Here is a 72,089-nt window from a genome sequence, read left to right on the forward strand (position 1 = left end):
GAGGTCTAGACTCACTTCTCTTTTTCCCCAAAAGAGTACTCTTCGTCATGCTCAGTGTGCCAAGCCGGGGGCATCAGACACTTGGTACACACAGTCAGTCTCCATCACCCAGCATCCTAAAGTTACTCCTAAGAACAAAAGCAAATTTGCTGATCAGAAGAGATTATGCCTTGCTGAAAGAGGCATTTCTAACTTGTTACCTTCTAGAAGCCTTGATGCAAGGTCTTTCTCTGAAGGAAATAGATCATGCTGGAGTCAAAAACTGGTCATTTTTAATAAGAACAAAAGTTAACCTGACTAATAGACCATGAATTGAGACAGTTTCCCCAAGCAAGAACCTTCAGAGGTCACTAAAATATGATGCATACACTGTATCAACCATGGTCCATTAGTTGATTTATTCAGAACCACAGTTTCCAGTTGGTCTGAATTACATTGACTTCAAGTAACAGTCCAACAAAGAGGCAAAGCACCAGAGGTCAGATTTTTAAAAGTATTTAGGGGCCTAAAGATGCAGATAGGCACCTAGGCGGCCGGGCTAGTCCTAAGGCTCCATTTCTGAGGGGGCAAGTGGTACTGGGGGGGCCACTGGATGTTACTATTTAAAAAAAAAAAGACAAAAAGCCTACACCTTCCAGGAGTCCAGGGACTAGTTACAATCCAATCCAAGATTTTTCAGGAGTATAAGAGTTTAAAGTACTAAAATTTGATTTCTGTCTGTATTTTGCTGTGATTTATAATTTATAGAAAGGATGAAGACTCTACAATCTGCTACTGTTGCACTGCTTAACGTTTGATAACTTTGTACATATTTTGGTCTTTTGACAATAATTTGGGGCCCCTTAAAGATCAGTGGAGGGGGGACAAATGTCCCCTTTGCCCCTCACCCCAGTAGCACTGGGCCTGCTAGTGGGATTTGCAAAAGGATCTAGGCACTTCCCATTTAAGTCAGTGGGAATCAGCTTAGCTCTTGGCTTCTTCAGTGGAGCTATATCAATTGAGAATGTAACTAAAGTATTTTAAGGTCAGATTTTTAAAGGTACTTAGGTACTTAAAGATGCAAATATGTGCATAGTGGGATTTTTGAGAGTGCCTAGGCACCTAACTCCTATTGAAGTCACTGGGAATCAGATGCCTAGACACTTCTGAAAATCCCATTAGGAATCTATCTGCATCTTTAGGTGCCTAAATACCTTTACACAGCTGGCCCTTTGTGCAGATTCTCTTATTAACTTAGCCTTCAGCTAGCTTGCGTTGTCTATGACCCATCCTCTGTTACAAAGTCAGTCATTGACCAGTTCTCAACGCCACATTATAAGTTCTGCCTCCACAATGCCTTTCCTCCAGTCTGGACAAAAGACATATGATCTTCCCCAGGGCTGGTGGCTATGATTCTTCCTGGATCAGACTGCAGTTGGTGCCTTGGGAAGATAACAGCTCCTAGAACTATCTTGCAAGGTACCAGTGAAGCTGTTAATGACAGGCCAAAGTCAGTATATCTCAACCTGTAGAGCCTCATCCCACATATCCATCTGGCCCATAATGACTTGAGGGTCTATTTTCCTCTCTATATAGATACATCATTCCCATTAACATTTCTTGGAATGGGTGTGTAAAATGTGACCCTTCTCCCTAGGGACTAGACATTTTTCCATTTTCTTGAGCAAAATGAAACAAAATATAAACAGTCATAAATTTTAAATGTCCTATTTAAAAACAACAATATATTTTAGCGAAGACCTCTAAAACCCTCTTTACTATAACCCAGGCCTTACACTGCCTCATCTATACTGTATTCTCATACAACAGCAATCTCCGGAGTGTTACAATGTGCCACTCTTATATGGAGTCAAGGGAGCCCATATAAGTGTAAATATGCATGTGGTTCTAGGTTTTTGCCGTATCATGCACTTATTTTGTATATCTGGTGCCCTGGCTTTTGTTGGTTATGTAATCACATGTCAACAACTATATGGAGAGACAGACGTAGGGGGTGTCGCTGAACTACAGAATGTATTCTAAACACAAAACTCTGATGCTGCCAGCAAAATTTTAGGTAAAATTTAAGGTAATTCTGTACCTCTGCTGGTTACGTCACTGCTTAAACAAGGGGCTGTAATTATCCATAGAGCAAAGGAGGCAGTATGTGTTGTGAGATAGCTCATTTTTCAGGTTTTTTCCAGTGAATTTGTAGAATTTTTTTCTATTCCCAGTTCAAAAAAAGGAATGGTTTAGCCTTATGCATGACTCGTTTCTCTGGCTTTGGCTAAATGTCAGTTTTAAAATTAGATGAACTATTGTATGTAGCAGTTCTGCAGATGTCAAGGGATTGTTTTAGCATTATTTTGTTTTGCTTGAGTTTCCCCAAACACTTCTCTGCTGCAAACCATCCACACAGTGAAGCTTGTTCCATTAGACCTTGATCCCTATTCTGTTGGCTCTTCCTCTCTTCCCCCATAGTGTTTCTTGAATCCCCCTGTTATGTTGGCTGACAGTACATATAGCATTGCAAACGTGTTCTTACTTGTCCCTTATGCAGTGCCAGGATAACTTTCTCCACCTTAGATATGACATATTTTCGCATCCTAGAATTTGTTTGTATTTTGTCTCCTGCTAAATACTGAAGGGTTGGGTTTCATCCTTTGGCCTAATGTTATGCAGTCTGATCTTGAATGAAGCATTCCCTCATCTTGTTTTTTGGACCTTGCCTCATTATTACCGTAATTTTCTCTACACTGAGTTGCACAGACTCTTCATCTGCTCATTTTCCTGGTCTAAATCATTCTGAGCTGTGTTATTACCCTTTTCCTATGTAATGATTACGCACTGAGAATTTTGCATCATTAGCAAATGGAAAGTCTATCACTGGGGCCTGGAGGCGAAGCACAATCTATCCTTCCCAGTTTCCTCCCTGTACCAGAAAACTAAAAGAACATGTAGCTAATGCTTTGAGATATTTGCTTTCTCAGAGTGTGCATTATTTTAACACAAGTGGAACTCCAAAATACATCCTCAAGAATAAATAAGTTGGTTAGCTCCAAGAAAGACATCCTGGAAGATATCTAATGACAAATCTATGGAAAGTAATAGATTAAATTGGATTGAAATATTGCCAAGGACTAGTTTAAATTAGGATTTGTATGTCACTTACGGTCATTTTAGAAACTATAATATTAAATGTACAAAACTCAGTCTCTTGCTCTTATAAGTATATGCATGAAGGCAAAACATCTATCTAATGAGCCAACATGCAAGCATGGCAAATTGCAGTTCACTATCAACAATAATGAGTCTTCATTATTTAATTGGTAATGATAACATATTTAGATTGTAGGTTCAAATTCTGAATGTGATGCTAATGTACTCAGCAGGCCTGGAAAGTAAAATGTCTGCAACAACAGGAAAGAAACCACAAAATCTATTATTTTTTTAACCATTGGCAAAATAGCAGCCGATCATTTAACTAAATTGGCTTGAGCCGCAAAATTCAGATTCCGATTTCAATCATCCCAAAGTTTAGGGGCATTTAAACCCCGGGGTTGGTTTGGCTCATTATAAATACAGAAACCATTGGCAAAATTCAGCTTTGGTTTCTTAGGAACACAGGAATGGCTAAAGAAGAGCAGCTGGCCCAGCTCCATCATAACAGATCAGGGATAAAATTTTCAGACTATCTAAAAGCCAGATTTTTCAAAGATATTTAGGTACCTTAAGATGCAAATAGGAGCCTAGTAGGTTTTACAGACATGCCTAAAAAGGCTGGGCACCTTATTCCCATTGATTTCAATTGGGAGTAGGCACATAACCAAATAAGTGTATATCTGCATTTTTAGATGCCTAAATGGCTATGAAAATCTGGCTTGTAGTCGCTTTTGAAGATTTTACCCCTAACCTAATATACAGTTTCTAACAGTGTCCATTAATAATTGCTTCAGCAGCAGGTGCAAGAAACATAGTAGTGAATAATTATGCAATAATCTTCCAATAAGGGAAGTTTTTTCCTAACCTCTGTGTTAGCTGCAGGTTTGTGCCCTGAAGCATGAAGGTTTACATCCACTTTGTCATCTGATCTAATCTAACTGTGGATGTTTTTATTACCCATATAAATGTCTAATTGTTTCAGATTCCTACTGAGCTCTTGGCCTGACTTGTTTTATGACAATGAGTAACTCCAGCTAATTATGTGTTGTGTTAAAAAAAATAAAAAAGTGTACCCTTTTTTCAATTTTAAATGTGTTGCTTTTCAATGTCATGTTAAATATTTCAGATGGAGATTGTTTTAGTAAAATACCTGAGCAATATGGGGTTTTTTTAAAGAAAATACATCAGTCTTTAGCTCTATGATGTAGAACAGATGTTACTACAGAGACTAAAACCCCGAGTCAAAAATCATAGTAATTAGGCTATCAAATATTCAAGTTATGAGAGAGATTTCTCCAGAATTTTTTTCCATTTAACTACTTAACCTACAGAGCCTGGTCCTGTGCTAATACTGGACTCTCATCTGCCCTTGACTCTACTGGGAGTGAAGAACACTTAGAACTGGAGCTGGATGGAAATATCTTGATGAAACTTCTTGACAAAAAATGCCTTTTTTGTTTAATTGAGATGTTTTGCAAAAAGTGTGGCTTTAGATAAAATTTCATTTATCAAGATGCTTAATTTCATTTTTTTTTCTAATGTTGGAATGCCCTATTTCAATATTTCTGGGTTAAAATTGTTTGATTCTTTTGCTTTGAAATTACTTTTCAAAATGAATTTTTCATGAAAAACATTTTTAAATTGTACAAGAGGTCAAAATCAAAACTAAATGTTTCAGTTTTATTGAAACAAAACATTTTAGTTGACCTGAAATTTTTTTAAACAAAATTTCATTTCCTGGGAAATTTTGTTTCAAAATGGAAAAAAAATCAAAAATCGCAGAATTTCCCATGAAATGAAAATCAGGTTCTCTTGCAGCTCTACTCAGAACCCTGCAGGATGGATCTCAACTTCTTTATTTTTAAAAAACATAAAGTAAAGAGCTCTTCAAATAAAGTACATGAAAATTGTATTGTAGTTTTCGAAACAAAGCCATGTCAGGCATTGGCCTACAGAACAGGATGCATTGTTCAACTGCCAGGTTTTTAAATCTTTGGCAAAGCAAAACAACTCTTTTTCCACTAAAACCAATAATATTTTGGCAAACATTTCAGTGACAAACCTTTCCTTAATTTATTGCAGTCACACATTTTACAGGGGATTGGAATGTTCTTATTCATTTTAATCCTAAAATAATTAATTTAGGGCAAAGGGAAAATTGCAGGGGGAGGTTTTCATTTTAGGAATTGAGGTACATTGTTCTGAGCGAATACAGTTAGTGGCTTTCTATTTAGAAAGCCAATGGTATGTAAATCCAATAGTATTTGTAAAACTGCATTAGGACCCTTTGTCAAATATGTTACTGTTTATATAACTGTCTCAGGGAATATAAATGATCTCATCAACAATCTATCATTCGCACTTGAGATGTGGATACATCCTATATAGTGAGCTCCTGGGGACAGTGATCAGGTCAAATTCATCCTTGACATCAATCCGGGTCCCCTGATGTTCACTCAATGGTCTTCACAGGACCAAACATATTCTCCGTGTCCAATACATTGGGTGATAGTATACTTCGACAAAAACCATTAGAAGCCGGAACCATGTCTTAGAATTCAGGGCTTTCCATATCTTTAGCTCCAATATTGTTTCCTGTTACAGAAAGAAAGAATATACCTCTTCATGCAGAAGATTCTCTTTCTTCTTTGGCTTTCCTTTGGATTGCCAGTTCTCTAGAGCCACAGGCCGAGATTCTCTGGTCCAGCTTTGCTGGATTCAGTGCAGGACCAGAGAAGGGGAGGAAAAGGCTTTGTGCCACATGTGTGGCCTCCTGATCCTTGGGCTTATCAGGGGCTAGTTCAGCTCCCAGCACAACTTAGAACAAACTCAGCCGACTTTAAAATATACACAGTTCCATTCCAGCACCTGGCAAATGTTCCAGTGCAAAAGCACAGCAGCTGTGCCCCCTTTGTCTGCTCCCCACTTCAGAAGCATGAAAGGGGATTACAGCGAGCTACTATATACCACCCAGGGAGTCTTCTTATGCAGCAAGAATCCCCATGTGATCAAGAAACTCTTTAACATTGTAGTGGATTCTGGGTAAATCAGCTCCCTATTCTATCTCCAACTTTAGTGTTTGGACATTCACCTGCAACCAGGGACTGAGCCTTTATATTCAGTCTTCATGTTTCAGACCTTGGCTACAAATCTGAGAGCCCTGCTATACATTTACTCTTTCATTGGTTGAGAGGTATGGGTGACCAGTTTCCACTCTCTAGCTGCTTTGTGTTATAGATTGCAGGAGATAATCAGGGCATTAATACTCAGTATACAGCCCCCATGCCACTTACAGACTGAATCTGATGTGACAGCAGAAGTGGACGGATTCGAAGAGGGGCAAAATAGCAAGCAAGGGAGAGAACTTTAGTGACAATGTTTTGTCTAGACTAGGGGCAATATGGGCGTTTGGGAGATCAGACAGGAAATGTTGCTGTAGTCAAGACTGGAAATGAGGGCCTGAATGAGAGAGACACTATAGTGGAGAAAGAAAAGAATGTCTCCTACCAATGTTCTGGAAGAAGAACCCACAGGATGGGGACATGGTCTGGCTGTGTGGTCAAGGGAAAGGAAGATAACCCCTGCTCCCTACTTCAGGGAGCATTACAAGCTTAAGTGACAGAGAGAATGGTGCTCTTGTCAACAGAGATAAAGGGCAAATTGGAGCAGGGTTAAGAGAGAAGAGAAGCAATTCAGTTTTGGACATTTAATATTTAAGCTGAGAGGAGATGTCAGAGTCAGGCTGAGAAGCAGGAATGAATGGAAAGAGAATCCCACTTAAACCCTCAAAATAGGACTCAAGTGGGATTGAAGTGATGCACAGGCCTTGTGCTTCAGCATAAGGGGGGATGAGTAGGCTCATGAGTCATCAGCAGAGAGAGGGCAGGTAAAGCCATGTGAATGGATGAGACTGCATAGAAACACAGTGTAAATTGAAAAGAGCAGGGGGACAAGGACAGACCTCCTAGGGATGCATCCTCCCCACACACCAGTAGCAGAAGGCAGGAGAACACCCACTGAAAGAACAGTCAGAGATAGGAGAGGACCTAAGAGACAGCAGTCCCACAAAAGCCCAGTTAAGAGTCAAAAAGATGACCTCTCTCTCTGCCTTTTTTTGTATACGGTTTTCATGCAAAATAAACTCAAGATAAGGTTGTAGAATATGTTAATGCTTTGATATAAATGTCTTCATTTTTTTGAATCCATAGTTGGTGGGTAGATTTTTGGGTGTAGCTTTGTTTGTTTAGTTTAATGCTACCCTACATGGCAAACCACAACAAGCAAAACAGGCCTAGCAATTTTTGTAGGGAGGGGTTTCGTGAGATTTATTAAAATAATTGCACTGTTAAATCATACCTTACATTCTACCCTTTAGGAGCAACAATCCATGGTATGCAATCAGCTCTATTTTATCACGTCACAATAAAGACCCAATGGAACCTTAAATCCAGTTGTATGATTGAGGGTTTTTTTTTAACTCCTTACTACAGGTCCCAGAGCAAGCCCCATGTGCACAGAAGTGACTCACCCGATAGCACTCCCTGGTGGCTGGGTGCAGAGTTGCTGTGCCTTCCCCAGGAGGATCATCACCTCCTGTTGGTCACCTCTGTCTGGGCCTCATGTGGCCTAGCCCTCTTAAGAGCTGAATCCCTTTCTGGAGTATCCAAGATTCCAAGTCCAGCTGTAACTGCTCAGGCCCTAATTTCTCCCAGATGGCCTTTTCAACACCCCTTCACCCAGCTTCCCCTTTGGGCCACCAACAAAGTCTTTCTAAATCAAACAGAATACCACTCTTCATTCACAAAGCAGCAGGTCCCAGGGCTTCACCTGGGCCACCCAATAGATGTCCAGCATTACAGACAAAACTAAACACTACCAGACCATCTTTCAGGCTCCAGGACTGCTTCCCTAAAGCTAGGTCCCTGGTTCCAGGGGCTATCACAGGAGTCAGTTCCACCCCTTTGCCTCAGCTCTCCAGCCCCCAGTTCAACGTCTCTCCTCCTTGGCCAGCCCCTAAATGATGGGCTTCCTCTTTTTTTAAGTCCTACACACAGCACAGGTGTGGCAAAGCAGGGCTTATTAAACAGGATTGACTAGCCCCAGGCCTCTTGGCCCTGTTACACCCACATAACTTGCCCAGGCCAGTGATTTAGCAGTATGGCTGCATAATCTGGCAAAGGGCTCCTGGACTTTTAGCAGCAAACACAGATTACCCACTTTGGAGGCTAATGGAGATCTGACTGGTCACATGGTGGACATTCATAGAGTTTAAGGCCAAAAGGGACCATTATGATCATCTAGTCTGCATAACACAGGCCATAGAATTTCACTGAGTGATTTCTGCATCAAACCCATAACTTCTGGTCATATCTTTTAGAAGACATCCAATCTTTATTTAAGGACTTCAAATAATGGAGAATCCGTCATGCCCCTAGGTAGGTTATTTCGAATGGTTAATTCCCCTCACTGATAAAAATTTGCACTTTATTTCTAGTTTGAATGTGTCCAACTTAAGCATCTAGCCATTGGATCTTGTTATGTTTTGACTGCTTAATTATAGAGCTCTCTACTATCAGAAACCCTGTCCATTTGTAGGTGCTCACAGATGGTGATCAAGTCACCTTTTAACCTTCTGTTAGATAAACTAAATAGAATGAGCTGCTTTAGTCTCTCCCTGAAAGGCAGGTATCATGGTTCCAGGGTGAAATGTACCTTAGCCACCTTTTAGCCCCTTGTGAGTGCATCTCTCTGGTAACAGAACTGGCATCCAGCACCTTACTCTAGGTGGACCGTGCAGTCCAACCACGCTTAGGGTATGTCTACACTGCCCGCCGGATCGGCGGGTAGCGATCAATCTATCAGAGATCGATTTATCATGTGTAGTGTAGACACGATAAATCAATCCCCGATCGCTCTCCAGTTGACTGCTGAACTCCAACTCGGCGAGAGGCAGAAGCAAAGTCGATGGGGGAGCGGCGGCTGTCAATCCCGCACTGTAAGGATGCGAAGTAAGTGATTCTAAGTCAATTTAAGATACGTCAACTTCAGCTACGCTATTCTTGTAGCTGAAGTTGCGTATCTTAGATCGGCCCCCCCCCCCCCCCCCCCCCCCCCAGTGTAGAGCAGGCCTTAGACTGGATCCCTGGGCTACAACACCCCTGTCTCCCAAACATGTTTGATGTGACAGGCCCAAATGCATTTGGTGCCTGTACACTCTTTCACTCTGGGGACCTGTGACCAGTGAGCTGATTAAAGCGACTCAAAAACAGCGTCTTCCAAACAAAGCATTATTTATTAATTCCCCCAAAGGTACAATGAACGTACAGCAAAGGGCAATAATAAAAAAGGCCTGTAATTTGCTTATACCTTAATCTTTCTTTGCCAACTTTTGTAAGTTTCCCTCAGCCCAGCTGACCCCCATATCTGGCTGGAAGAAACAGACTGCCTTGCTCTCAGCAGACTCTTTCTATCACTGTATAATTCCTTGCCAACCTGTCCGCATTCACTGACACTCCTTGGGCTGCTACTCATCACTCACTCAACTCCCACCCTTTTCTAGGCACCAAGTTCCTCTAATGTTCTAGTGTTTCCTTGGATCTCTCTTCTCAGCTCCGGCAAAACAGTTCTGTCACCAGCATTGGGCCAAGGAGTTGCCTCTTCACAGCGATAAACCTGGCTATTGGGTTTGAGTGTTTGCTGGGATTCTCCTTATCTAGGCTATTGTTTTACTTTTCCTGCTTGCTCTGGCAACCCCTTTTGATCTCACTCCATAGAAAGTGGCCCATCATAAACAAACACATAGATATGGACCATATTCATAAAAAAAAAATACAGCTATTTCCCAGTTCATCATAACAGGTTTTCCAGATCTCAGATCATTCTTGTGGCTCTCATCCCTCGGCCCGCACCACTACCCGCAGCCCCCATTGGCCTGGAGTGGCAAACGACGGCCAGTGGGAGCTGTGATCGGCCGTACCTGCGGCAGGTAAAGAAACTGGCCCAGCCCGCCTAGGGGCTTACCAAGGCAGGCCATGTGCCAAAGGTGGCCAATCCCTGTTATAGGTTATAATTTCATGTATATAGTTATGAGGCTGAAAATGTGTCTTCATGGCTTAAAATAAGTCCAGGCAAAAACTCTCTAAGAACAGAGGGGCAGTTCACACCTCATCAGGGCATGTATGGGACAAACCCAGCCCAGCCTCACAGGAACAAAGAACGCTGGCCTAGGCAGCAACAAAAGGATCTGTTGGACTCTCGAGTGAGTCAACCCCCTTCTTTTGGTCAGTTTGGGACTGCGATGAGGTAATGCTCACCTGACTCTGAAGGGGGGGATGGGCAAAGCCAAAAGGGAAGAAAGAACATGATAAAAGGGAGAGACATTTGCCATGCTCTCCCTCTCTTCCACTTACATCTACAGACACCACACCAAGCAATTGAAGCACTGATCAAAGAGGAGAGCCTGGCTGAAGGGCAACCAGCCAGCCTGTGGTGAGAAGCATCTAAGTTTGTAAGGGCATTGAAAGTGTTAAGATCAGCTTAGAATGCATTTTGCTTTTATTTCATTTGACCAAATCTGACTTGTTATGCTTTGACTTATGATCACTTAAAATGTATCTTTGTAGTTAATAAATCTGTTTGTTTATTCTACCTGAAGCAGTGCGTTTGGTTTGAAGCTTGTCAGAGACTCCCCGTGGGATAACAAGCCTGGTACATATCAATTTCTTTGTTAAATTGACAAACTCATATAAGCTTCCAGCATCCAGCGGGCATAACTGGACACTGCAAGACGGAGGTTTCTAGGGTTGTGTCTGGGGATGGAGATATTGGCTAGTGTTATTCAGTTGCACTATCCAAGGAGCAGATTAAATGCCAGAGGCTGTGCGTGAACAGCCCAGGAGTGAGGGTTCTCACAGCAGAGCAGGGTAAGGCTGGCTCCCAGAGTCAAGGATTGGAGTGACCTAGCAGATCACCGGTCCAGATAGCACCGGAGGGGAATGCCACAGTTCTTTTAACATAGTTTTTTTGTGTGTAATTATCCATACAGGCAGAATCATTGTAACTGAGGTAAGCAGCTTGGTATATTTCATAAAAGGACTGGACACTAATTTGACTAAAATAGTGCCTTCAGGGACACTAGCTAAGATAAAAATCACAAAGCTAATCATCCTTCAGTTCTCAGGTTGAAGGCTGATCTCCAGATGAGGTCTGGAAGAAATTCTTCTTCCTTGGTACAGTACAGCATAGTGTGGTGAATTATCTGGGGTGGAGGGGTTACATTTTCCTTTGAAGCATCCTGTATTGGCTACTGTAGGAGACAAGATACCAAACAGATTAGCTTGGCCACTGCTCTATTACACAGTGACAATTTTATTTACTGATGCTCACCAAACTAGGACCAGTTAATTCTTAATAATGTCATTGCAGAAAACTTTTTAGCTGTTCTGTTATTGTTTGTTTAAAATGCTGGTCCCTCAAATGACAGAAGCTTTATAGTCCTCCTTTATGTATCCAGCCTCATTGCATCTGTAATGATCCCAATAATTAACTTAAAGTTAAATTCCCTGGAAACAGGTGGCTGTGCTGGAACTTGCTCCTGGCAGTCTTCCACCTGAATACTGCAAAACTCAGCATTATTAAATGCTAGACTGCTGAACATTAATCTGCTTATTCACTCTCGCCCCCAAATCCCCAGAGATTGCTATGTTTATAAAATCACCTAAACGTATTTAAAGAAGTTGTAGTCAGGGTTAGAAGAATTTATTATCATAAAATGGAGTTGAGAGGTGAGGAGGGGAGATGAAAGAGATAAATTGAACTGGACTCTTGCTAGCCAACGTACCAGTCAATTAACTGGGAATTCATTGCAGGCTATGAATTCGCCATCGGTTAGTGCCCTGTGCCTCAGTCATGACTCCTTAACTAGTCTATGTAAAGCTGTATGACTGCAAGATGAGCTCACTGCAGGCAAAGCTAAGTAAGCGTCATGTGCTAGTAAACTGCATTTTAATTCCCACTGCTTGGGTTGTAATCAGTGTGTTATGGAAAACCAGAAAACAGAGAAATTGTCAGATTATCTCAGTGGTAAGGGAAGGTCCAATTTAGGCTCCAAACTATATGTCTCATGAAACTGGCAAGGAGACCCCATGTATTACGCATGCCTTTTGTGTCTTTTTTAATGTCAAGGCCTGTTTTTTTATTTTATTTTATTTTATTTTATTTTCCTTTCAATAAATCCACATTTCAAGCCACAAATACAGCGAGGCAATGATTTGCCTATACGTTTCAGAGTGTAGTTTATATTATGTTCTTAATTCAAGTCACAATGTATGTGCTATTTATACAACAGCCGTGATGCCTGAACTTTCAAATATGGGTAGAAAGGATGCAACAAAAACTATTGGTGCACATACTGAGTAACCGTCCATATAAATGGGTAGTTAGTTGCACAAGTTCAATGAGCATGAGTGCATTTTTGCAGACACCTTTGTAGCCAGGATTCTAGGCCAAATTTTTAATAGTTTGCATCCTCAAAAACACGTGTAATCCTACAAACACATGTTGAACATGGCCCCCAGTTTCTAATGTTCTGCAGCTGATAGGCCCCACAGCTCTAGATGAGCAATGAAAACATTTGTAGTTCATTATCATTGCTTCCTTTGCCAGAAGACCAGATTTACACTCGGCTAATATGGTTTTATAATAGCTCCATGATCTCTTCCCTGTTTTCAGCTAACTTCAAGACAGCATGCCTTCCTGGAACATGTCAGAGAAGATCTAATAAAAATGAAATCCTCCTCATCCACCACAAGAATTCATTTTTATGCACCCAAAGATGTACAGTTTTTTGACACCAGTAAGTGGGAATACTTGAGAGCAGAAGTGTATTACATAAAAGCACTACACGAGTTATTGTCTCTGTAGAAATCTATTTTGATTATTAGTATTTATTTTTAGCAGGTTGGGAGGTGCTGCACCACAGAGGCATGCATTTGTTCCACTGATAGTCGCAGTGCCGTGAGGGGGAAAAAATATTGTTTGAACTGATAAGAGGGATGTAAATAATAAAGGAATGGCATGCTCATGCTGCATGCCAGCTTGCCAGCAAGGCAATAGGAAAGATCAGGACTTCACCATCTTTCATGTCTTTGCCTTGCCCCCATCATTTTCCTTGTGATGCTTGTCTGTAGCTGCATCCTCTGCAGGACCAGCTGCAGATAACATTCCCTTGGGGCAGAGAGAAGGGGTGAGTTTTTAAAGGTCAGAAGCTGGATCTGGCTTTTTCAAGGGTGGCTGAAGGGCAGTGTTGACAGCTGGTCAATGGTGCTCCTGGCCTCTGGATGTTTTCCTTTGATATCAGGACTCTGTGCAGGGAGGAACAGTGCTTTGGGGTGGAGTTGTTTGGGCCACAGGAATCAGTTGAAGGATACTGGCCCTGGCTCGTCACAGTTCCAGTGCATCCTCCTCTATGGAGAGAGAGGTGGCTGTTTCAGAAGGGCTGGTGATGTTGGGGCACATGTAACAACAGCATGAGGTGGCTTGTAGGGATGTAAAATACACAATAGGAGTAAAGCGCCCTGTGATGGTAGACAGGAAGTGCACACTGCCCTTCTTTTGTGAGATCTCTAGAGCAAGAACCTAGCTGCAGCACCTCTTTTGCCTTGAAAGCTCCCATTTTGCGGTGGCCAAGATAGCCTGATGTTATTGACACTCTCTGGGAATCTAATGTGGTGCCCTGGGATGCTGGGGGAATGCGAGGAAAGCCAGAGCTTGTCCAAATGGAGACTGGGCCCACCTGACAGTGAGTGGGAATCCCTGAGACAGTATTACTGTGATCTCTGAGGCTTTTTGTTGTTCTGTTTTTCTTTGGACTCATCTCAGGCACTTTCTGAAAGGCAAGTCACACTCCTGTACATTTAGACATCAGAAAACAGTGTATGTCTGTGAGAGGCTCTGATCAGAGCATTGGCAGGCTGACAGTTACATGCAACCACATGACAAGATTGCATTTTGATTGATTTGAGCTGTATGTGCTGCTGGTTCCAGTTTTCTGCATGAAATGATTCTGATAAAGTGCAGTGTGCAGTAAAAGAGTGGTTTTACCTTAATGTGTATGAAAGATTATGCCATAAGTGCATTTTCTTTTTGAATTTGATATAATTTGAATTTGATATAATTTATAGGCACAGAGAATAGTTCCACTTTGTCATATCATCATATTCTTGTGTTAACTCAATGACTGGCAAAGGTGAGCAATGACTTATAAATGCGTCAGGTTTGCCCATCAGTTTTCACAGAGTTTGTGAATCTAAAGACACACACACACACACACGCACGCCTGTGCTGGTATAGAGCTAAGCAGTCTTTTTTCCCTTTATTTTTAAAGACCCACTGACACACACAGGCAAACTTTCAAGCAGATTTTTACCACAACTTCATATACATGCATACATTTTTGTGCGTTTCTGTTTCTAGCATTAGTGTTTATCAAAGGATTTGTGCCTTTGTAGGGTCTTTTGATACCTCTCAGTATGAAGCACTATATAAATACAAAATACTATTACTGGTAGTATTTATTACTTGTATTGCAGTATAGCCCCAGTCAGGGACCAGGACCCCATTGTGCTAGGCACTGTACATTTATTTTATTATTATTATCACCTTACCCTCCTGTCCAATTCATGATACAATACTCATTGTTGACCTTCAAAGTGCTGCCTACCATTTAAAATGTTTTTGTAGTTTGTTACTTTGGGCAGAGTCAGTTTCACTCCTTCCCCTGGGCTGTTATTCAGTTAGGCCTCCATTCCACAACTGACTACAGGTGAGTACGATCCCTGTGCCCACACAGAGCTCCATTGAAGTCAATGGGCTCGGCACAGCTGAAAAGGTTCACCTGTTTGGGGACTGGGGTTTGTATTAGTGCCTTCTGTTAATTGTGTAGGTCTTAGGCACAGCAACAGGGAAGAGAAAAATATTTTAAAAATAGAAAATGCGAGTGTAAAAATAAAAATTGGGAGGGGACTTATGGGCTGGAGATGATGCCTGAGATGATTAATAACTTTAAAAATTAACTAGCCAAGGTGGATTTTTTTTAACTATTGTGCCATGGGAAAGACTGTGATGGCACTGGATTGAGGCACTGGAAAATACAGACTGTTCAATATTGTTTGCATTTTGTTTCAGTTTATTTCAAGCCAGCAAATTTTGCTTTTATTCATGTTTTTTCATACCAAAACCAGGAGAAAGTGCAAGTGAATCTGCCTTTGCTCAAAAATAGGCCAAATGTTTCTTGAAATGTGACCCATTTTAATGCAATTTTTCTCAGCTCATCTTGAAAACGGACCCTTTTTTGAGGAGCATAAGTACAAAAAAATGCAAAATGGAGCAATTTTCAGTTTCACAATGAAATACAAAAACACGCCGCTACTGGGACTTCAGTAGATTTTTTTTTTGCACAACTCTGTCTAATGCCAACTGATTTTTTATACTCAACATCTTGTTAATTGACAATGAGAGGAAAGGAAGAGAGATATGACAGTTTAATGACTTTTTTTAAAATACTGTCTCTGGCTTTTAAAAGTTTGGCTGAACATGTCAGGGGTTCTTATGGAAAGAAAACAGATCTCAAAAACATTGTAAAACAAGCATATCAAACTAGTGGTACCATTTTATGCACCACCTGCAATTAATAAAGCAAGCAATAAAAGGACAGAATCTAATGTCAGACAGCTTAGATGAGTAATGTTGCGGTGTCCAATGATAACAGACAAAAGTTTTATCATTTTCTACATATCTTGTTTAAATGTTAACTTACACGTGTGAGTAAAATTGTTGACATTGTTTATAAGGAATCCTTTTTTTAAGCTGCAGTCAAATGTCAGACCCCAGCATGTCACTAATTCTCCCTTAGCCTCAAATCTGCTATATCTCACAAAAAGCAGCAGGCTTACCCCACTTCTCAGGAAAGATTTAATAGCAGAGACAGTGCTGCAGTAAAATCTGATATTACGAAGGTTTCATCTGCATCCATCTGTTATCTCTTGTCTTATACTTAGATTATAAACTCTTCAGAGCAGGAATAGGGTTTCTGACTGCAGAAAACCGAACACCCTTGCCCTGCCCTCTGCCCCGTCCCTTCTCCAAGGCCCTGCCCCCGCTCACTCCATTCCCCCCTCCTTCCGCTCTTCCCCACCCTTGCTCACTCGCTCATTTTCACCAGGCTGGGGCAGAGAGTTGGGCTTTGGGAGGGGGGAGAGGCTCTGGCTGGGGGGTGCAGGCTCCAGGGTGGGGCCAGAAATGAAATGTTCAGGGTGCAGCAGAGAGCTCTGGCCTGGGGTCAGGGTGTGTAGGGGAGTGAGGGCTCCTGTTGGGGGTCCGGGCCCTGGGGTGGGGCTGGGTATGAGGGGTTTGGGGTGCGGGAGGGAGCTCTGGGCTGAGGCAGGGGGTTGATGTGTGGGAGGGGTACAGGGTGCAGGCTCTGGGAGGGAGTTTGAGTGTGGGAGGGGGCTCCCAGGCTAAGGCAGGCATTTGGGTTGTGGGCTCTGGGCGGCGCTTACCTCAGGCAGCTCCCCAATAGGGGCCGGTATGTTCCTGCGACTCCTAGGCAGAGGCGTGACCAGGAGACTCTGGGCGCTGCCCTCACTCATAGGCACCGCCCTTGCAGCTCCCATTGGCCACGGTTCCTGGCCAATGGAAGCTGCAGAGCCAGCACTCAGGGCAGGGGCAGTGCACGGAGCCTCCCTGGCCACCCCTGCGTCTAGGGACCCCAGGAATATACCAGCCACTTCCAGGAGCCGCGCAGAGCCAGGCACGGAGCCTGACAGCCATGCTGTGCCACTGACTGGACTTTTAACGGCCTGACTGGAGCTGCCAGAGACCCTTTTTGACCGGGCGTTCTTTTGAAAATCCCACCAGGTGCTAACCCCCATGCAGTGGTGCAAGGAGAATTCATTTCGTACCGGTACACTGCACTAGCTAAAGCGGGGGGGGGGGGGGTCACGTGACTTTCCCATGTGACCCCTCACGTGACTCCTCACATGACCCCACCCCGCCCCCAGCCCGGGGTCCCGTGTTCTCCCTCTCCCCTCCCCATGATCCATCCCATGTTACCTGGGTGGCGGGAAGCAGGCCCAGTGGGTGGACATGGCACAGCTGCTGTATGGGCTGCTAAGAGAAGAGGAGGGCTTGCTCTCTGGAACAATAGCCAGTTCACAGTAGCACCTGCTTTGGGAATTGCCAGCAGAAGAACTTCAAGCCAGCTCCCTCTAACAGCAGAGAATATTTTTTTCAGACACGCTGGCAACCGAGCCCCACATCAGCAGCCCCTCTGGCGTGGTTGTACTGACCCAAGCCCCACCCCCAGTTCTTCCCATAGCTGTGTTTCCTGAGTCCTGTCTGTGGTCTGTACAGCAGTCCCGCTGGAGGACAGGGCTGGGGGCAGTACAGCCGTACTGGAGGAGCTGCCGGCATGGGGTTTTGCTCTTTTTGCCGCTGCAGTTCCGGGACAGACCCCGGGCAGGAGATGCAGGCATGCAGCTGCGTGGAAGCCCCACATTCTGCTCCTTCTGTGTCTTTCCAGTATGCCATACCGGCTATAAATAGCTTACTGGTACAGCGTACCTGACCATACCGCCATACTTCCACCACTGCTCCCAGGAGAGATAAATGGTGTAGGTGTTCTTGACAATTCCACTATGTGCCTATCTGCATCTTTAGAATCATAGAAATGTAAAGCTGGAAGGGACTTCAAAACATCAAGTCCAGCCCTCTTCAGTGAGGCAGAGCCAAGTAAACCTAGATCATCCCTGTCAGGTGTTTGTCCAACTGTTCTTTAAAACCTCCAGTGACGGGGATTCCACAACCTCCTTTGCAAGCCTATTCCAGAGCTATAGAAACTGTATTAGGGCACTAAAATACCTTTAAAAATCTGGCCCAAAGTGAACAAAAGACTGATACATTTTAAAAAGCACTTTGGAAAACTTTTTTAAAAAGCAACTCAACTAATTCCAAAGCTAGGCCCTGATGAGAATCTTTTTGCATCCTGGATCTGATAAGGTAAAATATATTTTAAAGACTTCAGTGCATTTCAAGTTTCAAACTAGTCAGAGTCCCTTTAAAGATGTACTCCTTGTTTCCACAAATATGTGTTCTATATTCAGTCTCTCGTTGCTTTAGCAATTTGACCATAGCACACTCATTTTGAAAGGCTAAGAGGAACAGCAATTTGTCCTACAGTTTTGAATCGGAATTCCAAATTCTAGAAATCTTTTTTCAGGGAACATGACATATCTGAATTACAGGATAAAAGCACCTTTGCAATCAATAGGATCTATGTTTCTCTGACCTTCTCTGATTTCAGTATCAGTAACATAAAAATCTATCTTAAGCATGATGGAAAGAGAAGCCTGTTTCCTAAATGGACCTGTTCCTCTTATCCATGCAAAGGATGGTAAAGAGTTAATGTTCATATCCATGTCTGTGCACATTCTCCACTAACAATGCTTTATTAAAGAACCTGTCTTTGAAGATCTCAAAGCAATTTGAAAACATTAATCAGTTACGCCTCACAAGTTACTGAGGTAGGTAAATATTATTACACAGATGAATAAACTGAGACAAGGATAGGTAAAGTGACTCACCCAAAGCTATACAATAACTCTGTGGCAGAACATAGAGTAAAATAGTCCTGTCTTCTGCTCTAACCACTAGAACAAACTCACTCCCTTACTAGCATTGTTGGTTTAATCTCTCTTCATTTTACACTGATTTTTACTGTTTGCATGCCAATTTCATGATTATTGTTGATGAATAACAAATTGAGAGTGATGCCCCATGATACTATACACTGTTTACACACACTGTACGAGAAAGGCCCTGCCCTGAAGAGCTTATAATCTGAATGGACAAGACAAATAGTAGGAAACAGAATCACAAATCACAAATAAACTTGAGAGGAATGATATGGGATTCCAGTGAAATAGAGCAAAATGTGAGGAATAAATGAAAAATATAAGTCTGCCCAGCAGCAAAAGCTACAAATCCTACTTTTATGGCCCAGACATCTCCTTACTATCAAGAAAGGGCAGAGGCAAGAGGTTAGGTCCACAAAGGGATTTATGCAGCTAACTGCCACTCCCAAAGCCCCCACTCAGCCCCTGTAGACACTTACATTCTCTAGGCATCTGCATTTCCACTGGTAAAGTCCCCTAGGCACCTCCATTTTCCCCAGTGGCCATGCACATAACTAAGTCCTGATGCCGGTGCCTAGCTCATGCCTAAGCCCCAGCAGGAAGCTCATGGTAGGTGTTCCCCCAGTCTATCTCACCTTCGGGCACAGGATCAGGACCTGCACAAAATATAGCTGGAGACAGAATGACTCTATAGCCCAGTGAGAGTGACTCTCTAGCTCCATGGAGGGCACTCCCCTCGGATGTGGGAGAATCAGGTTCCAGTCCCTGCTCCAATGAATATGTATGTGCTTTATACAAAGTAGAACAGCTTCAGTAGCTCAGGGATTTAGGGTACTCTAGAGGGAGACCTGGGTTCAAGTTCCTGCTCATGGCCAGAAGGGGGGTATGAATCTGGGTCACCCACACCCTCAGTGAGTGCTCTAACCCCTGGTGGATAGTGGGTACAGAGGGCACACCACCTCCTCTTTGTTGTTGTTTTTTTTTTTTGCAAGAAAGGACTGACCTGGCTTAGATGCCTAACTCCAGGAGAGCAGTCATGGCTGGGAATCCCAAGTGGCAACAGATGCTTCCCTTCAACCCAGAGTTAGGGATCTAAGTCCCTGAGAAGGGTGGAACCTATGTCACACCTCTCTCCTTGACATTTCATATTGGCTAACTTTGGTGGCACCCTGTTCAGCATCCTGGCTTTTGTGGATCCCATTCTTAGGGCTTGTCTACATTACCCGCTGGATCGACGGGCAGCGATGGATCCAGTGGGGGTCGATTGATCGTGTCTAGTCTAGACGCGATAAATCGACTGCCGAGCGCTCTCCCGTCGACTCCGGTACTCCACCAAGGCGAGAGGCGCAGGCAGAATTGACAGGAGAATGTCAGCCATCGACTTACCCCAGTGAAAACACCACAGTAAGTAGATCTAAGTACATCAACTTCAGCTACATTATTCGGTAGTTGAAGTTGCGTAACTTAGATCAACCCCCCGCCCCCCGGCGTACACCAGGCCTTAGCCACCTAACTCTCCCCAGGCATTGTATAGGGATCTTGAGCGCCCGGTTCAGAGCTGTGGATTCCACTAGGTGGAAAGGCACTTACAGTTAGGCTTTGCAATGCTGAGCCTAAGTCCCTGGTGTCCCAAGGTGGCTGAACTTAAAATATTTCAGTTTAACCAGGAAAACAGATATTCATAAAATAATTGAATGTTTTTTTTATTACTCCAGTGGTCTCTTGACATGTTTTCACTGTGTTATTGTAGGTGCTTCAAAGAAAAGCTTTTAAACACAAGTTATTTCTTATTGACACTGCCATTATTAAGTGCAATGCAAACATGTCATACGCTTTCTGAAATAAAATTCAAGCAGAGTTTTTGTGTACAAAATATGTCTCTCAAAACAACGTCCCTGTTCATTCACTGTCGCCTTATTGAAAATAAACCTTTTATTTTAAACATGGTACATTTTGTAACAGAAAAACCAATATATGGTTACTCAGAGTTCTTCAGACAACAGCTGTAGGATATAATATAATGATAGAAAGTAGAGAACAGTATTTTGGCAGCTTTATGCTTAGCTGATGTTTTGCTTTTACTTTTTAATGGTATTAGGCTGTGAAGCTGCAGGACTTTCCTGCATCTGGTGATCCAAGACTACACAAAATTAGGTGGTGACAGTTTTCAGAATAAAGATCTTACCACCATTGCAATGCTAGGGGTAAATGCTAGTTCCACAGCTTAGCACAAATCACTTATTATTCAAATTCTTGTTTATGTGGTATTGTAAGCATACACTGCACTTCATTGTGGCTAAAAAATAATAAGTCCCTGTCCTAAAGACCTCACAGTCTAAGGCTAGGTCTACAGTACGGGGGGGAGGGGGAGGTGTCGATCTAAGATACGCAACTTCAGCTACGTGAATAGCGTAGCTGAAGTTGCGTATTTTAGGTCGACTTACCTGGTTGTGAGGACGGCGGCAAGTTGACCGTGGCTGCCCCGCCATCGACTCCGCTTCCGCCTCTTGCCGCGGTGGATCTCCGGAGTCGACGGCAGAGCCATCGGGGATCGATTTTATCGCGCCTTCACTAGACGCGATAAGTTGATCCCCAATAGATCGATTGCTACCCACCAATCCGGCGGGTAGTGAAGACATGCCCTAAGGCACAGATGCAGCAAGGTATTTAAGCATATTGAATGCTTGCTAAGAAGTACTGAGGACCTTCAATCCCCATTAACTTCAAATGGAGTTGAGGGCACTTAGCAGCTTGCAAAACTGAGGTCTAAAGAGAGAGGGATCCAGAATAATACAATACAGAATCATCATCAAAGATCTGGCCACAGATTTTGAGTTTCATCATCTGGCACTTTTTTCCTAATTTACAGGAGAAAACAGCCTTTGAAATGAAACTAGCTCATGCGCAATTCTGTGTCACTTTTGAATACTAATTCTATCTATATTTGACCATAAAAACCATAAATGCTGCATTTCCCAACTCAATGTGTTCATTGTTACAAGGTAGGGGATCATTAGATCTGTCAAATAGCACATGATTCATTTTGATTACAAAATAAACTACAAGATATTTATTTAGTGAGTGAAAGTCCTAGGGTGCTATATCATTTTGTACTGCAGTTGCTTTTTCTCCATATCCCACTGAGTATATTTTTCTCAGATAATGAAACTATTTTTTTAAGGTTTCCAATCCAGATTTCTATGTGGCAAATGCTTTAATTAAGATTGATATATTCCATTTGTTTAGTTTTGAAGCTTGGATGTGGAAGTTTTAACTTAAACTGCATTGCCCTCTAGTGCTGTTATGTGTCAGGGCTCCAGTGATGTCATTAGAGCAGCCAGTGTAAGCAAAGGCAGGCACTCCATGCAGAGCTGCCTAAATGCTTACAAACGCTTCTTGGAGACGCATGTCATAACAGCTAGGCAGGGGCATCCTTCCAACAAAGCCACAAATGCACAAGAGAGGATAGTAAACCAGCCTTTTGTTTCAGAGACCTCATGATCCAAACAGCTACTCTAAGACTCAGTCCAAGAGTTCCATCTGCTAATTTCTGTTTAAATGAATTGACATGGAAAATTAACCAAGTTGAGCATCCTATTACTTTTTGACAAGCTTCAGAGGATTTCATGCTGTGCAAACTCTGCATGCTGGTGGCTCGTAACCTACAGCGGCGATGAGTTCTCACGCTGAAACTGGGCTTTGCCTTGCAGCAAGTTCTTCGGAGGAGAGATAACTTTCAACAGACCTGAAGCACTTTTGTGCATTGTCCAGGGGATCCAATTACAACTTGCTATGGAGCATGATTTTTAAGATGAATACCTACCTTGATGATAACTATAATTCATCATTACCTGGATATTTGGACTACTCTGTACTAAGTAATGGGAGTCTCACTGAAAACAACTCTAATCAGTCAGCAAGCAATCTGAATTTACCTGCCTTGGATATCACTAGGGCTATAATTGTGGGGCTTGTCCTAGGTGCCTTCATACTTTTTGCTATAGTAGGTAACATCTTGGTAATTCTCTCTGTAGCTTGCAATAGACATTTAAGAATCCCTACGAACTACTTCATAGTTAACCTCGCAATAGCAGATTTGTTGCTGAGTTTTACTGTCCTTCCGTTTTCTGCTACACTAGAAATTCTTGGCTATTGGGCTTTAGGGAGGATATTTTGTGATATCTGGGCAGCAGTTGATGTGATGTGCTGTACTGCTTCTATCTTAAGCCTGTGTGCAATTTCTATAGATAGATATATAGGGGTGAGTTATTCACTTCAGTATCCGACTTTGGTAACTAGGAGGAAAGCAATTCTTGCCCTCCTAAGTGTCTGGGTCCTCTCCACGGTAATCTCCATTGGACCTCTTCTGGGATGGAAGGAACCAGCACCCAAGGATGATAAAGAGTGCCGCATCACTGAAGAACCTTTTTATGCCTTGTTTTCTTCTTTGGGGTCATTTTACATTCCTTTGATTGTCATACTGGTGATGTACTGTAGAGTCTACATAGTGGCCAAAAGGACAACTAAAAACCTGGAAGCTGGGGTCATGAAAGAAATGTGTGATTCCAAGGAGCTGACCTTAAGGATTCACTCCCGGAACATTCACGAGGACACTTTCAACAGCAGCAAGAGCAAGGGGCACCACCCCAGAAACTCCATAGCTTTCAAACTTTTTAAATTCTCTCGAGAAAAGAAGGCAGCCAAGACCTTGGGAATTGTAGTTGGCATGTTTATTTTGTGCTGGCTACCTTTCTTCATAGCTCTGCCTCTAGGTAAGTTGGGGATCAAGGGATGAGGGTCAATTGTTTATGACAGAAATGTTAGATAAAAATCAGCTGAATGGTGTCTAGATGCCATAAAGACACATGCATTAGAACTGCAGATAGATAGATAGATAGATAGATAGATAGATAGAACTACATCATAATTTCCCTCTGACACTGTTCTTGCTGTAAGTCATGCAAAAACTTTGCAGTGTCTTGCAGCCTGCAAGAAATCAGCTCAGTTGTCAGGTAGACAGATGGCACATGGATAAAACCTTCACATATTTTTTCTTAACACTTTATATTAAGGTTCCATTTATAAGTGTTTTATTTTAAAATGTTTTATGGACATTTTTGTAGCATGCTGAATAGCAAAAGTCATGAATTGAACAGATGTAGGCAGCCCATTCAGATGTCATACAAAGCTTTTTAACGTGTTATACTGTCAGCTGTTAATACTACAGACTAGGCTGTAACATTTTTAGTAGAAATGGCCTGATCCAAAGCTCTGGATCCAAACACCTCTGAACTATGGGGCATTCAGAATCTAGATCTGGATCCATACACTGTGACTTGACTGCGTCTCTTCTTTTGGGGTCTGATCCAAAGCCAAGGGAAAGTCTCCCATTGATTTCAAAGGGCTTTTGGATCAGGCCCTTGAAGAGGCTGCAGCTGGAACTTTTAGCAATCAATACTTTCATTTTTAAATGCTCTAAAACGATGTACATTTAACTGAAAATGTTACCAAAGCATCCTACATAACCTTACACAGGGCTGCCTTCCTGAAATCCTTTCGACATTCTCCCTCTTTGTCCGTAATATTATTCACCACCTTGAATCAGCATCACAGCACAACATCTCACAACCTGTTAGCACAGAATTCTTAAAACTTCTTCTCTAAAATCTCTGTCCAAAATCAGCTGTTACACAGAGCAAATGATCCTACTGGCTAACTATGAAAGAAGGTGGAAAATAGCCTTCTCGGTGTTCTGGGTCTCATATTTACTTAGTCACTGTAAAACAAAATATTTCTAATCCAGTCATTGTGGCAAGCTAAAGAATTTGTTATACATTTCACCTATGGTCCCCTGACTCCTGCTGAACAAATTGTCTCTAAACTGCGTCAAAGATCTAGGGGTCCTGGTTAAAAGTTTTAAGTTTATCATTTTTACTGGATCAAACTATGGGTGTGCTATTCTCTGTGCTAGATTCTCAGCTGGTGAAAATTGGGAAGATCTGTCTCGATGTGTCTAAAATTAATCATATAAACACCTACATAGACAGAAGGTTACCGGTGTGACAAACTCACAAGGGCAGGGAAATTCTGAGTTAAGGTCTCCTGACCTCAGCCCCCCTGATGTCAAACACTATCCTCTGTCAGAGAAAGTTCCACATACTGGATAATGCTACAGATCATTGGGAAAATACGTATGTCATCCATACAGGGTAGATGTGTTGTGCAAAGCATGTTTATGAAGTACAACATTACAGTCTAGATATAAAGAATCTCCAAACTCAGGCAGTAGAATCCAGTGGTTCAAGACCCTCTGATAAAGTAAATTAGCTCAGTCCCTTTGTGCTTAGATTGCTGTAGGAACCTTACAAAAAATCACTGCTATATCTTGGCATACTTAAATGTAAAGGGCCAGATCCTCAACTAGGGTGACCAGATGTCCCGATTTTATAGGGACAGTCCCGATATTAGGGGCTTTTTTTTATATAGGCTCCTATTACCCCCCACCCCGTCCCGATTTTTCACACTTGCTATCTGGTCAGCCTATCCTCAACTGGCATAAGTGTAGCCTTTTAAGTCAGTAGCTTCACTTGCTGATTTTCACTTGCTGAGGACCTACCCCAAAATCATAGTAACAAGAGTAGTATAGATATGGAGTCAAAAGAGGCCATATTTTGACACGTCTTCATTTTGCCTTGAGAAAGGTTAAAAGCCGCTGCAGGCTCCCTGCTCACCCATGGGATGGCTAATGAATTATTGCTTAAGACACTTGAGTGAGGAATTTAAAACATTAGTTCACCTGTTGTCTCAACCATGAGCCCAAGATGTTGCAAGTGGAGTGACTGATCAAAAAGTCTCAACACTGTGTTTGGAGACACAGAGATTCAGAGATGAAAGCAGGGGCTGAGGAGAAGCTATCTGGCTGAAAACAGGTGCTCTGGCACCTGGGCTCTAAGGCCTGACCCTGCAAGGTGCTAAGCTTCCACAACTCCCATTGAACAAAATGAGGAGTTGAGAGAACTTGGCACCTCACAGGATTGGGATACTGAAAGTGCTGCTACTTAGATCAGTTATGAGATGTTTTTTGTTGTCAGTATCCATTCCTGTTAGAGGGTATACATACTCATCAGTACATTAGAATAGCAATCCAGTCGTCTGTGTCTGCAACCTCATCTCTCTGCCAGCCCACTCCAGGAGCCCAAATCCTTGTTCAATTTGCTCTGATCCCCAGAAAAATGTTAGCCAAGCCTATTTAACTGCTGTGTACTTTTCCTCTTATTACTTTTTCAATTGTTGCTAATCACCAGAAACAGAAGGTGTATCAGATCCTAATTCACCTGATCTTCTTCCTTAATTCATTCAGAGATGTCACAATCCTATTTGTTTGACAATACATAGTTGTTCAACATTGATGGATGGTCATTTAGATTCATCTCTGCAGTGCTTTGAAAATGCATACAAGTTAAAGGTGAAAAGGGCCTGTTATGTCAGCCACATCCCATAAGAACATAAGATCAATACAGAATTGTTATCTATGATACGTTTTCTGCTGTTGGGTCCAAACTAGTTTTTAAAGCAGCTTCTTCTACTTCCCTGCAAGTTTCTCTTTATAGTTCAGCCTACATTTTCCCTTTCCGAAGTCCAACCCGTTATTTCTAGTAATAGCTACATGCACACTCCTTTGCAATCATCCGGCTTTCCCCTCCTTATTCATTCAGTGATGACATGACCCCACAATATACATGGATGTAAAATAGAGCAATTCTGGATTTGCAGTCATGTAAGACTGATCAGAATATGACCCACATCTTGAAACACTTTACAACTGTACAGTTATGCCTGAATCCCGGGACACAGAAAAATGTTGCCTTGACAAATGATTCTGCTTGTATGTAAATAAGCTCTTTTTTTCTCAAAGGTTCCTCCACTCCTGCTGCTTGTTCCCCAGCTAAAGTTCTAATCCTTTGGTTGTGACATTGCAATAATTTCCACAGCTACCTGTTGTGCTGTCCCAAACAGAGGATTATAACATCGACGCACCGGGGGTGGGAATATGCAGCAGGATCACATGAATTCTTGAGAAACAAAGATTTTGTTTTAATAAATGTGCTCCTTGTAATAAAGAATAAAGGAAGAGAAATAATATTTCACATTTACAGAGTGCTTTTCAACCAAAGACTTCAAAGCACTTTACAAAGGTGAAAAAGTACTGTGCTGATTCTACAAACAGAGAAATTAAGGCACAGAGGTTGTGATTTGTTACATATCATACAACCAGTCACTATAGAACCCTGATTGCTTGACGCCCACACCTAGCTCTAACCACTGGACCATGCTGCTTCCAGCACTAAGCATAGGATGATGCACGCACCAGAATTGTTTCCAAACAGAATACTGTGCAAAGTTTTTTTTCCCCATGAGGTACCAGCTGTTCTTTCATGTAAATAAGGCCTACATTATATCCCTCTTGTGCATGTTTATAAACACTCAGTTTATATAGCCAGCTATCCTGCTATTCAAAATTCTGTGTGATGCAGTATAATAAATAAAATTAAGGCATATATGCTGTCAAGGCAATTGGTAGCTCCACAAACTCAGCAACATAATTTCAAAATGTAAATATCTTGGTTATTTCAAAATAAATATTTCTTTTTTTCACCCAAAAATATTCAAAGGCATCAGGAACATATTAAACACTCACTGTTGAAAAATGTCAAATAAAAATAGACAACTTTTAGCTAGAGTAGTGGGAAACGAAGTCTGAAACCATTGGTGATCCAGACCCTCTTTTATATAAGGTGGAACCAATTTTGAGCCATTACATGTATAAAAAGAAATGCATCCAGGGTGAAAAGGCTCTATATGGTACAGCAGGGCTACAAGTTGCAAGTCAATGCTTTTTCTATGAGGTGAATTATTAGGCACAGCTTTCCAAAGAAGTGTAAATGAATTAGGCATCCAACTCACAATTTGACCAATACGCGTTTGGCACCCAGCACCTGCAGGCTCCTTTGAAAAGCCCAGCCGTAAAGCTTATACACGACATAACATATGTTGCAAGGAAAAAAGCCACCACCAGCACTAAAAATTATTATCATGTAAGACACAAGTCCTCCAACTTGACTTCACTGGGGCTCCAGACAGGTACAAGGAGTCTACCCATTGCAGGCCTAAATAAATTTGGATTCTGCAACCACTGAAATGAGATGCAAAATTCCCACTGACATCAGTGGCCGCAGCATGAGAGACCAGATATGTAAAAGAAAACAGTAATAATGTTACTTTCAAAAAAGCCTTTTTTTAGTAGGCTTTTTAAATCGGACAATAAAATAAGTTACAATATTAGGGGCCCTACAAGCAACCAATAAGTACAAAGTTACAATGTAAGTTTGTGTTATTTGGGGCATGATTCTGCATTCCTGGTGCACCAGGAATTGAGGATCAGGTCTCATCTTTCCATGGAATTCATATTTTATCAAAGGTTTTAGGTCTAGTCCTGGCTTTGTATGTAGGCTCCTAAACGCTTTAGGCCTATATCTTCCTATAACCCTCTTTAATCTAGCTGTTTAAGATTGGTGTCCTCAAGTTGCCAGTTCAGAGTCCGATAGCGTTTCAGCCCTTTAGAAAAGTAGTAGAATAGCAATTTAATCCCTTTAATAGCAAATTAAAGCCCTTTAGAAAAGCAATTTAATCATATGCTCAGTTTCAGCCCAGATCTTTGGAACAAAGTTCAATAGCTCAAATTGTAGGACAAAACAGTTCAGTCTATTCTCTGACTAATGCACATGAGGCCAAAGATCATGATGGACAGTTACTGCAGAGGCCCAGCACATCTTGCCATGTATGGAGTACTTACCCTTCTCAAAATGATTCATTGCAGCATAAGGCCTACGCGCCACTCAAGTTCCACTTAAGCCCTATTCAGACCCTTCTGCACAGTGGTGAATTTCATCCAAAATACCCAAAGCAATTAGTTACTTTGCTTGTAATGTTTTATTTTCAAAGCAAAGCTGTTTGTCAAAACACCTGAAATTGTATGAACATCCAGGGATTGGATGCTTCTTTTATTTACTCACTTATATTTGGGGCTTTAGGTGGCAAACAGGCAAATGTTAAAACACATCATCACACTGAAGTAAATATGCAAGTAAAATACAAAAACAGTTTGAATATAAAGAAAAGTATTGACAGTAACTAGTCACCTAAAGATAAACATCAGCACTAAACACTACAAATTCTAAACAGACATCGCAGGACAAGAGAGGCTCTGATTTCTGGTGATACCAACTGGCCTCAGTAAAAATGATAACGAATCTCAAGAAGGGAGGTAATATGGATATCTTCTTATTTTCTAGGGCAATATATTTCTCTGTTGTTGGGAAGGCTCATACTTTATTGAGCCAGAAGATTCAAAGGAGAAATATGGGGATTTAGCCATTGGGCAGCTATTAAACTTAAACAGACGAAGGAATTGATTTTTCTAGTGAGGAACATTGCTATCAACACCCATCAGAGCAATGGGCATATGTCCTGATCCTGCAGATTTGTGAATGTGTGTAACTTTACTCACATCCTATTGCCTTCAGTGAGATTATTCATGTGAGTAAATTTATACACATGCCCAAGTGCCTACAGGATCAGTGCCATAGTAGCTGTATGGGAGAGGTACTTTTTAATGCAAAAATGGACAGATCTATTAAATGAAGGTCAGGGGCAAGAGTATAGGGTTTAGCACCATCTGAACAAACAGCCTGTTTCCAAACCCAATGAATGCTATGGGGATATTTTGTTATTTCAATGGCTTTGGGATTGAGGCCTAAAAACCTGTGCACTAACCTGCTTAATTAAAAAGCCATGATCATCAAGGTGTGAATATCAGAATTTAGAATGGAAGCCAAGATAGCCTCTCTATAGCTCTCCTATTAGGTCTCCCAGCTAGAGGGTTATCCTTTACCAAAGAGATATCCAAGAAAGAATGTTTAGGCCATACATCAAGAATAAGAAGTTTTAAAAAACTGTTTATAAAGTAAGCCCAGTACTTGAAAATGCATAAGTGTAATAAGTGAAATGTCTGCAGACTTAGATTAGCTTTTCCCTAATCAACTAATCCTTTGCAAAACAAGAGCAAGCCCTGGCCATATCCTATCCAGTTAGCCAGCTGCAAAACTGTTTTATTCTGGCCAAAAATAATAAGATCAGACTCCTGTCCCCATTTAATTCCCAATGGCTTCAATGGGAGAAAGGTTAGGCCCTAAGAACATTATATTAGAATATAAAAATACCATAAATGAAAGTCTTGATAACAGGAGAGGAAGACAACTTAAACGTAAAGGCCCAGATTCCCAGTTGGTAGAAATCATCATGGCTCCATTGGCTTCAGTGCAGGCACACTGATTTACCCCAGCTGAGGATCTGGCTGACAGATTTCTATTTGCATTAAAGTTATTGCTTGAATTTCCCTCTATGCATTTTTAAGGAGTGTTTTAACAGCATGTAAATAAAAGGGAGAATGAACTTGAAAGAATTTGTGCTATCCATGAAATGTCCTGTATTTCTGCTGATAGTTACAATATTACAGATGGGGCACAAAGAATTCCAAGTGGTATTTTATTTAAGATATTGGCTTCCTCTTTTTCTTTCTTTCTTTCTTTCTTTCTTTCTTTCTTTCTTTCTTTCTTTCTTTCTTTCTTTCTTTCTTTCTTTCTTTCTTTCTACCCAGAAAAGAAAGCTTCCATTGTCCTTCCTGTTACGAAATCATTCTTAGTACCTATTTTCAAATGGGCTATTGTACCATCACCTTGATCACCTTGATCAATCGGTCCTTCAGCCCTCGTATAGATTGTGCCAATCTTAAATTCAGATATCAAGCCTTTTATTATAACAATAATGCTTTGTAGTTTGACAGCATCTTTCATCTGAAGATCTACATATGTGGGCTGAATTGCAGGGTGGGGCCTCAGAGATAGCCCCATTCCTAAATGGCATCATGGAATGTGCCAGCCAATGACTCTCTGTCATGTTAGGAGGGTTATCATTGGTCATTCCCAGTGCCTCTATTACATTCCAGGACTGAGTGGGTGAGTGGCAGGGGACTGACCATTAAAGATGTAGATGCTTGGGAGTAGAATCTTATCTACTCCATTCTGTCAATGCCTGCAGCATATGGGACATACAAGGACCATGTCAGCCACCACTGAAAAGTGAAGACAGGGCTCTGCTCTGGGCAGTGTTAGACAACACAGTGGTAAAAAGGCCTGAACCCTGTCTACGCTATAGCTTCCACTATTGCATCCTCCAGTGAAGTTTTAGCCAGTGTGTAGACAAGTCCCTAGAGCTGGAGCCTTGTATAGTGCAGAATGAAATCATACTGTGTTTGCAAGGGTGAGTTGTTCACTTGGAATTTGACGCACCATTAATCACAGATAGATGATGTGGATGATAAGAGAAGGCATCTGAATGTGTGGATTTTAATTAGGCTAAGAGGACAAAAAACAAAGCTACTCCAAGCTGCCAGAAGGCAGGGACTACCCTTGCCAGAGCTTTTTGTCCTGTTTACCAAGGTATTAGTACAGAGAAGTGCTCTTTCAGAGTCTGATTCTGCATTCCCTGCACGCCCTGTACTCCCACAGAATTCCCTGCGGAGTTTGTGTGCGCAAAGAATACAGATCAGGCTCTATGTGTGTAAATGTTATTGGCTATTTAATGATGCTGACAATATTTATAGGTTTGCACAGGTTGCATTTCCAAATTATAACAGGATGGAAGCATGAGTATGCATCATTCATAAACCACTGAGACAGATAACAGAGCCTCTGTCTGTGACTTCAATTACCAAATGTTTGTAAACTAGGGATTTTTTCTGTTTTATATAAGTTTAGAGGAATGTAAACCAATATTGAATGTTGGAGGCAAAAAAATCAGGAGCTTCAGGAATCCAATTAACATTAAAAACTTGGCATGCTGATTTGGCCTAGTACATTGTAACAAGGACTACAGCAAACTAGCAAAGTTCAGCATGTCTTCCTGCTTTTCATATATTCAGCACTTGCAACAGTTCTGGTAATAGCTAGCTTCCATGCTTCTCACTTATCCAATAAGAACCTAATTACCACACGCATGTAGTGTCTGCCCTTTACCCTTAGGCAAACACAATGTTAGTTTAACCTTTTATTGCTATTTAGCTTAACATTGCCTTTTACAGATAGGAAGCAATGACTTTCAACCCCATAAAAGCCAGTTTTTCTCACTGCTAGTGTAATGCCATAACTAACTACAATAATAAAAACTTGGCTTTTAGTTCATCCTTATTAAGGGAGGCAGCATGAGATAGTGAGCAGAGCAGAAGATTGGAAAAGAGGTGACTGGGGTTCTAGTCTGGGCTTTGAGAATGACACATTGTGTGACACTGGACAAGTCTCTCTTCTAGAACACATGTGAAACACTTAGAACCATTTTCTATCAGAGAATGCATTGCCCTCAAAATTGAAATGCTTCATGAACTGCAATTTCACTAAAGAGCAAACCAGGAAAAAACGTTCAGACAATGTCAAAACATCCCGTTTTGGCATTGTTGGAACAAACATTTCTGTTTTTTTTGTTTTGTTTTTTGAAGCTACTTTTTGTTTCAATTTTTTTTAAATGTTGTACCATACCATACATTTTAATTGATCTGAAATTATTATTATTTTTTTTTATTTTCTTTCATGGAAAATTTCAGAAGGTTCAGGTGTCTTTCCAATTTGGAAGGAAGCCAAATTTCAAAATCTTAAAATCCTTTGTGAAGTGGAATTTCCCTCTTCTGCTCAGCAATACACTCAGCCTCTCTGCACCTAGTAATTATATTTCCTACATCTACCCCTACAACACCACTAGGAAGTTTAAAAACTTAGGATCAGATTCTACCACCCACACTCAGAATCAGTAGTAACTAGCGCCCCCAGCTAGTCCCAGCCTATGGCATTCACACAAGAAGGTGACAGTGTTGTCTATAAAACCCTCCTGACTCAGTGTTTGGAACTTTGGAACTCTTGATTTTTCATTCATACTGGACTACGCTCCAACTCAGGTAGTTGCTAAATGCTATTGTGTGCTTTGATTTAATCTTTTAAAAAATCTATCCAGTGAAACTTTCTCACTATCAGGTTATTCTTTCACATTACATTTCTCTGTAAGAAGTGCGCTATTACCAGAACGGCAATTCCAGATCATCATCCTACTTTTGTATGAACAAATGATTCCCATTTGTTCCTATAAATGATAACAAATAGATTTTTCTCTAAGTGGGCCCCAGTGTACATAAAACCAAATGTATAAGATTTTTTTAATATGGTCCCTTTATCACTTATAGCTAGAAAAGGTGACATCTGAGAACCTACATCCACCAAAACTTTGTTACTGTGTGATCATACATCTGCCAAAATAACAAAATGATTAATCTCCAGTACTTCATCTGTCTGACCAAAGCAGGTGTTTCTACTGTAATAATGAGTAATTAACCTATGTGTTTAAGACCACTTCAACATGTAATTAAAATGGGTGCTAGGCTAATGGAAAATCATAAACTGTGAAGAGAAAAGGGTGATTAGAAAATAGAAAACTAGGAAGATGGAGAGAAAAACTAGGTAGGAGGGAAGAAGAGGGGGGGAGGAATAAATGATAAAAATGAAGAGAAGAAAGGAATAAGAGAAGAAAAGTGACAGAAAGCAGAAAATAGGAAGATAGAAAAAGAAACGCCGGGGGAGGTAAAGAGAAGGAGGAAAGGAAAAGAGGAGAATGCCAGTAATTTGGAATAAAAATGGTTTACAGTTTCCCACGGGCTAGGCACAAATGAGAAATATATAAGCACTCCTGGCAAATCTATATTCCGAGAACACCCACGCATGAAGATTATCAACCCACTTACATTAAAACAAGGTGTAAATCAATTGATATGTACCCAGAGGCTGCCTGGCTCTCAAGCCCATCACAGCAGAAATAAAATATATTCCCTGCACACAGGAGGAGATGAAAGGAAATGTAGCCACACAATTGTGGTCTATGATGTCATAAATGATGAACAGTTTGATTTATATGGTGTTCACAATTTATTTCCTTTTGTGTGAATGGAAGTGGCATAATTAGCGGCCTGGCATAAACCAACTTCAACAGCATTTCCTTCACAGACACGTCCTATATCTTAGGGGGTTTAAACTGCTGTCAATCATTGCAGCATTTGAGCACCTTAACCAATAAAAAAATCAATAGCAATAGCAAAGACCCTATTGAGCTTCATGGAGTCTCTGGCGTGTGCCCTCCTTTTCAGGGTAAAAACTCTATTTGAGGTAGGGGTTTTTGGTTTAGTTTGGCTAGTCTAACTATTTACGCTCAGTTCTTACCTACAAAAATGAGAACAGGACCCTCTCAGATGTACTGTATCCAGTAGAATAAATTTATCCTTTGTACTTAAATGAAGAGTCTTAACTTTGCCATCTTGCTGTCACACATTACAGGAATATAGTTACTGGTGGACTGAGGTAACAGGAAACTATTGAGCAAATATTTATACCATATTAGGCTGCTGAGAATGGAGCTAGATCTTGGAGAAGAAATGCCCTTCCTAGAAATTTGCTAGTTAAGGTGTCAGCGGATCCACAAAAAATTTTGTTTTTCTAGCTGTGATTATCCATACTCTGGAAATACTCCGATCTAGCTTTTAATGCAAGACACAGAGTATGGCAGTGATGATTATTGTTATATATCTGGCTTTTCCTGTAACAGACCAGATTGCGGATAAGCCTGAACAGCAAAGCCTGAACAGCCAATAATTTTAAAGGTGGTCTGTGTTGTTTTTCCAGACACAGGGTATTTTTAATGTTAATAGCTTTTACTTTAGATTAAAGGAAAACAAAAAAGCAAGAGAGAACATGAGAGATTACAGTGTTTGTGGTTCCTCTCTAGCAGGCTATATCTGAACTGTCCTCAATGTGAAGTTCGGTTATGTGTGTCAGGATTTGGCAAATCCAGAGGATCTTCCTACTGTTCGCCCTGCTGATTTAGGGCCTGATCCAAAGCCACTGAAGTCCAAATCTCATTCAAAGGCTCCCATGGAATCAATGTGCAATAGATTAGGCCCCTAACATTGAGCCCCATTGTTTCAGAATGCTCAGATTTGGAGGGTCACTGCAGAGATGGGACTGACCACAAAGTTCTGACCTGCATCCAAGCTTTCCCAGTGTTGGAGGGTAGTTGCCCCCATGGTTTCAGCTCCAGCCCATCGCTACCTATTCCTTAGCAGTTCCGTGGGGAAAGGCTGGGTGTTCTTCTGTGTGTGCTGAATTATTTTCTATGCTTTGTTTTTCCATCTGGGAAAAAAAGAAGAATATAATCAGGTAAGAAAAGAAGTGCAAAAAAGAGAAAGGTGTATGTTTTGTATTGCACAGCCCTGGGTCCAGTCCTGCAGTCCTTACTCAGGCAAAATCCCAGATGTTAACAGGAGCCGTGATGTGTACAAACTGCAGGATTGGACCCATTTTTAGGGGCTGAGCCTGGGTTCTATAAAAATAGTAGAACATAACAAAGTTATTTAGAGCTTGATCCTATGAAGTGCTCAGTACCTCTCAGTGTTTTCCAGGATCAGGCCCTTGATGAGGAACAGTCACCCTAGAGCTAGTGATTGGTTCATTTCAATTACCCAATGCGCTGCTGGTCTGATATGCTTCAAAATGTGTAATGACAGTCTAATCCCGTAGATTGTTTCCCACAGCCTTCGCCAATTTCACTGAGGGTGACTTACATAGTTTGACTGTAATAAACAGTTCATTAAAAACTGCTTGAAATGCTAATGACATTCTAACTGAAATTAACTTTCACTAGACAAAATATCTTTTAATTCCTAATTATGTTATTCACTTTTGTTCAGTCTCCTTACAACCTGAATAGCTCTGTCATGCCTGGTGTGTACAGTTGGTAATTATTAGGGATTTTTTTTTTCAAAATGCCATGAAAAACTATTAGACTGATTGAGTTCCTGGTATATTTCCTGTTCTGCATTATTACTGGATAAGGGGATTTGCAAAATGGCTAGAAGGGGAAGGTGTCAAGGCTGCAGACAGAGGTAAATCATATGCAATGCTATATTTAGTGAATCACAATATAAACCATCATAAATAAAATAAATATAAACAAATAAAATAAAAATAAAAAGAGAAGAAAAAATACATTCCCTGGCTGGGAAGTTATTGAACATAAAGTGCCAGGAAACAGTTAGTTTAGAGTGGGGGAGTTATTCTGGCTTCCCCATCAGGAATAAATCACTGACGAGATAATTATAGGCGACATTTTTTCAGCTATTCTGAAAGGCAATCTAAATCAGGACTGGGAAATATTTAATCTGTTTATCAGACTGTGATGGGAAAATAGCTAGAGATTAGAGTAGGAAATATTAGTTTGTTGTTTGGAGACTGTGCCTGGTAGGATTAGTTTTATTATTTTATCAAGGTACCAAAATAGCCCACAGTTGGTTCCTCCTGGCAGGTTAATTACAAGGTAAGGCATGGATGCATGGTGAAATAAAAGGCATTGTTAGTACCAAGGAAGGGGGAAAGGGTGATGTTAAAAATATACAAGCAAATTAAAATATATTTTCCCTATCTTTACTGTCGGATAAGTGTCAAAGGAGCTCTGTGCAACAGTGGCCAAATTGTGCCCAGGACTGCACAATTAGAATGAGGTGGTTCATACAGAGGCCCCGATCAAACTAAAATTCCTAATAACAAAGGGTCTTCTATCTTTGTGGGAAGTTCCTATTGATGTCTTTGGAGGTCCCACATACAGAAGGGGGAGAGGATATGAAACCTGAGACACTTTCTAAAGTCCTGAAGGGAACATAAAGTGCACAGGGCGCTATTTGCCTACTCAAAGGCCGCAAGAGTAACTACCTTTGAAATGAAAAAAATCCAGCATCTACCCCCGCACATGAGGCAAGCCCGCCATAACCAGGGCCGGCTCCAGGCACCAGCGTAGCAAGCAGGTGCCTGGGGCGGCCAATGAAGAGGGGGCAGCACGTCCTGTCGTTCAGTGGCAATTGGGCAGCGGGGCCGTCACTCCCCCTTGGAGCGAAGGACCTGCCGCCGAATTGCTGCTGTAGAATGAAGCGGCGGTAGAGCTTCATTCGCGGCTTTTTTTCTTTTCTTTTCTTTTCTTTTCTTTTCTTTTATTTTATTTTTTTTTTTTTTGCTGCTTGGGGCGGCAAAAAGGCTAGAGCCGGCCCTGGCCACAACCGCAACCCCCAACCGCAAGGCATTCCACAACCCCCCCTTCAACAGCCACTTATAGTATCTGGAGAGGTAACACATGGAGATAAGATTGATAACATCCCAGTCTCCTCGCTCTCCCAAGACTCAAACCCCCTCTCACGCACACGTGCAGTGAGCTTGCGTGTTCATGGGCAGACAGCTGCTGTATTTTCAACTGTTTTGATTTGTTATCACTTAAACTGTGGAAATGGGAACACGGCAGCATCTTTCGTTGGACACAGAAACTTTTAACATTAGATATTCCAGTGTATTGTGATAATAATGCCAATCTTTAAACCCACATAAAAAAAAAACCTCATCAGATTAAATTATTTTTCTGGCAACTGGCAAATCTATTTAAAAAACCAGCCAGGCCAGTCAACTACCAGTCAGGTGGTAACCCTAGAGGCTGTCCCAGCTATAGGGAGATGACTAGGCAGCAGCTGCGGAAGATAAGGTTTGTTGGGCTGGCTGAGCTCCAAGGAGCAGGAAGCCACAGCCGGGCTCCCAGGGAATCGCTTCCCACCCCCGGAACAGGTAACATCATAGCTCGGGGCTGCTTGAGCTCTGCGGGGCTTTGGTCACAAGTGCAGTGACCCATCCAGGTCCATGCTGGCAGCCAACCTACACCTGTCTCCTGCTGCCCCCAGGCAGTCTCTGGGCCCAGGTATCATCACTTCCCTACCACCATGTCCGGGCTCTGGAGGCACTGCCGTGATGTGGGCTACGAGCCCGACAACAGGGCACACAGCCAGGAAGATGTGAGTCTGTGGGGGGCTGGGCAAATGGTGTGGGCCGGGCAGGGGACTGGCGGTGCGGGGTCAGGCCAGTGGTGTGGGGGCTGAGGTACAGAGACTCCCACTGTGTCCAGTGAGAAGGAGCCTGCTGCGTCTGTGTGAGAGGGATTGTTGTCCCCAGCCCAGGTTGCTTTGTACAGGGTAGGGGTCTGCGATACCCATTACCCATGGGCTGGGAGCACCGGTGCTGGAACTGGAGGGGTCAAGGCAATGGCCCCACACTTTTAAACATAAACGTGGGCCATAAGCCCCTACTTTTTAACAAAATAAACATAAGCGCAGAATTCATGTCCCCTGCAAATTTTTTTACCCCCCACAGAACAGATTCTCCTGGGGAGGTGCTGCAATTACACCTTTTGCCCACCAGGGCCTGCTGCAGCACCAGAAGAGAGGGCAGGTGGTTCATCGCCGGAGCATCCAGCCATGGAGAGGGAGGGGGCACTTTGGCCTTGGCCTCCCCACTTCTGCAACGTTGGCTGGGAGCTGCTCTGGCCAGTGCCTGACTGTCAGACTGCTCTCATCCCATGGGATCTGTTACTGGGGCCCAGCAGCTTGCCATTGTCTGCCCTGTCAGCCTCCAAGGTGACTACCCGAGGTTTACAGGTGGAGATGACAGCTGGGTGGGAGGCACTGGGTGCCTGCCACCAATTTTCTACAGAGGCAGGAGGGGGCAGCAGACTAAAGATTTGCCTAAGGCAACGGATTGTCCTGAGAAGCTTCTTTGTGTAGTGAATTCAGTCTTTCTAACACCAATCCTCACTTAAATAATGGATATATTTACTGAGGGCCAAATTGTCAATGGGCCTCCATTACTGCAACTGTAAAATTTGCTGGGTTGCAAAAAAAAGAAAAGAAAAGAAAAAGAAAACATTTAAATATTATCAGTGGTTCTGTCTTGGGAACATAGGAGATGGACACACCCTAGATCATTGTGTGTGTCCCCATAGGAGCTGGACACAGTCCCTAGGCTCCCCATAGAGGACTAAACAGAAAGTGATACTACATTTGATCTTAGGCAACAGTAAGAGAAGAAACTGTGTTCAGTCTTTACAAGTTCAGCAGTAAGTTAACCAAATGCCTCAATCCCATTAGTGAGTGTCTGCGGGTTACATTGCATCTATTGTTACAGTCATGCGTTGGGGCTGCTATGGAGCTCCCTACTCCACTGAGACTTTAGGGAAGGATTATCCTTCCCTCAGCTGCCAGGAGTGCAGCAGAAATGTACAGAGTGCACCTAACTTTAGGACGGTGCAGCCTGCTCTGCCTGGCAGGGTTCCTCCTCCATCTTTGCCCTCTTTGGGATTAGATTCACCTCTGGGGACACACAAAAGTAGCAGTCCGTGCTCCTTTGAGCTCAGAGACTAAGGCTGTTACTGGCCCTTGCATGGGACACGTAGGAATTTATTGGTGCTCTCATTACCCTGTGTGCCTGCACAAAGGTCAGGGACAATATGACCCTAAATAAAGAAAATAAAGCATTAACATGGGGCAGATTTAACCTGGTTTAGCTGATAGCAAGCTCACAGTTTCTGGGCCAAAGGATGTAGTTTCCGATCCCAAACCAGGTCTTGGGCTCATAATCCAAACTGACTAGAGCTAGAGGGGGATTCTATGGTAGAGGCATCATCATTCAGATGATCACTGAGTTTTCGTCAATATTCCCTCTCTGTCAGATAGCATGTGGGTATTTGCTGATCTCACAATAACTACTGTATTTGTCCATGACCTCTGCACTGCCAACTGTAGGAATGACTCAGCAAAGTGCTCAACTTTCATTAATTTCAGGTGTCCTCAACTCTGCTTTGTGGGATTAGGACCTATCTGAGTCATTATTACAAAGTCTTATCAGCTACCCAGTATGGTACAATGATAAGACAATGGTTTTGGAACTTACGAGAGGTGGGGTTCTAATCCTGGCTCAGCAAATCAGTTTGTCTCTCTGTGACTCAGTTTCCCCATTGGTAAAATGTGGATGACGATGCTTTGTAAAAGCACTTTGAGTTGACCTATAGATGCAAAGTGCTGTGTAAAAGCAAAATAGTTACGTTTCTATTCAGGAATTTGTTAATTCTCCTTTGGTATGATAACATCTCTGTTTGCCAGTTCACCTTCAAAATAATTATCCTAACATCTAATATGTTCCTAAAACTATGCAGTAATCCTGCATTACATACTAAATGAAATTCTCTAGCCTCCAGAGCTGTTTTTACATATTTGTAAGGCTTGCGTTGTTCAGATAAGAAGTCACTGGTTTTATACAACTGCTGAAAAAAGAGCTATTACCATACAGTTCTATAATTTAATAGCTCGAAGGATATCCACTTGTCAAATTAGTATCTCTTTGTTCAGAAAAGCATAATCTTGGATACTATAGTGTGAATAATGAATTCTAGGTGTTGTGTGCTATCTCCATGGGTCTAAGTCTTATAGTCACAACTGTTTTTGTTCATTTTTGCAGCGGCTGTGGGAAATAAAATAAATATATTTGGAAACATAATAATTTAATCACCAATGTTTTAAATATCTATCTTTAATCTTGTTCCCATACTACTCAAAAAAAGCAATAGAGAAATATGCAAAACTCTCCTTCAAATGTTGCTAGACGTAGATCATTTTTTAAGTCCAAACCTCTACTTTCCAAATTGATATGTCTTCAGATCTTTGCTGCTAAGCACTCGATTATGGATGGACTGCAGTACTGTAGTTGCTTTGTAATTTTTTTTTTTTTAATTATCTGCCACAGTGCAGTGACATTTCAAGAATAAGAACTGAACACATGCTACCTCACTCAGCCTGGAATGTTAGGAAGTAATTCTCTTTACCCTTGTGAAGTTGCCCTTTTACAGACGAGAACTCAAACTGACTGACTGGAGATTGTCATCAGTCAATATCTGAAAACGTGATTATCCTGAAAGTGTGTGAGAGAGACATGCCTGTTACCTTATTTCCTTAACTGTATACTATACACATTTCCACTAGCTCTTTCAAATATTACCCACTTTTTCAGTTTTGTTTTAACCTTTTCCACTGCTTTGTTTGAGACTTTGATCTTTGTGTATCAGTGTGTTGTATCGTATTCTGTTTATATGCAAGACAGCATATACAGACACATCCCATTTATCTTTCCCCATACTTATAGCCACTCATCTCTTCTGTGGAACTCCTCTTGCAAAGTCTTTCCAGCAATCTTTCCTTCTTCTTTAGCTATTATTTATTATTTACGGAAAAAGACACTGTCAAATGGATTATGTCCAAATTTTGTCCTGCCCCAAAACTTTAAAATCTGGTGGAGGAATTTCTTCTAGATTCTAAATGTTTCCAATATTAAATATATATATTCCAGTTTCTTGTGGGGAAAGAGCCAATGTTTATGTAGGACCAGCACAACAATAATATGTGCTCTTCAGCGCCTTCATTGGTCCTACTGGTCCTTAATATCTTGAGTTCATCTAGACTTTATGGTGGTTCTGGAAAACAAAATAGAGACACTTTAAAGGATAAGCCCCAGACTAGTTCTTCCATATAATCAGTTTTCATATTTGTGTAGTACAATCACAAAGCTTTTTTCTTCAAATCCAAAGGAAAATATTTGTAATTATTGTTTAGAAAACGAATCCTGAAAGAGTTTGCGACTGAGTGTATGGGAGGACTTGGCGTATCTTGCCCATATTGGCTCAAATCATAAGTTTGGATCAAGTTTCACTAAGACAGTACAAGGGTTTCACACCCTTTTTATGGTTTATTCCCTAGAATCACATGAATGTGTGTTGAATCTTTCATTAAAAAGTACTTAATGCTAAGCAGACAGTCAATGTGTTTGCATTATTTTGGTTTGTCCGTTGGAAATCTTTTGGGTACTTTTCACTGTTTCTCCAGTGTTAGACTCTGTGCTACATTCATCACTTCCTGCATTCATCACTTCCTGGGAGCTCCGGCAGATGGGAGGGAGAGACCTGCAGAATATTAGGAGCAGCACAATGGTTAGAGACTGGTTTGTGCACTGAAATGCAGTCCGCTGCAGAAGGCATGAACAAAGAACTATGCGCCTTTTAAATTCCACTTAAACCCTCAGAGCTAGGGGAAGTAATGTGCTATTAATACTGACAAACTGAAGATTACTTCCTGCCTCTGCCCAAAGCAAGAGATGCTGACTCCCAGGAAGTAATCTGCAGTTTGTCACTATTAATAGCACATTACTTCCCCCTCTGCACCAGCTCAGCCATGCTGGTTGGTGCATGGAGGAAGGCAGGCTGAGGCATGAGCTGTGTTGCATGTGCTTCTCTCTCTCCCTAGCTTCATGGGAGTTAAGCTTGCTCAGCCCCTTGTAGTAACTATCAAGCCTACCAAGCTGACTGGAAAAGCAGCAGCTATGCTTATTTGAATGACATAGCTGTTCCACTACTAAATAGCACATAGCTGTGTCCATTAACCAGGGTTTTGCATAGCTTTGAGGTCTAGAGACCACAGCCTTTGCATTGCTGGGATAGATGGGGAAATATGCCTACAGTCACATCCCTCCTGCCACAGTAAAGCAGTCTGATAGCTATTGCTGACTTGGGTGCTTTCATGGCTCAGATCATCTGAAACTGCTCCAGTGTAAAAGGATTCTGTTCTCAGAGCCTTGACATGTGGGTTCAGATGCATCTCTCCATTTTTAAAAGGCCTAGAAGAATCTAGTACCAATTCCTGAAATTAAGCTCCCATACTGAATCCACGTATTCAGCTTGCTCCAGCTAGAAATATAAATGTGTGAACGGGCCCATAATTTTAACTCAGAGCCTTCAGGCATTCGTTCAGAATGTTCCATTTTGCTAAATTTCATTTTAGTGAATTAATACGTTAAATACATTAAATGCTTTGCTAATATTAGTTTTCTATGTAATAAGGTTACCATATTTAAAAAATAAAAAAAGAGGACACTCCACGGGGCCCTCGCCCCACCCCTTTCCCACTCCTGGCCCCAACCCAACTCCGCCCCTTCCCCACCCTAACTCCACCCCCTCCCCTGAGCACCCCACATTCCCCCTTCTCCCTCCCAGCCACGCGAAAAGGGCTGCCCGAGCGCTACTGGCTTCACGGTTTGCTGGGCAGCCCCCAGACTCTGCGCCCCCGGCCGGCGCTTCCCCAGCACAGCTGGAGCCTGGGAGAGGAAGCGCCCAATAGGGGGCGCAGGGTCTGGAGGTTGCCTGGCAAACCGTGAAGCCGGTAGCGCTCAGGCTTCGGGCAGCCCCCATGCCTCTGGACCTTGCGCCCCCGGAGCCTGGGAGGGGAAATGCCCGGCCGGGGACGCAGGGTCCAGAGGCATGGGGGCTGCCGAAGCCGGTAGCACTCGGGCAGCTCGGCTCTTACAGAGCCCAGGAGTCAGGGAGCACAGCAGCCCCCAGTGCCCGCTCTAAGGTAAGCCAGGGAGTATTTTTCCCGGACATGTTCAGCTTGTTGGAAATTACCCCCGGACGGGGGTTTGATTACCAAAAAGCCGGACATGTCCGGGAAAAACCGGATGTATGGTAACCCTACTATGTAACAACTGCAATAGTTGATTCAAGGAAATCATGTGATAGTGAATGGGAGGGGAAATATTCATGAGATGATCCCTCTGCTTGTGCTACAAAAATGTTGAGAAGCCCTGGTCTATGCAGACCTGTGTGACCTTTAACTGATTTCAGGCGTAAATAGATTTTGTATCTTTTTAATATTATTTCCTATTGGTGACTTAGATAACCTAGACAGGACAGGCAAGAACAAGTGCCCAAACTTAGGGCTGCCATAGCAAGTTTGTGGAAATCGCAAGTTATGTCTGAGCACAGATACGCACCAGGACGAGAAGCACAAAAGGACCTTGTGAATATAAATAGATCTGTCCCTATTGAAGGTGACCTACAAATGGCTCTCTGCAGTAGGAACTATCTCTTTGTGTTTTTTACAGTGCCAACAACACTGGGGCCCTGATTCTTTAGGTGCTACTGCAATATAAATAAATAGATAAATAAATAAATATACAGCGGTTGGGGGGGAGGGGATTTAAATTGAATTTGTGCACCTTTTTGTAGCTGAATGACGAAAAAAGAAAATCAGGCTTCTTTATCCAAAAGAGTTTTTTTGGGGGGTGGGTTTTGTACCTTAGAAATATCAAGAATGTCAAGTTGACTTTAACTGAAGTGGCAAGGGTGACATAACTTTTTAACAAAGGCATCCTCACAGGATCGTCCATGAACATCATGGGTTCACCTTATTCTCTTTATTAAAGGCAGTCAGGACCAGTTATCTCAGATGCTTTCTCTGCTTGTTTTTCCCTGATAGGGTCTATGTTTTCTTCTTTGAAGCCACCTGAAACCATCTTCAAGATAATTTTTTGGCTTGGCTACTTCAACAGCTGCTTGAACCCAATCATCTACCCCTGCTCGAGCAAAGAGTTCAAGAGGGCTTTTATACGGATCCTGAAGTGCCAGTGCCACCAGCGGAGGCGGCTGGGGTGGTGGGCCTACAACTACAGGAACTGGAACCAAGGCTCCTTCGAACGCTCCCGCAAGGACTCGTTGGAAGACAGCAGGAGCTTCCTAAGCGGCAGTCAGAGGACATTATCCTCAGCCAACCCGAGCCCCAGTTACCTGAGCAAAGTCACTCACCCTCCCATGGAAATGTACACGTTCCAGGAGTGGAAGAGCTCCAGCTCCTTCCTGGGCCCCCTACAGGAAGGCAGCAGGCGAAAGGACTCATGCCACCTCTTCACCTTCAAGCTCCCAACAGAGCACAATGGACATATCGCTGCTGGCAGCCAAGCCTCACCCAACGGGGGCTGCAAGACCATCTGTGACACACTGAACAGCACAGCTGACTGCAGAATGGCTGTTGAAATGAGCGAATTCTAAACGCTGTTCCCTGGATGCAGGAGGGCCTGGACTCTGGGCTCATCTGCACACATTAAGTTGGTTGATGTTTAACCCAGGCAAAGACACGAACCTGCACCCAGTCTAGACATGCTTGACATGGTGACGGGAGGGAGTTCATTCAGGATGGCAGAAACAGGCAGCCTAATGTCAGAATATTGGCATAGTTCCACCACTGCAGGGAGATCAGTGCTCCAAGTTGATTGCCAGAGATGCTGCAGAAATTTGTGCACAATGCAGGGAAGGGCCCTATAAAGACAGTGATGTGCACTCAGCCAAATATTCAGCTCTGATGGAAAGGCTGTGGAGTAGCCAAACACACATAGCTATAGAAAGTATATATAAGTAGAGAGAGAGAGAGAGTGTGTATCGTCAAGAGGAAGTGTGGTTTTATTTGTACCTCTTCAGGGTACCACCAGCTGCTTCTGGTTTTGTCTGTAAAAACCTTACCTGTTGGTGTACTTCACTGAACGCTAGCACTTTAGAAACCACAAACGATGTCAAAGATTAAAGTAACTTCACATGTGTACATCACTTTTGTTTATTAATATCCAATTGGCATTCCAGGAGAGCCTCCTTTCCCACTCTCCCATTCGTGCATGTGCGCGCAGGCTGGGGTGGGATCTCCCATCATAGCCACTGATATCCTTTGGGGTAGCGTTATGAGTTGGCGATGAGTTAAAAATGGAAGTGAACCAACTTGGCCAAACTCCCCTATCTTTTACCATGTTATTTTTTTGAAAGCTTAAAAACATCAGCAGTGGTCAGGGCTCAGTATTCGTGCGCCAGCACATTAGTAATTGTCCTTTAAGCTTACGGGCAACCAAAGGGTCTGGTTTCCAAAGCAAAACCCATAAATCACTCCAGATCCTTCATAAACAGCTTTGCAGACATAGCACAAAAGAGCACTGACCGCTGGAAGCACATAACCCAGCCTGAGAGCAAATATGCTGGATTTCAGTAAAACCCACTTGGTGCTTTTGGCAGTGTTTGGAGGTGACATTGCATTTCTAGTGACTTTTGCTTTGTCACTGAAATCAGAAATGGAAAAATCAAAAGGATGCAGTTATATGAGAGTCCCACTTTGCTTTGCATCCTTCAGCTCAATAACATGGTAATAACTGGGGGATCTCTGAGGACATCTTCAAATATGTTTTAACCCATGTTTGGAAGTTGTTTTCATCTCTTTCAATTAAGTGTGAATCGTGAAACTAACGACTGTGAATTTTTACATAAAGTGGTACAAACCATGGCAACTGGTCTTTACTCCTTCCTCTGACCCGAGGCTTCCCTTATTAGGAATTTTAGCAATGTTTTTGTGAATACTGAAACAGAGGCTGAACCATAAACAGATGTGCGGAAAACACTTAACAGATGTTTTTACAATGTTGACTCCCATGAGAGCATTTCCCTTGGTTTCACTGCATATGTATATTCCCTCATTAGGTTGATGAAGATGGATGTGATCTGTGGTTGGGCCAAATATCCTCCAGCTCAGTGAGCAAAGATAGAGAAGTTTTGTGTCTAGGTCATCACATGCTCATATACTACAATGATGAGAGCCGTATAAGTACATATACAGACTTAATGTACGGCACCTTGGGTCTGATCCTGATCCCATTGAAGTCATTGGCAAATCTCCTGTTGTGTTTAAATGGCCCAATCCTGCTCCTACTGAGTTGCAATTTCCTCTTAAAGGGACACTGCTTATTAAAATAGAAAGGATTTTAAAAATCTTTCCACTCTTTTTGCCGCTCATTTATTTTTTGTATTCTACTCCGCTCAGAAAAGGAAGCTAGACTGGACGATTTTGCTTTCCGCTTGTGCTGCACTAGGATATTCCTGTTCTCTTTGAGTTTCCCACAGTGCAGATGACTGTGTGGGGTTCTTTTGTGTAAGTTTTCATTTTAATTTTTGGAAGGGGACCCACGGGGGGAAAATGTTCTAAAAACATTTCTAGTCACATTAGGTTTTGTAAATTATTGTTGATTACAGATCAGAATTTTGGGCCTAACTGTTTGATAGTGTCCTTCTATGTTTTGCTTAACAAGTGAGTCATGCAGTGTAAACCCAAACTAAAACAACATCTATCAACTTTGGAGAACTTTTCAGAGCTGATGGTAGAAGGCGCAGCACAGTCAGCATTTCACTCCTCTAAAGCCTTTAACAAAGCAGCTTTGAAAGACTGGCATTTCTTTTTATTACTTTTGGTTCTTAACAAAAGCTGTCTGATCCCTGATAATCATTCAAGCTCCTTAAATAATTGTATTTCATTTTAACGAGATTTCTGTAGTCACCTGTGGCAAGCCTTGAAATTTGATATTGTGCCACTCCTTGCTGGACTGATCTATAAGCACTTGTCATTTTTATACATTGGATACTCCTTACAACATCCAAAGAAAAGATTCATCGCTGCTGATTTAGCTTTTCAAATTTACAAAAGGGAATCTTGGTCATTTTAGTGCAGAAAAACCATCTCTCTCCAAGTAACAGAGAAGGAAACCCAGACTGATCAAAGAAATCTTAACTAAGCTTCACATTAGTCCATACCATTTGTCCAGTACCTCCCCAAATCCTCCATTTCATAATCACAGCCAACGCATCAGAGGCAGCTTGCCGGGTGAGATACCACCTTCCAAGAGGAACAAAAATCCAAGAGACGTTCTGTTTTAGGATCCCTGCCACCTGGGAAGATAACAAGAGAAAAGTTAACTTATTCAGCATGGGAATAAAAATGTCAAACAGTTACAGCTAGCCAAAAGTAAATGTATACTGTACTTTCTAAGGCTATGTCTACACCACAGTTTATGTCAGTATAACTCAGTGGGTCTCAAAATTTTGTACTGGTGACCCCTTTCACATAGCTAGCCTCTGAGTGCGACCCCCCCTTATAAATGAAAAACACTTTTTTATATATTTAAAACCATTGAAAATGCTGGATGCAAAGTGGGGTTTGGGGAGGAGGCTGACAGCTTGAGACCCCTCCATGTAATAACCTTGCGACCCCCTGAGGGGTCCCGCCTCCCAGTTTGAGAACCCCTGGTATAACTTATCCCGCTCAGGGATGTGAATAAACCACCCCCTTGAGCGACCTAAGTTACATTGACATACACGCTCGTGTGCACAGCGCTATGTCGGCGGCAGAGCTTCTCCTGCTGACATAGTTTCTGCCGTTCACAGAGGTGGTTTTATTAATCTCTTCACCAGACACACTGCAGCGGCGCAGCTGCATCAGTACAGATGTGCAGCTGCAGCACTGTGCATGTAGACATGCCCTAAGTAAAACATTGCCTCTACAGTCCACTGTAGGCATTCAGCAAGCCAGGCCTTGCCTGGAGCATCTCATTCAGAAGTGGTTCAAAAGCTTCACCTCTTATTGCCATGACATTGGATGCATTACAGAGTGATTGATCCCACAGCTTTAGTGGACCTGTGTGAAAGCAAACAATGCCAATGGAAGCAATGAGGTGAGGTGACACTTGACATGTAAATAAGACATTATTTCAACAAATTGTGATGTCTCATTAGCTTGATTCATAATTTGTTATCCTATAATTCCTATATTTGGCACCCTGTTCCTCCAAAAAATGTGGGGATTCCTCAGATCTCTTTGCAATTCATCTCTCATTCTTTTTTTACAGCCATTCTGGATTCCCCATGACCTCCCTTTAGATATTTCATGATCCTCCTCTTCATAGCTTCCTGCTTCCCACTTGTAGGCTCCCTGCCTTTCATCTCATGAGAAGTCCAAGTCCACCTTTTAGGAGGGTCTCATTTTGGGCCGCATGGTTTGGTTCTGCATGGAGCTCCAGTGCCACTCTGGCACCTTTGGGAAGCAACCTGCACATACATGTGAGGTTTCTGTAAAGTAGTGCCAAGCCACAGTTCGAACCTGCAGACAGACTGCCAGGGAGAAGCACCTCACCTCTAATCACAGCATCAACACATATCTGAGACCCCATTACCAAACACAATGTAAAGACCAGTGTGAAGGACTCAGACTGTAAAATGGACTTGAGAGCATCCATTCATGCCACCTATGAAGGAAAGTAGGGAGACCTGCAGGAGGAATATCTATCATGATTACATTCCTGTCACTGCTGCCCTGGGTTGGGTTTGAGCTTATGGCCAGAAGCTCCATATCCTTTCTCAGAGGAAATCTCTTTATTGTACCAGTAGAATCTTTCCAAATCTGCATCCAATCAAGTCCTGCCCAAATGAGGTCCTGCACATCTCTCTATCTTCCCTCTGTTAAGTCCTCCCTCCATTGCTGCTTCTTTCTCTAGGTGAAAAATTAGTCAAGGTAGAGCATCGTCAGCAAAGCTCATGCTCCAATACGTCTGTTAATCTATAAGGTGCCACAGGACTCTTTGCATGTGAAACTAGTACTTCCTTACGCTACAGCAATGCTCTCTGGGTGCATTCAGAGTCATTGGAGTAGATCTCCATCTGGGGTAAATAAGCATCAAATTACACTGGATAAAAAGGAATGTTCTGAGGTAGTGGCTCCTGTAGCTCAAAACCAACTAGCTCTGAGAGAGCAAGCTGGATTCTATGCTGGCTTGTGCATCAACGGAATTGCTCACTTAGTTCCAAACTGCTCAGGAGATGATGGGGCTGGGTAGATGTAATGAGGCAGAGATGGCCTGGTGGTGACAACACACAAGACGGAGAGAATCCAACTCGACTTTCAAATCCAGGCTGAGTTTGCAGGGCAGACAGTTAGGAAGAAAGGTCATTTTAGCCTTTGAATGAAGCAGATTTGACGAGACGGTAATTATGCCTCAACTACCCTGAAGGCCCATCACGTCATTTTTAGAATCACTCTAATGCAGAGAAAAAAATGTTTGCAGATGGCTGAGGGGTGGAGCAACAAGAAAAGATGTTCACTGGAACCTTTAACCTCTGGAAGGGTTTGGACAGGGAGCTCCTCTCCTTGTGAATTGGCTGCCAGACTTTAAGGTTGTTGCTGCTGGAATTTTAAGTGTGTTTGCTCTGTCTCTGACCTCCTGTGAACAAAGAGATTAAATCTCCTGCACCTCTTTCTTCCTTTTCTTCCCTGCTTGCCTTCTCTCTAGCTATCCCTTCCCTTCCCCAAGACCCATAGCAGGAAGACTTTGAGCTTAATTCTGCCCTCAGGTATGCATTTACAGTTCTCATTGATGTCAGTGGGGTTGCACAGGCATAAAATGAGGGCAAAATGTAGTCCTTTGATTCTCTTTTATGGTACAACTTGTCCTTTAGTTAACATGGTGGATGGTTTGCAACCAAAGGGGATTTTTTGCCAGGAGGAGCTGTGTCTACAATAAAGGTCTCCAGTTCCAGTTTTGGAAAAGGAAAGTCATGGTGATGTGTGTGTGACTAACTGAAGGCAACCCAGGTTAAGCTTGTTCAGAGCAGGAATCACTGTTGATCAAGATTTCAGTCCAGAGTTAAAATATATGCTGCAGAGGTGTAGCAGTGAGTACCAAACAAGGCAACATCTTGCCATTCAGTGGATTTACTGCTGATTTACACCAGTGTAAGTGGGATGAGAATGGCCCTAAGTCAGGAGGAAAAAGGCTCAGCTCCTCAAAGGCATTTAGGCATCTAACTCCCACGGAAATCATAGTACCTACATAGGTTTGAGGATCTGCGTCTATGCTACTGAAAGTAAGTGTTTCTGCAGTTGAGGTAATGGCGTATATGGGACATTTCCAGTATGTCTTCTGCCTCTGAAGTCCATGCAGATTACTAAGGCTATGTCTACACTACACAGCTTTTGTGTCACTACAGCCGTGCTGCCAAAAGTGGCGCAGTGTAGCCGCTGTTTGTCGGCTCTCCTGACAACCAGAAACTTCCACCCACAACGAGCAGTGTTTGCATTGTTGGCAGGAGAGCGCTCCTGCTAACAAAACACTGTTTACACTGGCACTTGTCATGGCAAAACTTTTGTCTTGCAGGGGTGGGGTAGCTAACGAAAAAAGTTTTGTTGTTCAATTGCCACTATAGACATAGCCTGAGACTTATGTGAGTTCATCAACAGAATAAACCCCACAATGTCTGCTCACAAATGCCACCTGTAGGCAATTCTCAAAGGAGCCAAGCTTTCTGGGATTCTTACTGACACCACTCTGCAGTGGAATATGTGGATGTTAGCACATGTCTTGGGTTTCTTTTCCATTCATGCAGCCAACGTTCATGGATTTATTAACCCTGAAACTCACATTTCCTCCTGTTTCGTATGGTGGTTTAAGACCAGTACTCTACAAGCTTCTTTAGTTATCCACACATATTTTTTTCCTTTGTCAATTAATTTATCTTATGCTTTCCTCACAACAGTTGAATACATTGTTAGAGAACTCAGCAAGTATGTCAAGAAAGGGAGAAAACTTCCAAAGGCTCACATAAGAAAGCAAAACCACACGGCTGGTTTTGAACCTAGACTTTAGCTCACTGCAGTCAACTTCTCAGCCAGTATGCCATAAATATGTAAGAAGGGGATGTATTTGGTGCTATGCACATATTTTCTGAATCACTGAAGTTTTTCTCTAGCTATTATTTCCTACTTAAGTTTCCATATACATACAAATCTAAAAATACCCATGAGTCTCTAGGGATCTGCCATTTCTGACTCCATCTCTGAAACAGGGAAATAATTTCCCTGTGTAAGTGCAGCAATCAGGAAAAAATAATAATCATGACTTTTGTTGTCAATAAGGATGGAAATCTATGGCCTTTTCTTTTCCTTTGGCCTCTACAGAGACTCTTGCATCAACCAGTTGGCGACATGTATGGCCTTTGAAAGACACCCATCATCTTGGTATATATGGGCAGATGCTGTATGTAATTGTAATATTTTATGAGAACAAGAGAAAGAGTTCTACACAAGAAAGAGGCATAGTCTAGCTAGTCCAAGCAGGGTCTTGGCATCAGGAATTTACTGACTTCTAATCCTGGCTCTGACCTCTGCCTCAGCTCTTCATCCGAAAAATGGAGACAAGAATGTTTATCTCCCAAAGCTGGTATGAGGAAGGATGAGTTAATGTTTGCAGAGTGCTTTGAAGATTCAGGTACCGATCCTGCAAACATTTACGCCATGTTTAATTTTAAACACTACTCAAGTGCATAAAATTAAGCATGTGTTTGCAGAATTGATAACTATAAAGACTGAGTATGAATTATATAGATGAGGTTAACCTCATTTTTCTGTCAGTTCAATTCACCCTTGTGACAACAGTATGATATTAATTGCCTCAAACTTTTATTTGTATGAATCAAGTTTTCTATTACCCTGGCCAGATACTCTGATGAATGTGCTTGTGAAAAAATGTATCATTCATTAGCTTGGGTGTATTTTTAGACATTGTTTACCTGCAATGCTGAGGTTAGTAATAACCATAGGATCTCTTGGTAGCCTAAAGCAAGGACATTATGTCAACTTGTGTTGCTGTGGTGTTTGCAGACGTGTCTGCATTTTTTATGTTCTCCTTTGTTGTAGGGGAATAGAGTTAGATTTTATTTACATTCACTTGTAATTTATTGACTTTTGCTTGAAAAGCTCCCAGTCTCAGGAACTGTCCATTCCACTTGGGTGTGCAGTTTGATTAAAACTTTTAGCTGAAAGAAAATGTGATTGAAGTTTTAATTTTTTCCACTCATCCACTAATGAATGTTTTCTTTTGACCATAATAAAATAGCAGCCTCATGTTAATTTTACATTGGTAGTTTATTCCTGGAGCTGGGGAATTCCAGAACAATCATTTGCATATCTGAGCTACTTAGCTTTCACAGCCAGTACCAGTACGGGCACAGGTCTAAAATCCACACAAAAGAGAAACATGATCTCTATCACGACTAGGATGACAATCTATCTCTGCAAATTGAAAATGCTTTTGGGTGTACACAAATGGAATTTATAACAGGCCATGGGACTTACAGCTGCAGAATTGAAAGGAGGCAAAAACTGTGGCTGTTTTTTGTTTTAATGGGCTAGATAATTTTATGATCACTAACAATAATTGTTACATGTAAACTCAAATAATAGGAGTAGTCAAATCTCATGGTTAATCTAATTTGGCAGAAGCCTCTAGCTGCATATTCCATTCATGTAATTTTAAAAGCTGTAAACTCATCCCAGCCCAGCCCCAGTACAAGGGATAAAGAGTATTTCCTGTGTTTGTTTTTCCCACAGCTCGCTGCCCTGATTTCTAAGCAGGAGTAAGGGGTAGGTGTGAGTTTAGCCTCTGAGAGGAACACATCCTTCTTTGAAGCTGGTGAGCCTCAATAGGTGCAACTGCATCTAATTAGCTTCTGGCTAGGAGGGCTTCCCTGAACAGCCTCTGCACAACAGCTGGGGATTAACCCCTATGTAACTCAGCAAGGCTTCCTGCCAGGGACACCACTGGAGCAAGGAATGGCAGGGCATTGGGGTCCTCTTCATGGAGGGCTCACCCCCAAGACATGAATTTCACATGACAACCCCTCTCCACACACACACACACACACACACACAAACACCCCTTTATGAAGGTTCTCAGTATTTTTTGCATGTACTGAGACCTCAGAGGGAAGGTTATGAGACAAACAGAATGTAGAGACACATTGACAGGAGTTGGCAGGCTCTAGAGGGGTTTGGACAGGGGGCTTCTCGCCTTGTGAATTGGCTGCCAGACTTTAAGGTTGTTGCTGCTGGAATTTTAAGTGTGTTTGCTCTGCCTCTGAGCTTTCACCACACTCCATATAACACTGCACAGTTGCCTAGATCGGGGTGTTCAAATATTTTCATAGCATGGGGTACATCTGAATAGAGAGATTTTCTGATGGTTGCCTCCCTTCCCATTCCTTGTTGTACATGCTGCATTTCCTCCCCTGCATGATGGCATAACATCTCTGCAGAAACTGATTGCATGGAATAATCACCATAAATAACCAGTGTATTTTAGCTGCCTTTAATCCAATAAGTGTGTTTTCCTTTTAGAAGATCGTCAAGCACATTCTGTACTTTTGCTCCCCCTCCCATCTGTTTCATTTCTTCCAGCAGTAGCATCATGTGACCAGCCAGCTCTCTGCAGGCCACCTGGAGGTGGTCCACAGACCAGAGCTTGGGAACTGCTGGACTAAATACATTAGGGTTTTAGGTTGGCTGGTTTGTGGGTTTGTTTTGGGGGACGGCAGATTAGTATCTTCTGAAGTAGCAAGTATTGCCCACAGCTGGGGCAAGCTATTTCTCTAGAAAGTGGTTTGATTCATGGCAAATCCTAAGTGACCCACACACTATGGTCCAGATATTGCTCTGGTATAAATCGGCATATTGAATTCAATGGCGTTAAGCTGATTTACACCACCTAAGGAGCTGATCCCGGATTTAGGACCGATTGTGTGTTAGGAACACAATGAAGGCAAAGAAAACCATGACTCGACATACCTCGGAGCCTTCGTTTACATCATCTCAACCTGATCCAAAGTCCGGTGAAAACAATGGGAGGCTTTCTGTTGACTTCGATGGATATTGGATCAGGCATTTTCTAAGAGCAGCAAAGTAGCATGGACGGATCAGCCGAGGAAGTCTGGTGCCTTTCATGAAAATTCTTGTGTCAAAATATGTCATTAAAGACAAAACAGCACATGTCCTCAGCCTGTTCATTTCCAGGCTCGTCCTCTAAAATCCCAATAAAAAGTTATGAAGAAACAAAAGGAGTTAATGTTAGAAATTAATAAGGTAAAAAACTCATTCCTTTATTCAGTGAAAATTGGAAAGTGGATATAGTCAAAATTTTATTATATAGATTTAAAAGGCTTTAATTTGCTCTTTCAATATTTCCTTTCAAACATTCATTGGGAAGCCCAATAATCTGAATCCACTGAGACAAGTGTGCAAATGTTTTACTTTAGCAAAGAATCTGAACTTTATATGACCTCTTGAAAATAGTAATTATTTCTTTGTTCTTAGCTTGATGCGTCGAAACTTTGATTTCCACGCTTTGAGGATCCAATAGGGGGAAAAAATCACAGTGCTAAGTTTAGCAGAAGACCTGGTGGCATGGGTGGTCATGCTACAACTTGATCCTTTTCTTTGAGCTAGTTAAGGGCCTGATCCTGCACTCCTGAAATCAGTGGGAGTTTTGTCATTGACTCTAATGGGAGCATATTAGGATCTATATGAGGTGATTGCAGCTGCTGGTATTTAAGATGCAATGGTGCCACCTACTGGGCCCACATTTCACCCATATTCCAAATAATAGCACAAAAAATATTTTAATTCTGCTGAGTTTGGGGGATTTCACACATCATAGTTTGAGCCTCTGTACTCATTCTGTATTAGAAAAGTCAGAGTGAGATTTTCAAACTACATGGTCTGCAAAGAATGTTTTTAAATTATTTGATGCTTTTTTTTGTTTATGATTTTTTTATCTTGGAACATCAGGAGCGTTAACTCTGATGATCTCTGGTGTTGCTGGAGAACTTCTTAGAGGTCTCAGAGATTAATAATGTGAGTTCCCTTAATCTAAGAAGCAAGATAGAATTCCTTTTCTCCCAAATGTTAGATAGGTATTCGTGTAAAACAGCTGTTAAAAAAATGAAAAAGCAAAGTGTTTTAAGTAATCTGACTAAAATTCCCCTTCCCTCTCGCTGCTCAACATTCACTTTTCTGTATTTTTTGATGTCCTAACTTCTTCAGCTCTCACGTCACAACAGAGTCTTCTAAGGTAGACAACAACTGATTTTTTAATGTTAAAAGGAAGTAGGAAAAAATACATTTACAAAAACTTTTTAGACACCATAAAGAGGGCACAAATCCATTTTTTCTCTATTTGTGGGTAACCTGTAAAGCAGGGAATTAAAAGAAAAAACGAACAAAAAAAGCCCACATACTTTCAAGTAATTTTTTCCTATGCTTCTTTCAACATCAGATGGGAAAAACTGAATCAGCCCAGCATGAACATCAGTATTTTTTAGTACTCTGTATAATGCTCAAATTGGTTGCTTACGCCAGATTAGCCCATACTCTGCAGGCTACCAGTTTGTAAAAGGAAAAAAAAAACTTTTGGAGGAAAAAAAAGAAAGGGAGACATTGGAAAAAATTGGAGCATACAATCAAATCGCTTTGGGGAGAAATAGCATCATCCTTCCATTCCACCTCCCCAATTTGAGCACTGGCTCACGAAGTTTGTTCCCATTAGAGTGTCACTGACAGCGGATCATTGTGAGCACTTACTCATGGGAGCAGTCCCACTTATGTCAGTGAGTAGGCGATCACAAACATGAGTTAAGGGCTCCACAATCTGGCCCTTATTATCCAAACACATTCACTTGCATAGGATCACATGTTCTTGATTTCTTCAACAAGTGTTCCGTTAAACAAACATCATTGCTCGGAAGAATCCCTTAGGATTGAGTAGATTAAACAAACTCCAACAAGTTTCCGTTTTTGGATATAAAAAAGCTTCAGCTTTTCATACATTTCTACCTAGCAGAACAAAGGATTCTAAGAGGCTTATTGACGCAGAAACGTGCTACATCTGAAGTGGGCAAGATTTAGAGGTGAAAGCTGATAAGTGATGCTCTATAATCTCAGGGATATGGATGTCCTGTTACGGCTCCTATGTTTGAAAATAATAATACATGGCATGTCTATGCATTTTCTAAGTACTCTCCAAACATTAAATGATTGATACTCATAACACCTCTGTCAGGTAGGTAAGTATTGGTATAGTACAGGGAAAATGAGCCAGACCGAGGTTCAGGTCAATATTAGGAGACTTGGGTGCCTAAAGACAGGCATCTACATCCATAATTAGGCAGCTAATGAGAGTTTAGAGCGGCCTCTGGCTGTGGGATGGTCAGCCAGCTGGTGAACAGGTCTCCTCTGATGGAGGGTGAATTGGCCATTTGGGGACTGAGATCCCATTTGGTTCTTGTGGTGGACATTTCTCCCCTGAATGTTGATGAGCTCCCTTAGCTTGGGGTGGGGGGGACCAAGGGGATGGGTCTCCCTGGCTAGGATGAGGGGGCAAGGAGGAATGGGTTTCCCCTGTATTGTCATAGGGGGTTGGAATGCAAAGGGGCAAAGTGTTCTTCCAGGCTGTCTGCCATCAACAACAATTCAAGCTGCAAGTGGCACCAACAAGGAGAGAGAGAAGGACTGCCAGACTCACATGCAGTGCTGAGGCAGTTCGGCCCCAGCATCTGTCCCTTTCCTCCTTGTGCACTGCTGGAGTGGCCAGAAAGCATGTAGGAGTGACTGCCTGGTGCATCTAGTTTGAGCTCTTAGCGGCACTGGTAGGGGTCCCAGAAGGGGCATTCCCCTTGGAGAAGCAGTGTGGCCATAACAGTGAACCTGTAGTGTGGTAGCTTCCTGAGTGATTAGCAACTGGCTCTTTGATAGTCTCGGGAAGAGCTAAAAATGTAAAGTGGCAGGGTTGGCCTTAGAATTCCTAGGAAATGAGTTTTTGCCACCACTCACTCCTGTCTGCCATTATCACAGCACTCTGCATCAAGCTGGCCTCAGAATTAGCAGGAGGACTAGTAAGATGGTTCTGGGATCCCCCCGAAACTTTACTGACTCCTTTTACATAAAAATGTGTGACCCAGGGACCTCTTTGTGCCACCTGGCAGAGGGCACAAAGATACATGGGAACCCCTTGGTCTGGTGTCTACATACTAGTCCACCAAAGAATGTCATGTCAGGTCTCTAAAGAAAGCCTGTGTCAGATCTTGGTGGTAGTAGCAAATATTCAAACGAGAACTTTGAAGGCCGAAGTGGAGAAGGGTTCCATGTGAACAGCAGTTGGACATGGATCAGTCGGTCCTAAGAGATAGGCGAGTGCCGTTCTGAAGGCGGCAATGAGAGCCACGGGGGCTACGCTGCGACGAGTAGGAGGGCCGCTGCGGTGCGCCTTGAAGCCTAGGGCGCTGGCCTGGGTGGAGCCACCGCAGGTGCAGATCTTGGTCATAATAGCAAATATGTCACATTGGTCACTCTAGTCATTGTGATATGTATGTGCAGATAATATGTAAGAATATATATATATATACACACACACACACACACACACATATATATATATATATGGCCTTAAGAACTATAAGGCCTTAGGAATATAATTTCCTATATGTTTCAAGGCAGCTCACTCAAAGGCAGCAAGCCCTGAAACAAACTTCTCCACTTATCTCCCTAGCTAATTGTTGTGTACTGTGTGTCTCCCAATGGAAGTCTATTAGCGTACTAAGTAAAACCCTAAAGAGCTTGCAGGGACATCACAAGAAAATTAAGAGGAGGAGGTAAACAGTGATGGTGGGGAGGGATCCTGTTTTCAGGTGAAGATCAAAGGTCTGGTTGGTAGATGTGGGAGTGCAGAGAGAAAGACAAGCTGCCAGTGGGCTTGATCTTATGAAAAGAGGATCTCATCCATCTTGGTTGAAAACACTGGGGAAAAGATTTGGGGTAAGCTATCCTGTAGGAGACGGGGAATGTCTTATGATCTAGAAAGCAAGTTATGATTTATATATAACCATTTATTTCCAATATTCTTATTCAGTATCATTTGAATCTCTGTTCTTTGATAACAAATTTATTATTGTTTTCACTATAAATATATCTAACGGCTGTGTGTTAAGCAGGGTGGTGATCCTGAGGTGAAACTAGTAAGCAGGTGTGCCGATAAACTGTGCATGTCCAGTGAATCAAGGGCTGCGCATTCCAGGGGGATTGGTGTTTGCCTATTGCTTGCCTGCAAAGGGACAGCAGAGCCTGCAGAGGCTGAGAGGGGAGTGTACTTGTGCTGCCTGTGGCCAGGGCTAGCAGGGAGCTGACCCCTGTCAGGTAGAGACAAGGCTCTCTCATGGTAAGGGCAAGTGGTAGTGAGGTGACTCACTACCCTGGGTACCCCTGCGGAGTGTCACAAAGTTAATGTGTGCAAAGCGATCTTTACTCTTTAGGTCTCCTTAGTGCAGCAACTGCTTGTTTGTTTCAACCCTCAGGATCAATTTATGCTTTCTGGGATCCTCGCAAAGCAAAGGGCTAGAAACTTCTTTTCTCTTAAAATGAAAGCTAAAATTCTCCTCCCTGGGACCCAAAGATCACTTCTGCTAACAAGGGGCTCACGCAAGCCCTGGCTGTAAACCCCCTCTAGCTCATCAGCAGGTTCAGGAGAGTGGAGCCATGGGAATCTTCATCTTTCTTGCTAAATGTAGGGGAGGGATTTATGAGAAAATCCCCCCACCCATAACCGCAAATTGGGAAAGGGGTCTCAACTAAGCTGTTTTTCTTCTCTCCCTCCTATGCACATGGGAGGAGGAGAATCCAGGCTAGATTCTAAATACAAAGTGAGGGAGCCCTAATGTGCTTCTAGCTCTGGGGAGCTGCTGGATGGGCAAATATTTGGAAGCTGAGTAGCACCAACACTAATGCTACATTGCAAAATTTAGCATTTATCTCACCGACTCCAGCTGAGAAGTGTCAATAAAACAACATCTTTCACTGAGAGTCCAGCTGCCCCACTGACAGTTATTCAGTTAATGAATCAGGATTTCTAAAACACATTTTGAAATATACTTCATATGTACTGACTGAGTTTTTTAAGGTATTACTCTGATCGGTGCATTTTCTTTTAAGGCTGACACTCTAGCTCGGACCCCGGTGCTCTTTGCACATCAATGGAAGTTCCAGCTGGAGTCTCAGCTCCACTTCAAAATTGCTTTGGCTTAGTTTTGTATCGTGGCTTCTCTCTTTTTAAAATGATCTGACATTTGATAGGACAGTGTGAGGGTTCAGAAACATTTTCTGTAAATCAGAATAAATTATGTGACCATACAAGAAGAACAGCAGAAAGAGACATTTTTGTGGGCTAAGTCATTGCAGCTGGGATGGTGCAGAATGCTGACTCCACTTTTCTTGTCCAAAGAAGAGGGGAGGAAGGTAGAGTCAGCATTGGACATTCTGTTGGCTGTCATTGTAACTAGCAATGCTCTAGCCAGTTTACTGCTGGGTATTTCAGACTCTGTTTAATACTCACATCCATCACTGGCAGTAACGGACTCCTAAGGGTATGTCTACACTACGAAATTAGTTCGAATTTATAGAAGCCGGTTTTATTGAAATCGGTTGTAAACAGCCGATTGTGTATGTCCACACAATAAAATGCTCTAGGTGCTCTAGTCGGCAGACCGCGTCCACAGTACGAGGCTAGCGTCGACTTCCGGAGCATTGCACTATGGGTAGCTATCCCACAGCTATCCCACAGTTCCCGCAGTCTCTGCCGCCCCTTGGAATTCTGGGTTGAGATCCCAATGCCCGGATGATGCAAAACAGTGTCGCGGGCGGTTCTGGGTACATGTCGTCAGGCCCCTCCCTCCCCCGTCACAGCAACGGCAGACAATAGATTCGCGCCTTTTTATCTGGGTTACCTGGGTTACCTGTGCAGACAACATGGAGCCCGCTCAGCACAGCTGAGCTCACCATCACCATATGTCCTCTGGGTGCCGGCAGACGTGGGACTGCATTGCTACACAGCAGCAGCTGCTAACTGCCTTTTGGCGGTAGACGGTGCAGTAGACTGGTAGCCTTCATCGGCGATCTGGGTGCTGGCAGCCGTGGGGCTTGCCTTTTGGCAGTAAATGGTGTATTATGACTGTTAGCCGGCCTATTACAAGTCGGGTCATCGCACGTTAGCAGAGTCTTCCCTGAGCAGCAGCTCGTGCAATAGGCCTGAAGACCATCGTCATACACCGCCCAGTATTTGCTGCCAAGCACCCAGAAAGATGCCGAGGGCTATCAGTCACGCTGCACCGTCGTCTTAAGATGTAAAAAATAGATTTTCTCTGTATTCATTTGCTTCCCCCTCCCTCCGTCAACAGGGTTTTCAGTTTAATCTTTGGGGGGGACCAGTCTGTGACAGTTGTTTGTGTCTCTCCCTGATGCACAGCCACCGTTCTTTATTTTAATTCCCTGTGCCTGTACGCCATGTCGTCACTCGGCCCCCCTCCCTCCTTCCCCTAGGCCGTCAGATACTACGTTTGCGCCACAGCTCGAGCCGAGAAGCGGTTCGCGCCTTTTCTTTGAATTCTGGGTTGAGATCCCAATGCCCGGATGATGCAAAACAGTGTCGCGGGCGGTTCTGGGTACATGTCGTCAGGCCCCTCCCCCCTCGTCACAGCAACGGCAGACAATAGATTCGCGCCTTTTTACCTGGGTTACCTGTGCAGACAACATACCACGGCAAGCATGGAGCCCGCTCAGCTCAGCTGAGCTCACCGTCACCATATGTCCTCTGGGTGCCGGCAGACGTGGGACTGCATTGCTACACAGCAGCAGCTGCTAACTGCCTTTTGGCGGTAGACGGTGTAGCATGAGTGATAGCCGTGGGGCTGGCAGCCGTAGTGCTGCATTGCACCAGCCCCTTGCAGGCGATGGTATATTATGACTGGTACCCGTCGTCGTCGTACTGGTATGGCTGTCAATCATGGCCACCTGGGCAGACATGCTACTGTTTCGATGATGACGGTTACCAGTCATAATATACTATTTTCTGCCAATTGCCCAATATTGTCTGCTAAGCACCCAGAAGAGGCCGAGGGCGATGCTGGGTGCTGGCGGACGTGGGGCTGGCAGACGTGGGGCTGCATTGCTACACAGCAGCAGCCCCTTGCCTTTTGGCAGATGATGGCATATTATGATTGGTATCCGTCATCGTCATACTGGTATGGCTGTCACTCATGCTGCAGCGTCGGCTGCCACCTTAAGATGTAAAAAATAGATTTGTTCTGTGTTCATTTGCTTCCCCTTCCTCCGTGAAATCAACGGCCTGCTAAGCCCAGGGTTTCCAGTTTAATCTTTGGGGGGACCATTCTGTGTGACAGTTGTTTGTGTTTCTCCCTGTTCCTGTACCTGTACGCCATGTCGTCACTCGGCCCTCCCTCCCTCCCGCCCTCCTTCTCCTGGTCCATCAGATACTACTTTCGCGCCTTTTTTCTGACCAGGCGCCATAGCTAGCACTGGGATCATGGAGCCCGCTCAGATCACCGCGGCAATTATGAGCACTATGAACACCACGCGCATTGTCCTGGAGTACATGCAGAGCCAGAACATGCCAAGGCGAAACCCGGACCAGGCGAGGAGGCGATTGCAGCGCGGCGACGAGAGTGATGAGGAAATTGACATGGCCATAGACCTCTCACAAGGCACAGGCCCCAGCAATGTGGAAATCATGGTGTTACTGGGGCAGGTTGATACCGTGGAACGCCGATTCTGGGCCCGGGAAACAAGCACAGACTGGTGGGACCGCATCGTGCTGCAGGTATGGGACGATTCCCAGTGGCTGCGAAACTTTCGCATGCGTAAGGGCACTTTCATGGAACTTTGTGACTTGCTTTCCCCTGCCCTGAAACGCCAGGATACCAAGATGAGAGCAGCCCTCACAGTTGAGAAGCGAGTGGCAATAGCCCTGTGGAAGCTTGCAACGCCAGACAGCTACCGGTCAGTCGGGAATCAATTTGGAGTGGGCAAATCTACTGTGGGGGCTGCTGTGATCCAATTTGCCAGGGCAATGAAAGACCTGGTGATAGCAAGGGTAGTGACTCTGGGCAACGTGCAGTCAATAGTGGATGGTTTTGCTGAAATGGGATTCCCAAACTGTGGCGGGGCCATAGACGGAACCCATATCCCTATCTTGTCACCGGAGCACCAAGCCACCGACTACATAAACCGCAAGGGGTACTTTTCAATGCTGCTGCAAGCCCTGGTGGATCACAAGGGACGTTTCACCAACATCAACGTGGGATGGCCGGGAAAGGTACATGATGCTCGCGTCTTCAGGAACTCTGCTCTGTTTCGAAAGCTGGAGGAAGGGACTTTCTTCCCGGACCAGAAAGTGACCATTGGGGATGTTGAAATGCCTATCGTGATCCTTGGGGACCCAGCCTACCCCTTAATGCCATGGCTCATGAAGCCATACACAGGCAGCCTGGACAGGAGTCAGGACCTGTTCAACTACAGGCTGAGCAAGTGCCGAATGGTGGTGGAATGTGCATTTGGACGTTTAAAAGCGCGCTGGCGCAGCTTACTGACTCGCTCAGACCTCAGCGAAAAGAATATCCCCATTGTTATTGCTGCTTGCTGTGCGCTCCACAATATCTGTGAGAGTAAGGGGGAGACATTTATGGCGGGGTGGGAGGTTGAGGCAACTCGCCTGGCCGCTGATTACGCGCAGCCAGACACCAGGGCGGTTAGAGGAGCACAGCAGGGCGCGGTGCGCATCAGAGAAGCTTTGAAAACGAGTTTTGTGACTGGCCAGGCTACTGTGTGAAACTTCTGTTTGTTTCTCCTTGATGAACCCTCCAACCCCCCCCCCGACCCGGTTTACTCTACTTCCCTGTAAACCAACCACCCCACCCCACCCTCCCCTCCCCTCCCGCTTGCAGAGGCAATAAAGTCATTGTTTTTTCACATTCATGCATTCTTTATTAGTTCCTTACAGAGGTAGGGGGATAATTGCCAAGGTAGCAGGGATGGGTGGGGGAGGAGGGATGGAAAAGGACACACTGCATTTTAAAACTTTAACTCTTATTGAAGCCCAGCCTTCTGATGCTTGGGCGATCATCTGGGGTGGAGTGACTGGGTGGACGGAGGCCCCCCCACCGTGTTCTTGGGCGTCTGGGTGACGAGGCTATGGAACTTGGGGAGGAGGGCTGTTGGTTACACAGGGGCTGTAGCGGCGGTCTCTGCTCCTGCTGCCTTTCCTGCAACTCAACCATACGCTCGAGCATATCACTTTGATGCTCCAGCAGACGGAGCATTGCCTCTTGCCGTCTGTCTGCAAGCTGACGCCACCTATCGTCTTCAGCCCGCCACCTCTCCTCTCGTTCATGTTGGACTTTTCTCATCTCCGACATTGACTGCCTCCACGCATTCTGCTGTGCTCTATCAGCGTGGGAGGACATCTGCAGCTCCGTGAACATCTCGTCCCTCGTCTTACGTTTTCTCTTTCTAATGTTCACGAGCCTCTGCGAAGGAGAAACATTTGCAGCTGGTGGAGGAGAAGGGAGAGGTGGTTAAAAAAGACACATTTTAGGGAACAATGGGTACACTCTTTCATTACAAGGTCGCATATTTCGGCTTGCAGGCAGCCATCGTAGGCCACAGTGTTTTGGCTTATTTAACCTTCTTAACATGCGGGAAAGGTTGCAAACAGCAGCGCATTTCCCATCTCAAGGATGAATTGGGTTGTCCATTTAAAATGGGGTTTCAATGTAAAAGGAGGGGGCTGCAGTTTCCCGGTTAACATGCGGCACAAACACAAGTAAACCACCCCCCCCCCACACACACACACGATTCTCTGGGATGATCACTTCACCCCTCCCCTCCACCGCATGGTTAACAGCGGGGAACATTTCTGTTCAGAAGAGCAGGAACGGGCGCCTCTGAATGTCCCCTTAATAAAATCACCCCATTTCAACCAGGTGACCGTGAATGATATCACTCTCCTGAGGATAACAAAGAGAGACAAGGAATGGATATTGTCTGCATGCCAGCAAACACCGGGACCATACGCTGCCATGCTTTGTTATGCAATGATTCCAGACTACGTGCTACTGGCCTGGCGTGGTAAAGTGTCCTACCATGGCGGACGGGATAAGGCAGCCCTCCCCAGAAACCTTTTGCAAAGGCTTTGGGAGTACATAAAGGAGAGCTTTCTGGAGATGTCCCTGGAGGATTTCCGCTCCATCCCCATACACGTTAACAGACTTTTCCAGTAGATGTACTGGCCGCGATTGCCAGGGCAAATTAATCATTAAACACGCTTGCTTTTAAACCATGTGTAATGTTTACAAATATTTACAAAGGTACACTCACCAGAGGTCTCCTGTGTGCCCTGAGGGTCTTGGGTGAGTTCGGAGGTTACTGGTTCCAGGTCCAGGGTAACAAACAGATCCTGGCTGTTGGGGAAACCGGTTTCTCCGCTTCCTTGCTGCTGTGAGCTACCTACAGTACCTCCATCGTCATCTTCCTCGTTCCCCGAACCGTCTTCCCTGTGTGTTTCTCCAGTGAGAGAGTCATAGCACACGGTTGGGGTAGTGGTGGCTGCACCCCCTAGGATCGCATGCAGCTCCGCGTAGTAGCGGCAAGTTTGCGGCTCTGCCCCGGACCTTCCGTTTGCTTCTCTGGCTTTGTGGTAGGCTTGCCTTAGCTCCTTAATTTTCACGCGGCACTGCTGTGTGTCCCTGTTATGGCCTCGGTCCTTCATGGCCTTGGAGATCTTTTCTAATACTTTTCCATTTCTTTTACTGCTACGGAGTTCAGCTATCACTGCTTCATCTCCCCATATGGCGAGCAGATCTCGTACCTCCCGTTCGGTCCATGCTGGAGCTCTTTTGCGATCCTGGGAGGACTCCATGACGGTTACCTGTGCTGATGAGCTCTGCGTGGTCACCTGTGCTCTCCACGCTGGGCAAACAGGAAATGAAATTCAAACCTTCGCGGGTCTTTTCCTGTCTACCTGGTCAGTGCATCTGAGTTGAGAGCGCTGTCCAGAGCGGTCACAATGAAGCACTGTGGGATAGCTCCCAGAGGCCAATAACATCGAATTCCGTCCACATTACCCCAATTCCGACCCGCAAAGGCCGGTTTTATCGCTAATCCCCTCGTCGGAGGTGGTGTAAAGAAACCGGTTTAAAGGGCCCTTTAAGTCGAAAGAAAGGGCCTCGTTGTGTGGACGTGTCCAGGCTTAATTCGGTTTAACGCTGCTAAAGTCGACCTAAACCCGTAGTGTAGACCAGGCCTAAGATGGGCTCTTAGTCACGTAGTTTTAGGTTAAACTTGCTGAGGCGTTATGCAAAATTTAATTTATGAAAGTTTCTGTTTAGAAGTAATTCTGTATTTATAGTCTACTTCAGAGGAGATCCACACAGGATTAATCTAGTTCCCAAATCCTCATGTGGGGGTTGAACCTGTGAGGTGGAGAGGGCCTCTGGGAAGTGCTGACGTCTGTGGTCCCGTCAGGACTGATCAAAATCTGTTGAAGTCAGTGGAAAGATTTACTTGAACCTTAGTCCAGACCCCTTTCAGGAGGTATTCAGCCGCTCACATGATCAGGTCCACAATGAAGGTCCTGGGGCTAAATGACTCTGATGTAACTCCATTCAAGAGAATGGAAACTGAGAGAACTGAAGAAAGAAATCCACTGACTTCACTGGAGGTGATACATCACCTCCAGTGAAGTCAGTGGATTTCTATCAGGGATTATTATGCTTAAGGCCCTACCAAACTCATGGCCATGAAAAATGGGTCACGGATCGTGAAATCTCCTCCCACGAAATCGGGTCTTTTGTCTGCTTTTATGCTATACTATACAAATTTCACAGGGGAGACCAGTGTTTCTCAAATTGGGGTCCTGACCCAAAAGGGAATTGAAGGAGGGTTGCAAGGTTATTTTAGGGGGGTTGCAGTATTGCCACCCTTACTTCTGCGCTGCCTTCAAAGAGCGGTGGCTGTTGGCCGGGTGCCCAGCTCTGAAGGCGGCACCCCGCCAGCAGCAGCGCAGCAGTAAGGATGGCATGGTATGGTATTGCCACCCTTACTTCTGCGCTGCTGCCTTCAGAGCTGGGCAGCTGGAGAATGGCAGCTGCTGACTGAGGGCCCAGCTCTGCAAGCAGCAGCGCAGAAGTAAGGGTGGCAATACCCAGGGCCTGCTCCAGGGTTTTTGCCACCCCAAGTGGCGGGGGTGGGGGGAGGGAAACACGATCGACGGCACTTCGGCGGCAGCTCCACTGTGCCGCTTCATTCTTCAGCGACAGTTCGGCGGCAGGTCCTTCCCAAATTGCTGCCGACGAACCGGACGTGCCGCCTGTGACGGGTTGGATCACAGAAACCCCCTTGGGGGCTGCCACCCGATGTGCCAAGACTACCCCTGCTTCTGTTTTCCCTGCCAGCTCAGGACTCCAGCACCCTGTCTTGCTGAGCCAGACACTCCCGTCTGGCTCCAGACACAGACCCAGGGTCTGAATCACTTGTCCCAAAAGCTGCAAGTTTACCTGAAAACAGCTCGCAGTAGTGCGCTTGTCTTTAGCACTCAGATGCCCAACTCCCAATGGGGTCTAAACCCAGACAAATCTGTTTTACCCTGCATAAAGCTTATGCAGGGCAAACTCATAAATTGTTCGCCCTCTATAACACTGATAGAGAGATATGCACAGTTGTTTGCTCCCCCAGGTATTAATACATACTCTGAGTGAATTACTAAATAAAAGTGATTTTATTAAATACAGGCAGTAGGATTTAAGTGGTTCAAAGTAGTAACAGACAGAAGAAAGTAAGTCACCAAGCAAAATAAAATAAAATGCGCAAATCTATGCCTAATCAAACTAAATACAGATAATCTCACCCTCAGAGATGTTTCAGTAAGTTTTTCTCAGACTGGACATCTTCCAGGCCTGGGCACAATTCTTTCCCCTGGTACAGCTCTTGTTGCAGCTCAGGTGGTAGCTAGGGGATTCTTCATGATGGCTCCTCTCCCTCTCTCTTCTCTTCCCCCCTTTATATATCTTTTGCATAAGGCGGGAACTCTTTGTCTCTCTGGGTTTCCACCCCCCCCCCTCACTGGAAAAGCACCAGGTTAAAGATGGATTCCAGTTCAGGTGACATGATCACATGTCACTGCAAGACTTCATTACTCACTTGCCAGCACACACATATACAGGAAGACTCACAGGTAAATACAGCCATCTGCAGACAATGGGAGTCATCAAGATTCCAAACCATCATTAATGGTCCACACTTTACACAATTACAATAGGCCCTCAGAGTTACATTTTATATTTCTAGTTTTAGATACAAGAGTGGTACATTTATACAAATCAGATGATCATACTCAGTAGATTATAAGCTTTGTAAAGATACCTTACAAGAGACCTTTTGCATGAAGCATATCCCAGTTACGTTACATTCACTTATTACCGTATTTTCTCTAAAACCAGCTCAGTTACATTATATTGATTTATTATCAAGTTTTTATAAAACCATATAGACTGCACAACGTCACACCGCCCCTCTCCGCTGGCCGCCCCCAAGCACCTGCTTGCTGCGCTGGTTTCTGTAGCCGGCCCTGGCAATACCATACCATGTCATCCTTACTTCTGCGCTGCTGCTGGCGGGGCGCCGCCTTCAGAGCTGGGCACCCGGCCAACAGCTGCCGCTCTCCAGCTGCCCAGCTCTGAACGCAGTGCTACCACCAGAGGCAGTGCAGAAGTAAGGGTAGCTGTACCGCAACCCCCACACAATAACCTTGTGACCACCCCCACACAACTCCCTTTTAGATCATGACCCCTACAATTACAACGCCATGAAATTTCTGATTTAAATAGCTGAAATCATGAAAGTTATGATTTTTAAAATCCCATGACCGTGAAATTGTCCAAAATGGAGCATGAATTTGGTAGGACCCTAATTATGCTCCATGATGTTTAACAGTGGAGGCTGGTAGCCTCTGAAAACGGAAAGGCAAACCTGACATGCCTGCTCTCAGATAGTCTGGTGGGAAGCTCCCATAGAAATATAGATGAAGTTTATCTCCCATCTGCTTTCAATAGTACTGTTTTCTCTTAGTGGTGATCCCCTCTCTTTGACAATCCAATCAGGTTAGATTCTGCCTAGCCTACTTGCCCTGGCCAAGCTGCTTTTGTGGTTTATTTGTTTGTTTTTAGCTAGAACTATGCAAAAGGTTCACAAGAAAATCTGAAACTTGCTTGATTTTGTCTTTCATTGGAATTTGCCAGGGGAAAAGGTCATTAACATTTATGGACTTTTCAGGTGAACATGGATCCAGCCAGAGTATTCCTTGGCTGGCTTATGGTTTTGCATAGTAATTTCCAATCAAAATGCAGAGCTCCTCATGACTTTGACTTGAGAATTTACAAAACTCAATGATCTGGCAAAATTTTGCTTTGAGATTTTGTGTTTGTTTAAAATGTAGGGGTGCAGATGCAAAGCAACATTGAAAGAAATGTTACCCGATGTCAGGAATAAAGCCCAGTAGCTGCACCTGCACAGTCTCCTATCAACCAGACCCCTGATGGAATGCCCCATCCCACTAGCTGAGCAAGCTAGCAGGTTTGCTCTTAAGCCCAGCACCAGTTTGTCCATAAACTATTTGTCCATGGAGTGATAGTGCAGGGGTAGGCAACTTATGGCATGCGTGCCGAAGGCGGCACGCGAGCTGATTTTCAGTGGCACTCACACTGCCCTGGTCCTGGCCACCAGTCTGAGGGGTCTGCATTTTAATTTAATTTTAAATTAAGCTTCTTAAACATTTTAAAAACCTTATTTACTTTACATACAACAATAGTTTAATTATATATTATAGACTTATAGAAAGAAACCATCTAAAAACATTAAAAATATTACTGGCACATGAAACCTTAAATTAGAGTGAATAAATGAACACTCGGCACACTACTTCTGAAAGGTTGCCGACCCCTGTGATAGTGTCGGTATCTGCTCATTGAATCCCAGACCTCCTCCAGGTAATCTGGTTCTGACTCTGGGCTCTGATTCCTGATTTCTACTCTGAGCCTTGGCTGTGGTATCTGGCCTTTGTCTCTGGTTCTGATGCTGGGTTCCTGGCTACTGACTCCTGCTCTAATGACTAGGCATATCTACCCACCGACGAAATTGTTGACAACTCTAATTTTATCCACTTCATTGCTGTCTAAGGGCCTGATCTCAAGTCTGTTGAAGCCACTGAAAAGATTCCTCCTGATTTCAGTAGTGAAGGGAATGCTGACCTGGGGGTGCTGGGGCGGCGGAGGAGATTGGAAATTTTTTTTTTTAAATGGAAGCCAAGATTCCACATAATGACATGACTCCAGGAACTGGGACTTTAAGAAGAAAACACTGCATTGATATCAGTCAGGTGAATTGTATTAGGAATCAATCTGGCTGCAAACAATTGGTGTTTAAACGTGATTGAAAAGCCAGTGTAGGAAAAGCCGAAGGACATGTCTACAAAGGGAAATTGACCAGAATCTCTCTTTACTGTAACTATATGACCCCATCACCTTAGTATCTGAGAACCTCACAATATTTAGGGTTTATCTTCACAACACCCCTATGAGGTGAAGTACAATTTTCCCGCACTTTACAGGTGGGGCACAGAAAGGCTACATGACTTGCTCAAAAGCCCAGGCAGGGTAGGTAATTGAACCTAGATCTCTCTTATCCCAGACTAGTGCCCTAACCAATGGACATGGCAAAATACCGTGGAATAGCTATGTGGACACTATTCTGGAATAAAAATCATTTTATTCTGGAATAATTAGTGCATTGTCTGTGTAATAGAAAAACAATAGAAAGATAGCAAGTGCCAGACTGGCTCAGATCCATGGTTCATTTCATCCTGTATCTAACCAGATGTTTCATAGGAAAGTCCAAGTTGGAGAGGGTTTAAACCCTGAAACATGTGGTTTAATATCCTTTCCAAAACTTTTGTTAGCATTAACTATTTAACTGTGGATATTCATGTTATCCACAAAAAAGTCATCCCTTTTTGAATCGACAAATTAAAAAGAAGCTAAAATGAATTAACGGCTGTTAATTAGAGCTCATGACTTTTTGTGCCCTTTTTGTGAAGGCTGGGGCTTGCCAACCAACCCCGGTCATTAGTCTCTCTTTTAGCTTAGGGGATGCCAAGGCAGCCTGCCCAGGCACTGCAGCAGCACTAGCGTGCCTTGCGAACGCAGCGCACGGCACTAACCACGTCCCTTCGCTGCAGCCCTCTTGTTTTGCCGTAACACAAGATGGCCGCTCCCTGTCCTAATCCAAGATGGCGCCCCGAAACATTCTGTACGGACAGCTTTCGTCGCCATCCTATATCTTATCACCAGAGGGAACGTCTAAACTGGATGACGTAGAGGACCCCTAGTCCCACCCCTTGCCCCCCTCAAGACAGCAGGGGCCCCTGCCTCTTACTCCATCCATGTTTACACATCCCTCCCCTTACCGGAAGTTACTGTTACCTCATAGGTCATCACAAGACTCCAATTCCCAGCCAGCCCCGCACCTTCAGCTTCTATTGGCTGGCAGAGGCAGGAAGTGACCGGGCTACGGACGGTGAGAGATTAGAGGGGACGCTAGTCGCCAGCAGGAGTTGAAGCGAAGCCGGTTCTTGCTGAAGTCTGGTGGGGACGGGTATCCCGCTCCCCTCCTAAGGTGTGGGGGCGGGGCACCAGCCGTGACTCTCGCCCGGGGTCTCTGGGGCTGCTCTCATGGGGCGGGGGGACCTGGGCTCGGGGCAAGTGGGGGGATGCTGACCTGGGGGTGCCTGGGGCGAGTGAGGGGAATGCTGACTTGGGGGTGCTGGGGCAGGGGAGGAGAAGTGGGTGGTATGCTGATCTGGGGGTGTTTGGGGGGATGGCACATGTGGGGGATTGCTGAGCTGGGGGTACCTGGGGCTCAGGGTGGGCTAGTGCGAGGAATGCTGACCTGGTGGTGCCTGGGGTTTCGGGGGGGGGGGGGGGGAAAAGGGGGGGGCGGCTGGACCAGTGGGTCTATGGGAATGTATGATGGGGAAGATAGAGAAGCAAGACTGGGTGAGGGATGCTGTGTTAAGAGGCATGGGAGAATGGGTGGGGAAGCCTGGCTTGGGTGGAGCCGTATGTGGCGATGCTGTCTAGACTAGGGGCTTGGCAGGCATCCAGGGAGATGGTGATGCTGTGAGAGAGGAGGGGCGAGTGACTGCTGCGTGTTCAAGGGAGTTGTCACAATGCAGTGATGAGCTAGGGCCCACTCTGAACACTTACTCCCATGCATAACTTTACCTGTGGGAGTAGTTGTATAGAATCCAGTGGTAAGCATTCCTGTGAGTAAAGTTGTTCACATGTGTAAGTGCTCACAAGATTGAGTTGAACAAGTGAAAGTCACTTAAATATTGTGCTTCAGTTCCTTGTCTGTAAAATGGGATAACTGTTTACCTCAGAGATTGGCAATGTGAGGGTAAACTAAAATGTATGAAGTACTTTGAAGTCTTGTGACTGAAAGTGCTGTGTACTGTAAGTACTGAGGATTATTATTTCTCCCTTATTTTCAAAAGCTTCCTTCAAGATGGAAGAGACCGAAGAATCCAGTCCACCTGAAGAATTGCTCCATGGCTTAAAGCTTTCTGATCAGAAGTCATCAGAGAGCACCAGTCCTTTGACAGCTGGTTCCAAAGATGCACATCATGCAAGAAGCATGGACCGGGGAGATCTTCATTCCTCTTCCCAAGAGGCTAGAGCAGCAGATGAGTGTTTTCATGACTGTAATGACTCCTTTGAGGTAAAGGAACCAGGAATGGAACA

General features: G+C 43.6%; 2 protein-coding genes across 4 annotated transcripts in view; both read left to right on the top strand.

Moving 5' to 3' along the window:
• Positions 1-22,231: 22,231 nt before the first annotated feature.
• On the top strand, positions 22,232-46,741 carry ADRA1B (adrenoceptor alpha 1B). Its single transcript, XM_034780413.1, has 2 exons — positions 22,232-23,602; positions 44,197-46,741. The coding sequence occupies exons 1-2, from the start codon at positions 22,630-22,632 to the stop codon at positions 44,763-44,765; spliced, it is 1,542 nt and encodes a 513-aa protein (XP_034636304.1). The 5' UTR covers positions 22,232-22,629; the 3' UTR covers positions 44,766-46,741.
• Positions 46,742-70,765: 24,024 nt separating this feature from the next.
• TTC1 (tetratricopeptide repeat domain 1) overlaps positions 70,766-72,089 on the top strand; it is a 46,500-nt gene continuing 45,176 nt past the window's right edge. Inside the window, exons 1-2 of one of the 3 annotated variants that reach the window (XM_034779857.1) lie at positions 70,766-70,863; positions 71,843-72,089. The exon at positions 71,843-72,089 is cut by the window's right edge and continues 100 nt beyond it. In XM_034779857.1, the coding sequence (XP_034635748.1) occupies positions 71,854-72,089 (236 nt within the window). In that variant the 5' untranslated portion in view covers positions 70,766-70,863; positions 71,843-71,853. Of the gene's footprint in view, positions 70,963-71,842 lie in introns of all 3 variants that reach the window. The other 2 variants (XM_034779855.1, XM_034779856.1) reach the window with 2 other exon arrangements.

Source organism: Trachemys scripta, chromosome 8 (genome assembly GCF_013100865.1).
Source record: "Trachemys scripta elegans isolate TJP31775 chromosome 8, CAS_Tse_1.0, whole genome shotgun sequence".
Lineage (NCBI taxonomy): Eukaryota > Metazoa > Chordata > Testudines > Emydidae > Trachemys > Trachemys scripta.

Bases quoted from the DNA above. Each gene is read 5' to 3' on its own strand.
- ADRA1B (XM_034780413.1), top strand. From the start codon at position 22,630: ATGATTTTTAAGATGAATACCTACCTTGATGATAACTATAATTCATCA. The intron at 23,603-44,196 runs GTAAGTTGGGGA...TTTCCCTGATAG, and splicing joins CTTCATAGCTCTGCCTCTAG to GGTCTATGTTTTCTTCTTTG.